The 60,948-nt window shown below is 61.9% G+C and overlaps 5 protein-coding genes and 1 long non-coding RNA gene across 9 annotated transcripts in view; 4 read left to right on the forward strand and 2 right to left on the reverse strand.

Moving 5' to 3' along the window:
• Nucleotides 1–5,093, forward strand: part of LOC123352045 (persulfide dioxygenase ETHE1, mitochondrial-like) — a 10,442-nt gene extending 5,349 nt beyond the window's left edge. Inside the window, exons 1-7 of one of the 2 annotated variants that reach the window (XM_044991742.1) lie at nt 920–1,073; nt 2,155–2,299; nt 2,490–2,638; nt 3,123–3,252; nt 3,826–3,915; nt 4,094–4,210; nt 4,409–5,093. In XM_044991742.1, coding sequence (XP_044847677.1) covers nt 948–1,073; nt 2,155–2,299; nt 2,490–2,638; nt 3,123–3,252; nt 3,826–3,915; nt 4,094–4,210; nt 4,409–4,461 — 810 coding nt within the window. In that variant the 5' untranslated portion in view covers nt 920–947 and the 3' untranslated portion in view covers nt 4,462–5,093. Of the gene's footprint in view, nt 1–919; nt 1,074–2,154; nt 2,300–2,489; nt 2,639–3,122; nt 3,253–3,825; nt 3,916–4,093; nt 4,211–4,408 lie in introns of those variants that run through there. The other variant, XM_044991743.1, reaches the window with a different exon arrangement.
• An 11,554-nt stretch (nt 5,094–16,647) lies between these two features.
• Nucleotides 16,648–22,554, forward strand: LOC123351780 (persulfide dioxygenase ETHE1, mitochondrial-like). 2 transcript variants are annotated; one of them, XM_044991406.1, is made up of 7 exons: nt 16,648–16,800; nt 19,864–20,008; nt 20,193–20,341; nt 20,579–20,708; nt 21,191–21,280; nt 21,448–21,564; nt 21,902–22,554. In XM_044991406.1, the coding sequence occupies exons 1-7, from the start codon at nt 16,663–16,665 to the stop codon at nt 21,952–21,954; spliced, it is 822 nt and encodes a 273-aa protein (XP_044847341.1). In that variant the 5' UTR covers nt 16,648–16,662; the 3' UTR covers nt 21,955–22,554. The 2 variants fall into 2 exon arrangements, with proteins under 2 accessions (XP_044847341.1, XP_044847342.1); XM_044991407.1 differs by lacking the exon at nt 16,648–16,800 and adding an exon at nt 18,866–18,980 and having other exon boundaries at nt 21,902–22,553.
• A 764-nt stretch (nt 22,555–23,318) lies between these two features.
• Nucleotides 23,319–27,080, forward strand: LOC123351370. The gene is made up of 3 exons (XR_006574017.1): nt 23,319–23,537; nt 24,935–24,993; nt 27,028–27,080. It is a non-coding gene; the product is annotated as an uncharacterized LOC123351370 (long non-coding RNA).
• A 5-nt stretch (nt 27,081–27,085) lies between these two features.
• Nucleotides 27,086–44,968, forward strand: LOC123351368 (pleckstrin homology-like domain family B member 3). Its single transcript, XM_044990659.1, has 16 exons — nt 27,086–27,139; nt 29,274–29,499; nt 32,177–32,308; nt 32,727–32,864; nt 33,161–33,289; nt 35,288–35,443; nt 36,970–37,080; nt 37,494–37,580; nt 38,871–38,966; nt 39,182–39,281; nt 39,457–39,568; nt 39,833–39,923; nt 40,675–40,734; nt 40,817–41,039; nt 43,166–43,251; nt 43,861–44,968. The coding sequence occupies exons 2-16, from the start codon at nt 29,284–29,286 to the stop codon at nt 43,993–43,995; spliced, it is 1,872 nt and encodes a 623-aa protein (XP_044846594.1). The 5' UTR covers nt 27,086–27,139; nt 29,274–29,283; the 3' UTR covers nt 43,996–44,968.
• Nucleotides 44,969–45,909: 941 nt separating this feature from the next.
• On the reverse strand, nt 45,910–51,824 carry LOC123351828 (C3a anaphylatoxin chemotactic receptor-like). 2 transcript variants are annotated; one of them, XM_044991493.1, is made up of 2 exons: nt 51,737–51,824; nt 45,910–47,693 (listed from the first exon to the last, which is right to left on the reverse strand). In XM_044991493.1, exon 2 carries the CDS (start codon nt 47,683–47,685, stop codon nt 46,642–46,644), a length of 1,044 nt encoding a protein of 347 aa, XP_044847428.1. In that variant the 5' UTR covers nt 47,686–47,693; nt 51,737–51,824; the 3' UTR covers nt 45,910–46,641. The 2 variants fall into 2 exon arrangements, with proteins under 2 accessions (XP_044847428.1, XP_044847427.1); XM_044991492.1 differs by lacking the exon at nt 51,737–51,824 and adding an exon at nt 50,560–50,595.
• Nucleotides 51,825–56,627: 4,803 nt separating this feature from the next.
• LOC123351905 (C5a anaphylatoxin chemotactic receptor 1-like) lies at nt 56,628–60,713 on the reverse strand. The gene is made up of 2 exons (XM_044991588.1): nt 60,644–60,713; nt 56,628–57,635 (listed from the first exon to the last, which is right to left on the reverse strand). Exons 1-2 carry the CDS (start codon nt 60,677–60,679, stop codon nt 56,628–56,630), a joined length of 1,044 nt encoding a protein of 347 aa, XP_044847523.1. The 5' UTR covers nt 60,680–60,713.
• Nucleotides 60,714–60,948: the final 235 nt, after the last annotated feature.

Genomic DNA, 60,948 nt, shown 5'->3' on the forward strand with positions numbered 1-60,948 from the left:
AGCTGGTATTTGTAGGGTTAATAAGATGAACAAGAAATGAAAGTACCAGCCCAGGAGCTGTCCTGCAGAATGGACCAATCAGGATAAAATGTGTTTGGGGGCTTGCGACCTTCATTTGCATATTTAAAGGGGACTTGATCTGTAGCAGTGGGCCCAGTGTTAGATCCTCTTCCATGTGTTTGCTGATGTCCTTGGAAGACCCTACAATAACAAACCAGTGCAACTAACAGGTTGCAGGGGGTAACTCTTTACTGTGTGGGAGTGTGCGCTTCCAAAGAGGCTGGGCTGTGAGTGCTTGTGTCTTGTTCGCAGTGCACCTGGGCTATGCCAGCGTGCCTGTAAGCCCAGAGTGGCTGTGTGTGTGTGTAAGTGTAACCCTGTGTGCATTGTGAGACAGAGAGGGGGACTCCGGGTATGTGTGTAGCCCAGTGTGTGTTGAATTGTATCTGTCTCTGTGTGTGTGCATGTGCCAGGTCTGCTGTGTCTATAATTGTATTCCAGGGAATGTGTGTGTCTGTGAGAGGATGTGTGTGTGTATCTGGAACCCTGTGTGTAATTATATCGCTGTGTGTACATGTGTGGCACTCCATATCCCTATGCACGTGTCTCTCTGTGTGGGTGTTACCCTTCCCTAGTGTGTGTATCTGTTTGTGTTACCCTTCTATAGTGTGTGTGTGTATCTGTGTTAATCTTCCCTAGTGTGTATTTGTGTATCTGTTTGTGTTACCCTTCCCTAGTGTGTGTGTTGTGTCTGTGTGGGTGTTACCCTTCCCTACTATGTCAGAGGCATCTCCATGTCCCCAGACCCAGGCCCCCCCCCCATGTGCAGCTGGCCCTTTAAGGGCTCCAGGCTCCCTGTCCCCGCCCCCTCCTGCCCTCCCCAACCCCTGGCATTTAAAGGGCCCGTCCCCGCAGCGGGCACCAGCGCAGCGCCCGCGGCCCCGGCAATGTGGCTGTCCCGGACCTGCCCTGCGGCGGCCGCTGCCCGGCGGGCGCTGGCCCCGGCCCCGGCCCCGGCCCTCAGACCCTACTGCACCCGCCGCGCCCAGCGCCAGGGGCTGCTCTTCCGGCAGGTGAGCCCGGCCGGGCCTGGGGCTGCGAGCCAGGACGCCTGGGTTCTCTCCCCGCGCTCCTGGGGGAGCGGGACCTGGTGGTTAGAGCAGGGGAGCCCGGACTCCTGGGTCCTATCCCGGCTCTGGGAGGGGAGTGGGGTCTGGTGGTTAGAGCGGGGGAGCTGGGAGCCCGGACTCCTGGGTCCTATCCCGGCTCTGGGAGGGGAGTGGGGTCTGGTGGTTAGAGCGGGGGAGCTGGGAGCCCGGACTCCTGGGTCCTATCCCGGGACTGGGAGGGGAGTGGGGTCTGGTGGTTAGAGCAGGGGAGCCGGGACTCCTGGGTCCTGTCCCGGCTCTGGGAGGGGAGTGGGGGCTGGTGGTTAGAGCAGGGGGCTGGGAGCCCGGACTCCTGGGTCCTGTCCCGGCTCTGGGAGGGGAGTGGGGGCTGGTGGTTAGAGCGGGGGAGCTGGGAGCCCGGACTCCTGGGTCCTGTCCCGGCTCTGGGAGGGGAGTGGGGGCTGGTGGTTAGAGCGGGGGAGCTGGGAGCCCGGACTCCTGGGTCCTGTCCCGGCTCTGGGAGGGGAGTGGGGGCTGGTGGTTAGAGCGGGGGAGCTGGGAGCCTGGACTCCTGGGTCCTATCCTGGCTCTGGGAGGGGAGTGGGGGCTGGTGGTTAGAGCGGGGGAGCTGGGAGCCAGGACTCCAGGGTTCTCTCCCCACAAGGATGTGCTCTGGCAGTCAGGAAAGCCCCGCCCACCTTATTGCTGATCTGATCTGATCCGCGCTGCTGTAACTTCCCCGCCCTGCCTGCACGACTCCTGGCTTCCTGTCCCGCTCCCAGGGCAGCGGATCGGCTGGTTTCCCCTCCCTCTCCTGGGCAAAGGGCCAGGCAGGCGGCGGGCCAGTCACCTGGCGGCCTTGGCATCGAGCCCTCGAACAGCAGCCCCTGGCAGGGAGCCTGGAGCTGGGAATGACGGAGGGGCAGGAGGGAGAGCACCAGAACCATGGGTAGAACCCAGGAGTCCTGGCTCTGTCCCCCCTGCCAGCGCTCTAACCACTAGACCCCACTCCCCTGGCGGCGCTAACTGCACCTCCCCTCCACAGCTCTTTGAGCCCGTGAGCTGCACCTACACCTACCTGCTGGCGGACCTGAAGACCAAGGAGGCGGTTCTGATCGACCCGGTTCTGGAGACGGCCAAGCGGGACGCGGAGCTGGTGCGGGAGCTGGGCCTCAGCTTACTGTATGCAGGTGAGAGCAGCTCCCCGGGGGGCCGGATGGGGACTGTCTCATTGCGGAAGGGAATGGGGTCAGGGCCTGTCCCCTTCAGGGGGTGCTGGCTCAGATCCAGCCCCAGGGCAGGGACCGGCTGGCTCGGCGGGGTGGTGGAGGGGGATGGGTCGGGTTCCCGTCTGTAAATCCCTGGTTCTGCCCCGCGCAGCCAACACCCACTGCCACGCCGACCACATCACGGGCACCGGGCTGCTGAAGAAGATGCTGCCAGGCTGCCGCAGCGTCATCTCCCAGGACAGCGGGGCCTTGGCCGACATCCTCATCCGCGAGGGCCACGGCCTGGAATTCGGGGCCTTCGTAAGTCACCTGGGCACTGGGGCTGGGAGCCCGGACTCCTGGGTTCTCTCCCCGGCTCTGGGAGGGGAGTGGGGTCTAGTGGTTAGAACGGGGGGGGAGGGGGCTGGGAGCCAGGACTCCTGGGTTCTCTCCCTGGCGCTGGGAAGGCGAGGGGGGGGGGTCTAGTGATTAGAGCATGTGTGTGGGGGGAGAGAGGGATTGAGAGCTCAGACTCCTGGGTTCTCTCCCCAGCGCTGGGAGGGGAGTGGGGTCTAGTGGTTAGAACAGGGGGGCTGGGAGCCAGGACTCCTGGGTTCTTTCTCTGGCTCTGGGAGGGGAGTGAGGTCTAGTGGGTTAGAGCGAGGTGGGCCTGGGAGCCCAGATTCCTGGGTTCTCTCCCCGGTGCTGGGAGGGGAGTGGGGTCTAGTGGTTAGAACGGAGGGGCTGGGAGCCAGGACTCCTGGGTCCCATGGAGGGTCATGTCGCTGGCTCCCCCCGTCTGCAGGCCCTGGAAGCCCGCTCCACCCCCGGACACACGGACGGCTGCCTGACCTACGTGCTCAGTGACAGGACCATGGCCTTCACCGGGGACGCCCTGCTGATCCGGGGCTGCGGCCGCACGGACTTCCAGCAGGGTGAGGGCGAGCTGGGGGGGGGAGGGGTTTCTGGGAGAGGTAGTGAATGGTTACCGTGGGGACAGGAGGGTGCATCTCTTGGATATGATGGTGGCTGCCATGGTGACGGTGACAACCGCTGGGCATGACCTGGAAATGCCATGGTGAGGGGTGTGGGAGGGGGCGTTATCTCTAGGACATTATTGGTAGTTGCCGTGGGGATGGTGGGAGCATCTCTGGGTTCACCTCCTAGTCGCCATAGCCCTGGGGAACATGGCTGCTGGTTGCCAAGGTGATGGCAGTGGGTGCTGGGGCGATGATGGCGGTGCCATGCCAGGGAGCTTTGGCCAGGCAGTGCTGGGGGTGGTGGGGGTGCCCTGCCAGGGGGTTTGACCAGAGGGCGTTGGGGGTGCTGTGCCAGGGGCTTCAGAGAGGGGGCACTGGGGGGATGGGCAGAGTACTCTGCTGGGGGGTATGGCACGATGCAGCTGGGGTTCCCATGGGGCACTGGGGGGATGTTGGGGTGCCATGCCAGGGGATTGGCTGTGTCCCCCACCCCATGGTAACCAGGCCCCACTTCTCTCCGCCCCCCAGGCTCCCCGGAGACCCTGTACCGCTCCGTGCACGAGAAAATCTTCACGCTCCCCGGAGACTGTCTGATCTACCCTGCCCACGACTACACGGGTGAGTCCGAGCACGGCACTAGGGGGCGCTGTGCTGCGGGGGGCGGGGCTCAGTAGGGGCAGGCAGGGCTGGCCCCAATGCCCCAGCCCGGCACTAGGGGGCGCTGTGCTCCAGGGAGCCAGGTGGGGGCTCCCCCTGCTGGTGCAGTATCTCACCCGCCCCCTGGCGCCCCCTGCAGGCCAGACGGTGTCCACGGTGGAGGAAGAGAGGACCCTGAACCCCCGACTGACCCAGAGCTGCGAGGCCTTTGTCCAGCTGATGAACAGTTTGAACCTTCCTGAACCCGAACAAATGGGTGAGACTGGGAGCCAGGACACCTGGGTTCTCTCCCGGGGGTGGGAGGGGAGTGGAGGTCTAGTGGTTAGAGCAGAGGGGGGCCGGGTTCTATCCCAGCTGAGGGCCACTGTGGGGTGTGGACGAGGCCACGGCCAGGGCCCCTATCACTGTCTAACATGTCTCTGTCTTTTGTTTTTTTTTTCCCCATCCTCTGCAGATTTTGCCGTCCCAGCAAACCTCAAGTGTGGGATACAGGATGCAGCAACTTAGCCCCGCCCTCTTTCTCCAGTGCCACGCCCTTTGTGTTAAGCCCCACCCACCTCATCATAGGCTGCACCCTCTCATTGACCCTTATGATGATGGAAGGTCCTTTGGCCTGGGGCTGGCTGTCCCTGCCTCTCACTCGGGTCCCCGCCCTTAAGCAAAATCTGGGGGCTCCCTCTTTGGGGTCCTGAGTAGGGGGGCACATTCCTTAAGTGGGGAGAGGGTTAGTGATCTTCAACCATGGAAGCTTCCCTTCCCCCGCTGCAACGTCCCCAGCAATTCCTCTAACACCCCCAGTTGGGCATTAGGGAGTTTGCACCTTCCTCTGCATTTTCTGTGGGGTGGGGGGGTCCCCCTAGCCTCCACGGGGGAGCAAAGCCCCTCCATTCCCTGAGCCTGGTGTGCAGACAGCGGGGAACCCCGGCAGCCGGTGTTGGGGTCTGCAAGAGGCCCCAGGCCCCCATAGTCTCTATTTGAATGACAGGGTGCCCGGGCGGCCCCTGCTCGGTTCTGTGAGGCCCTGCTTCCCACCCACGCTGCAGGGCTCCCTCCACTAGCTGGACTGTCTCTGTCTCTGCTCCGTGGGGTGTCGGCGCCTCCAGGCCGAGAGCTGGGAGAGGGGGGGGGCCCCTGTCTGTGACTGTGGCTCAGTCTTGAGGGGGAGAGGGGGGGTTGGAAATGAACCGCTGCTGAGAGAATAAAGTTGTGTTGGACGCACTGGACTTGCGTTTGCTTCACAAGGCAGGAGGCCGGGTGAGATGGGCCCATAGGGCCACCGTGTTACTGCAGTTCCCCACCAGAGGGCGCTGCTCCCTCACTTTTCCCAGCCTGGTCCCTGGATTTGCCCCCCCCCCATATACCCCAGGGGCCCCAGCCCCCCTCGCCTCCCACCCCAGGAACAGCAGCAGGAGCCTGCATGTGGTCTTGGCAAGAGGGAAGGAGAAGCGGCTTCCATCCCTTTCCCCCGCTCCTGAGAGCTGAACTCGCCCCCTGCCCTTCCTCTCGTCATGACGGTTTTTTCCTTTTCCCTTCCTTCCTTTCCAGGGAGGGGTAAGCCCTGGCCACAGCCCCCACATCTTAAAAAAGGGAACCCCCACCCCTTGGTCTGTTCCCACCCACCCTGAGCCCTGCAAACAGGCCCAGCCAGCTGGACACCGCCCCAGAGCCAGGCGCAATGCTGGCAGGGCTCCGTCCCAGCTGGAGTGGGAAAGGTCCTTCTGCCTGGTGAACTCTATGGGGCTGGGATAGAGCCATCCCCAGACACCCCCTCCAAGAAGGGGTGCTGCCCCTTTAAGGCTGCAGCCCTGGCAGAAAGGAATTGTGGGAGTTGTAGTCCCCAGGGTTGATGGGTGTTGTAAACTGGGCAGTGAGGCATGCTGGGAAGGGACCAGGGCTATATAAGGGCTCCCCTCTCGGCTGCCAAGAGGAGGGTCTGGGGGGCTGGGGGGGTGTTGGACGCCTTAGCCAGCCAGCAGCTGTGAGATGCGCCTGGGCCAATTGTGCACCACTGCACTTGTGCAGAATTTGGGTCCCCCCCCCTGGATTTTTTTTGTTTCCCTGCAGAATACGAGATTCTGCTGGGGAAGGAATGTGAGGGGCCAGCTGGGGGGATGTAAATCACCCCCCCCAACCTCCGTGCAGCCGGGGGCCTGCGCTCCCCACTGGGAGGCAGCCCCCGTGTGCGCCCCTTGTCCATGTCACTGCGCCTGACCCGCCGAGGCGTGGGGCTGGCCCAAGCAGCCGTGGGGAGCCTTGTGCCATTGCAGGAGTGTTGGTGCCATTAGGCATATTCCTAGATAATTCAGGAGGGTAGAAAACCACAGTATTAATGAAGTCTTTCTGTACTAGGCCTGAATTGAACCAAAGTTATTTTATGCTGGTCTAAGAGTCCCTTTATGTTAAACTCTAGTTGAATTCCCAAGTTAGAAGTGAGAATGGAATGTGTAACTGCTTCTTATCAGTACAACACGGACAGCAGGAGATAGTAAAAAGAGGCCCCTTTTATTACTTGTGTTTAGTTTATAAAGAGGGGAGACAGGGTAATAAATTCAGAAGTAAACCAAGGTAACAGCCTTGAAAAGTTACGAGATGAATTGTCTGCTGTCAAAGATGATTTAATTGTTAACTATACACTGTATAGGAGTGGGGAGGAGACTAGTGGGGGGTAATGAGGATGCCTTGTTGAAATCATGTATAAGAAGACACACACAGCTTGTATCTGTGTGCAGGATCTGAGATTGTAATATCTCCCTGGCACCTTACTTGAGCTCAAATAAACTTTTTCTGCATTCTCCACCCTGGTGTGATAATTAGTGCGACGCACACCGGGCAACGAACCACTGTTTGCTGCCTCAGGCCTTTTTGGGCCGGCAACAGTCTTGGCGTCCCTGGGTGGGCACGAGGCAAAATTATGCCTTGCCCGGACTCCTCCAATGGCCGGTGGACGACAGTCACAGCCGATGCCAGCGCGCACCGGTGCTTTTACCGGGGGCCTCGGCAGGGACGTGTCAGACCGACCTTGGAAGGCACAACGGTGCAACGCACTCAGATAGTGGAGAAGCAGCTGCGGGCGACGGTGAGGAACCGGTCCTGTGGAAAAGGTAGGAACAGTTCAGTGCTGTTAACCTTTTGTTTGCCTGTTAAGACCTGGGGACGCCCAGTGTCTTCCCATAGGTATGGGGCAGGGATGGAGTACAGGCAGGGCACGGTGTATGCCCCCAGAATGCATTCTAGCAAATTGGAAAGTGTTTGGTTTGGATCCAATGATTAAGGGTAAACTAAAAAGGTTCTGTACAGTAGACTGGCCTCAATATCAACTAGAGAGCCAGGAAAGGTGGCCACCAGAAGGATCACTTAATTACAACATGATCCTTCAATTACTTTTGTTTTGTTAGCGAATGGGTAGCTTTTGAAACTCTTTGTATAAAGAGCTCTTGTAAAAATCCCCCATCATATGCCCCAGAGCTGCACTGGGAGGAGAACTGTCCCTGGGGATGTCTGTCTCTGTTGGGCTCATGCCATCTGAATTTATTGACTGTGCAGCAAGATAAGATGCATCGTGGTAATAGGAAATAATGGCTTTGGGGTGTGTGTGTGTGTGTGTGTGTGTGTGCACCCCCCCCCCATTACTGGAAGACGCCCAGATTAACCTGTGAAGCAAATGCTAATGATCAGGAGTAGTCTAACGCAAGCCCAGTAACTAGTGGATCTTTAGGAGATCCGACCCACGGTGGGCTGACTCAGCCTGGCATCGTCCGGCGAGGAAGCTGCCTGGGTCTAGGAATGTGTGAACCTATCTTCCCTCCCCCCCCTTCCTTTCCGTGTGGGCTACTGACAGTCTGATCATCTCATTGAATGCAATTAGAGTATACGGCGTTGTGTCTCCCAGAGACTAGCCGACGCTCTTTGCTGAAAGGAGATGTAGAAGAGTCAGTCATCCTCGTTAATCTCTCCTGTGTGAGTGTCCTGTAGGGAGAGATTCTTAGTTTATGAGCCGCTAGCGCGGACAGGGCCCCCTCTCTGTGTGTGTAAGTGGAAAAGGGGGGAAGGGACAGTCTAAACGTTCTACCTCACCCCCTAAGGGTACCCCAGTATAGTACATGTACGTACATTATGGTCCTGAAACCTGCAGGTATTTAGAGAATTGGAATCTTTACACGCGTAAAAATCCATCTAAACAATGTCCATTAGAAGGTATCTTCAATCTAGATAAGATCATATATCTCAGAGGAGCTTTTAATCACCAAAAGAAAAGCCTCTGACACAGTGTGAGCAATCTGTCTAGGAATGGGTTAATTTGAAACTCGCCCAGAGATAAAGAGAGAGCTGCTCTGAGTCAACACAGGCTATGTTAAGTACAAAGGAAAACTGCTTTTAGCCCCAGCTGGCTGTGGGAAAATATAGACAGAGGTAAATTAAAGGTAATATAAGTTACAGAACTGAGATTGCATTTGCAAAGCTTAACTGTTCAGTGAGATTTAACAGTCTTTGCAATCCCAGAGTTGGTATGGCTTGGTGACCTGAACTGGGATCTCTGAAAGAGACACTGCAGGAGATTCCAGGGTGTAAAAGAACAGCTCTCCCAAGAGTGGAAGCATGTTGGAAATACTGGATAAGCTGTATACAGAATAATCTCCCGTCCACCTATTCCCCTTCTCTGAATGTTATATACAGACGTGGTCAGTCTGGATATGTGTGAGTATTAAAGTGGCTTAAGGCTTGGGGAAGCTTTGGGGTTTGGTTATATGGTGTGTTTTATCCTTCCCCCAACGTCCTGCAGTAGATAAATTGGTAACAGATTTGTCACAGTTTGGTGAGTAATTGAGAATGGGGGAGCCCTATAGAATTTACACCATCTATTTGTTTTACCTTTGTTATGTTGTGTTTCTTTTGTTTGGAACTGTTGGTGTTATATGTTGAGGATTGCATGATTAAAGGTGAGCCTACTCTCAGCTGCAGTAAGTCTGAGAACTAGAAAGGGGTTCTACCCCCAGTTGCAGCAGGACTGGGCAATAGAGTAGTTGGAGAAAAAGAACAAATATGTACTTGATAACTAGGATTGAGCAATTAAGAGCATAGATCATGACCCAGACAGCAACTCAAACCTGCGCTCAGGGCAAGTTGCAGGCTTTGAGACAGGATTTCCAGTTAGAAAAGGAAGCCCTGGTTAAGCAAGTACCAGTCCTTCAGGGACTTGCCAAAATTTAACTATTTGTGCTCAGCATACGCCGTAATAGCAGTGTGTTTGCTACAAGGGGAAATTAAATAATTAAACACACCAGTGGGCCATGTGTTTTGCCCAGGTGGCAAGCCTCACAAGGGAAGACTCAGGTAGTCTTGTGAGTTAAAATGTTTTAGGGAAAAAGACCAGAAGGGTGGGGGCTAGTTGAGAAGCCAACCCCCCCCTTAGTTAAAACTGGCAGTGGAGCAAATTGGTGTCTAGGGAAAGAATGGTTCAGCTAGAAAAGAAGGATCGGGCCCAGGCAGGCAGGCAATAGACGGAGAGATTGAAAAATAGGTTGGAAACTTTTGAGGGTCTAGTGGAAGAAAGGAGTAAATAGGTATAAACATGGGAATTTCAAATATCCAGGAGGATACTTGTAATAGTGATTTAAGTTGAGAAAAATGGTTGTTGAAGAAAACAAGTGAGTGATTTTAAGGCAGTGTGAAAAGTTAACTCCATAGTTGCTGGAGGGAACAGCAGTTGAACTTTGTAAAAATGCTAAAGAGACAAATTCTTGGTGTTTTGGAAATGTTTGTAAATAAATTCAGGCAAAGAAATTATTAGATTGCAATCATTTGGTTATGACCCATTTAGTTGAATTATCTAAAGAATGTATATAGTGCTATGTAATTGAAATCTTACTAGGTCCTAAAGGCACTATAAGTGGTGATGTTTTCTTTCAGTGTTTAAAAGCAGGAATTAAAAGTACAAAGCAAGTCAGGAAGCATCTGTATTGATGCAAGTTATCTAACTGATAAAGTAGAAGTCACTGAGACCTAAGCTGCCTATGAAACATATATATGAAAATATGGGGTAATTCCCCTGTTTTGCCTGAAATCAACGAAGGTATTTGTATATTTTCAGTGATGATTGACTACCCAGAAAGGGTAGACTTCTGTTTTTGTCTTTCAGATAATCAGAGAAAACTGATGCTAGCTGAATAGCATTCAACATACCATGCCTTTGATGGCACAGTAAAATTATGTTTTGTGTTTTATGTTCTGTCTTGTGGTGTTCGTCTCGTGGCCAAAATTATTTTGTTTATGGGATGGTCTGGATTGGAATACAGATACTTGTTTTGTTCAACTTGGAATACAAAGTGCTTGGATAAATTGGGAAAAATGTGATATACTAAAGTCTAATACATCTCCTTAAGTAAGAGAAAGAGAAACTTTATTGGCCAAATCTTTTAATTGAAAATTGTTAATAAAACTTGCATACTAATAGTTTTTGGAAGCAAGGACATGGAAAGTTAACCCACTCCCCATATTGTATTTGGATCCTTCTGGCTATCTCAGATTTCTAGCCAGAGGGCTGAGGATGGTGGGAAACTATTGGACTAGAGGTTGTATGAAATAAACTCGTCAAAGTGGGTGTGCTTGTCCTAACTTGTTGTCCCAAAGCTCTGGAAAAAGTTATTTTAGTAAAAGGATAGATGTGACAAACTTTAAATAATAAGACTAATGTACTGTATAAAGGCAATGTATATGTGTTCATTGTTAGAAAAAGATGTATAAGTGAAGACTAAGTTTCTTTTGTAGGTTAAAAGAAGCCAAAAAGGAAAAAGGAAGGACGAGTTAACTGAGGGAAAATAGCTAACATGCTCCGTTTAAAAATAGGGCATTAACCCTATTCAAAGACACTGCACTCAGCTAAGACTTAGCTAACAACCAAGACAAGGGAGGCTTAAATGTGTCCACACAGCTGTAGAGTCTGCAAATCGCTGACAGGCACTAATGCAATGTGTTAGGTTTCTTTTTTCACAGGTAAAGACAAACTACACAAAGACCCTAGGAGTCCTGCCACCCTTGGAACCAGGAAACTGGATCGATGTAAAGCTCCACCAGCGAAAGACTGCTTTGGCTCTATGCTGGAAAGACCCTTATTAAGTCCTGGTGACCACCAACAGCGTTGTGAAGTGTCAGAATCCAGGATTTCCTGACCATAAAGGACATTAAGGACTGACCCTGGTGTAGAAACCAAGAATTATACACTGGCAGGAAGAAATTTGTGTGACCCCTGTTTGAGACTGTGGTATTGATTAGATTTTGGGGTTTATTCTACAGGCTGCGCCCTGTGGTTTGGATAAATCCTCCAGCATGTATTGCTCACAAGGGGCTGCCATTAGATTAGCACAACAGAAAGCCTGGGTTGTTTCCTCTGCAAGAAGAGGGAATTGACCAGATCTCTGTGGACTCAGACCAATAATACAGCAGCCATTTGAAATATTTTTAAAAGCTGGGAACATGATAAGAAATTGGGCCAACTAGAAAAGGCCACTAGCCTTATTTTTAAAGCTCAGCTATCCCAAATACAGGCTGGAGTTGGTGGGTTACATGTCATTTCCACCCTCAGTTCTATGACCCAGAAGTTGCTGACAGAGATGGTATTGAGAATCACTGAGACTGGGAAGGTATTGCAGTGGGATCTGGTATATTTAGATGGATCTTGAGCACCAGACTTGGCCCACTGCCCTTACAGACTATCAGGAACCATCTGATCTGTGGTCAGGGGGATGACATACTTGGACACTTTCTGGATGGAAGTATGGACATTCACAATGCTCCTTCCAGGCATGAGGACCGGTTAGGGTGGGTGTGGGCTTCCACATACCGAATCCTACCGGGTCCATAGGGAGGATGAATGTGGGACTGAATACCCCAGCTCCCTAGAGTTTAATTGTTTTTTGTCTTCAAAGTATGAGAAAACTCAACCAAATGTTTGTTGAGTATTCTCAAAGGGGGGAATTGTTGGTGCCATTAGGCATATTCCTAGATAATTCAGGAGGGTAGAAAACCACAGTATTAATGAAGTCTTTCTGTACTAGGCCTGAATTGAACCAAAGTTATTTTATGCTGGTCTAAGAGTCCCTTTATGTTAAACTCTAGTTGAATTCCCAAGTTAGAAGTGAGAATGGAATGTGTAACTGCTTCTTATCAGTACAACACGGACAGCAGGAGATAGTAAAAAGAGGCCCCTTTTATTACTTGTGTTTAGTTTATAAAGAGGGGAGACAGGGTAATAAATTCAGAAGTAAACCAAGGTAACAGCCTTGAAAAGTTACGAGATGAATTGTCTGCTGTCAAAGATGATTTAATTGTTAACTATACACTGTATAGGAGTGGGGAGGAGACTAGTGGGGGGTAATGAGGATGCCTTGTTGAAATCATGTATAAGAAGACACACACAGCTTGTATCTGTGTGCAGGATCTGAGATTGTAATATCTCCCTGGCACCTTACTTGAGCTCAAATAAACTTTTTCTGCATTCTCCACCCTGGTGTGATAATTAGTGCGACGCACACCGGGCAACGAACCACTGTTTGCTGCCTCAGGCCTTTTTGGGCCGGCAACAGGAGGGTGGGGGCACCTATTCCCCCCCCCGGAGTTTCACGCTGCGCAGGCAGGTCCCCTTCTCCAGGAGCAGGGTTCTCCGGCTCCCTGGGCTAGGGAAGTGGGGGTGGGCCAGGCAAGGAAGGGGTCAGTTGGGGAGCGAGGGGGAAGCAGAGGGGTTCCCCAGTGGTAGAGTGGGGGTTGTTGGAGCCCGGGGGGGCAGTGGGATGGGGAAGGGAGAGACAAGGGCACATGGCTGTGCCCGGGGGGGGGCAGCCGAGGGGGAATGGTCCATGGGACAAGGATCCTGATGAGGGAGAGGAAGCCGAGGAAGGGTCTGCAGGTGAGGAGTAGCTACGTGGGTCTTGGGGTGTATTTGCCCACTGAGAACCAGGGACCCCCCTCACCTCTGCCTGGGAGAGAACTGGGAGAGACCCCACTGCGCTGATGTGTTCTCTCTGCCTCCCCCTCCTCCCCCAGGCTCGTGCTTCTGGGTAACCTACACCATGAGCCTGCAGCAAGGCTCCCCGTGGGCGCAGGGGGGTCTGCCCCTCTCTGCTCCTGGAGATCGTCTGTGTCGTTACAGGCAGACTCGCTGACAGGGAGTTTGCAATAAATTACCAAACTAGCTGAAAGTGAGGGGATGACAGGGGATTATTCTGACACAATGCACAGTGGGTTACAATGTTGTGCGCAGAACTTCTGGGGTTTTTTGTGCAGAATTCCGCCCCGAGTAGGGAGCCTGGCACCCTCTCCCCGTGCTGCCCCGGCAGCATTCTCTGTGGTTGCTTCCAGCCCTGGATCTCAAAGCAATTAACACAGGTTAGTTAGTGGACCCTGACAAACCTTTCCATCCCTGGAGAAACTGAGTCAAGTGTCTCAACCCTATTATACAGTGAGGGAAACTGAGGCAGAAAGGGGAAATCTGTGCAGGACAGCTGGGGACCCAGTAGCCCTGGGTCCTAGAGCCCCCTGCTTGCTCTAACCACTAGACTCCTTTCCCCTCCCAAAACCAGGATAGAATGCAGGAGTCCTGGTTCCCAGCTGCCCCTGCTCTAACCACTAGACCCCACTCCCCTCCCACAGCCAGGGAGAGAACCCAGGAGTCCTGGCTCCCAGCCCCCCCTGCTCTAACCCACCAGCCCCCACTCCCCTCCCAGAGCCGAGGAGAGAACCCAGGAGTCCTGGCTCCCAGCCCCCCTTGCTCTAACCACCAGCCTCCCCTCCCCTCCCAGAGCCGGGGAGAGAACCCAGGAGTCCTGGCTCCCAGCCCCCCCCTGCTCTGACCACTAGACCCCACTCCCCTCCCAGAGCCGGGGAGAGAACCCAGGAGTCCTGGCTCCCAGGCCCCCTTGCTCTAACCACCAGCCCCCACTCCCCTCCCAGAGCCGGGGAGAGAACCCAGGAGTCCTGGCTCCCAGCCCCCCCTGCTCTATCCACCAGCCCCCACTCCCCTCCCACAGCCAGGGAGAGAACCCAGGAGTTCTGGCTCCCAGGCCCCCCCTGCTCTCACCCAATTGACCCATGAAATCCAGGGTGTGGCCAATTCTCCACTTCCCACCCGCCTGCCCCATGTTTATAGCGGGAGTGTGGGGTTGAGGGTATATGATGCCAGCCAAGGAGGGGGGGGGAAGGTGGCAGAACCTCATATCCCATAGACGGACACTGAGCAGGGGTCAGCGCCACCTACCAAGGAAGGGGACGGGGCTCTTTGGGTGCAGGGTGGCTGACCTAGTGAAATGGGCTTTAAACAACGTTCAGTGCCCAGAGGTGAATCCTCACTACGGAGCCCTGGGCGAAGGGTTGGAATCGGGGGCGCACGTGGGCAGAGGAGACACTAGAGGGCAAATCTAGTGAACGTGCAGGATGCCTGTGTGCTAATGCACGGAGTATGGGAATAAACAGGAAGGGCTGGAGATCCCAGTGAATAACCCCGCTTACGACAGAAGGTGCAGCACGATGACTTGACAGGTTAAGTCCCGTGACTGCAATATCGGTGCAGAAGGGCACAGGTCACTCAGGCAGGCAGGGATAGCAAAGGTGTCTGCAGCGGCTCTGGGGCTGAGATGAGAATAGGAGACGGACTTTTTGAAAGTCTCCGGATAGGGATAAAGGGGGGAAACCAAGGGTGGGGGGGACGCCGTGGTAGGGTCGGCTCCAGACCGGCTAACCAGGAAGAAGAGATGAATGAGGCTTTTCTTAAACAACTCACAAAATCATGCAAAGCCCAGGACGTGGTGGTGCCGGGGGATTTCCACCACCCAGAGATCGGCTGGGAAAATAACACAGCCGGGCCCAGATCTTGGAATACACTGGAGACAGCTTTGGTGAAAGCCGTGAGGCGGGGGGTGGGGGGGCGGTTCTGGATTTGGTTCTGACCCGAAGGGAGGAACTGGTGGAGAACGTGAAGGTGGAAGGCAGCTTGGGCTCAGGCAATGAGAGCTCACGCTGCAGAGGAAACAGCCGAGATCAGCCAGCGGATGGGACAGGCCCGTTACTCAGTGAGGAGGGAAAACCAGTAACAGAAAACGAAGCGACATGTTAAATGCCCTTTTGGTTTCTGTTTTCACCAGCCGACTGCCACGGTGAACGTCAGCAGACATGGGGCAGGAGCTGAGGCTACAATAGGAAAAGAGCGAGTTAAGAATTACTCAGCTAAGCGCCATGTCTCCAAGTCGGCAGGGCCTGACGAAATCCGTCCTCGGGTACGTAAGGAACCGGTGAAGAGATCTCTGAGCCACTAGCGAGTCTCTGTGAGAACTCCTGGAGCACGGACGGGAGAGAGCCCAGAGGACCGGAAAAGGGCAAATATTTTACCTGGCTATGAAAAGGGGAATAAGCACAACCCAGCGACTTACAGACCAGCCAGCTTCACTTCCATACCCGGAGAGATAACGGAGCAAATAATCACACCGCCCGGTTGTGTGCACCTAGGAAATACGAAGGTGATAAGTAACACTCAGCACGGACTTGTCAGGAACAAATCGTGTCAAGCCAACCTCAGCTCCTTCTTTGGCAGGGTAACAAGTCTGGTGGATGAGGGGGAAGTGGTAGACGTGGTTTAGCTTGACTTGAGTAAGGCTTTTGATGCAGTCTCACATGACCGACCTTCTCATAAACAAACCAGAGAAATCCAGCCTAGACAAACCTACTCTAAGCTGGGTGCACGACTGGCTGGAAAACCGCTCCCGGGGAATAGTTATCAGTGGGTCGCAGCCAAGTTGGAAGGAGCCCTGGAGTGAGGTCCTGGCGGGATCTGTCCTGGTCCGGTTCTGTTCAGTGATTTGGATAACGGCCTGGAGAACACACTTATAAAGTCTGAGGACAACCCCGAGCCGGGAGGGGTTGCAAGCTGTCACGGACTCCCAGCCCCGGGTTCGCTCGGCTCCGTACGGCCCCTGGGACGAACCCCCCAGTGTGACAGCCCTTCTTGGGGGTCACGATCTCTCACGGGGGTTAAGCCCTGGGCTCCAGCACCTCCTGGAACCACACGTCTCTGAGCCCCCAGCCGCTTGCTCTGCTGTGGGCTCCCACCCCCAGGGGGAGCGACACCCCCGCTCTCTAGCTGCAGTGACTCCGCCAGCGTCACACAGGGGGTTTATTGAGCGTCTGGACCAGCCCAGGCAGGTCTCAGGGCCCTCGGCCCGGCCAGTCTGAGCCCCGGGCAGCTGGGCCTGTCCCGGCCCCATGGCTCCGGCTGCTCCTTGTCCCCTGCCCAGCCCCCTCCTTCCAGCCAAGCCCCCTAAATCCCCTCCTCCACCAGCCCCTCCTCTGCCCTTTGTCTTTGGTCCCAGGTGAACAGATCACCAGGGCCCTTCTCTTCTGTCCTTTGTTCGCCCTGGTGGTCAGGTCCCCCGGCTCCCTCTCTCCTCAGCCATTGTCCCCCCACTGGCCAGAACCCGCTGGCTCCCAATCTCCAGGCCGGTGTCTGGGGTCCCGGCTGCTAGACAAGGTCACACCTGGTCCCCTGCAACCACAAACCCCCTCCCACCCCCTTGTTACATATGCAGCACGCAGGGAAACCGAGGCACACACGGTGTTCATGCAAAACACTAAGAAACTCCCCCATTTTCTCACACTAGCGCGTTGGAGGACAGGATTAAGATTCAGAATGATCTGGACAAACTGGAGAAATGGTCTGAAGTAAATCAGATGAAATTCAATCAGGACAAATGCCAAGTGCTTCACTTCGGAAGGAACGATCACTTGCACACACGGAATGGGACATGGCTGCCTAGGAAGGAGCCTGCGGGAAGGGATCCGGGGGTCAGACTGGATCACAAGCGAAATGTGAGTCACCAGTGCGATGATGTGGCAAAACCAGAGGCCGTTCTTCTGGGATGTCTCATCAGGAGTGTGGTAAGCAAGACACGGGAAGTGATTCTTCAGCTCTGCTCCGCGCTGATACGGCCTCAGCTGGAGTCTTGCGTCCAGTTCTGGGCACCGCACGCGAGGAAAGATGTGGGCAAATCGGAGAGAGTCCAGGGGAGAGCAACAAAAACGATTAACGGTCTAGAAAACGTGGCCTTCGAGGGCAGGTTGAAATTAGTCGGGAGGAGAGAAGACGGAGGCAGGGGGACGACATAACGCTCTTTAAGTCCATAAAAGGTTAAGAGGAGGGTGGCAGATTGTTCTTGTGCACTGAGGACAGACAAGGAGCAATGGGCTTAGACTGCAGCAAGGGAGGTTTAGGTTGGACGTTAGGAGAAACTTCCTGCCTGTCCGGGTGGTTAAGCACCAGGGTAAATTGCCCAGGGAGGTGGTGGAATCTCCATCACTGGGGGTTTTGAAGAACAGGTGGGACAACCCCTGCGGGTGCAGGGGACTGGACTGGATGGCTGAGCGAGGTCCCTTCCAGGCTGACATGTCCATCAGTGTCTGATTTGACCCCCCGAGCTAGCCAGTCGCCCAGCTGGCGGGGGATCGGAGTCGGCACCCGCTAGAGAAGAAGGACCCTGTGCCCAGGAGGACAGGTGCCCGGAGTGGGTGGCAGGGGTGGCTTGGGGGTTGGGGGGGGGTTGTTTGTGGCTCTGCGTCGATCCCCCACCACGCTGGGTGTCTCCCTGAACATCCAACTCCATTGAAATTAACTAGGGTGACCAGACGCCCGGATTTTATAGGGACAGTCCTGATTTTGGGGTCTTTCTCTTACATAGGCTCCTATTACCCCCCACCCCCTGTCCCGATTTTTCACACTTGCTGTTTGGTCACCCTAAAATTAACTGCCCCCCCAGGGGTGGGAGCCAACCCTCCGGCTTGGAATGATCGGCCTGCTGCAAGGCAGGGAAACTGAGACTCAGGGAGGGGGAAGGACCTGCCGGAACTGGAGATAGAACCCAGGAATCCTGGCTCCGCCCCTCCCTTTCCCTTCCCATCCCAGAGCCAGGGAGAGAACCCAGGAGTCCGGGCTCCCCCCTCCACAACCCGTTACCTCTCCCCAGCCACTCTACAAACAGCTCAGCTGCTTCCTGAAAAGGAAAAAAAAAACAGATTTGGAAGCAGGGCAGCCTAGAGATCTGGCCGAGGCCGGAGGAGGCCCCTGGGCAGCCAGTGACCAGGGCTTCCTTAGCGAGATGGGGGGACTCTGTTGTGGGGGGCAGGGGGTCCCCAAGAGGGCAGGTGAGAAAATCCTGCCTGCCACGACTGTCACTGCCCCAAACGGCTGAAAGGGCCGAGTTCCGTGCTACTACACCGCAAGGGAAAAGGAGGGGTGTCAGACTGGTTGGGAGCCAGGACGCCTGGGTTCTCGCTCTGGCTCTGGGAGGGGAGAGGGGTCAGAGCAGGGGGGCTGGGAGCCAGGACTCCTGGGTTCTCTAGAGATGAGTGCATACTGTGCAGTCCCGTTGCCTGTGGGTCTCCGGGGGCGTGACGCGCTCATTCCCTCCTGGCTGCGCCATGGTTACCCGGCCTGTGCAGGCTCGGGGTGTGTGTGTGGGGGGGGGGGGGGATTTTGGGCTCCCCGGGAGCAGGCTGGGAACGTGCCGTGGCAATAACAGGGCTGGGTGCAGGTGCTGGGGAGCTGCTGGGTGCGAAGAGACGGTAACTCCTGCTGGGCTGTCAGGGGTGATTGTATCTGGGAGGGAGAGATTTACCAACCGCAACTGGTGCCATGATGGAGAGGGGGAGGGACAGGAACTGAGCCAAGGAGTCCTGGCTCCCAGCGACATCTGTTCTAACCACTAGACCTCACTCCCCTCCCAGAGCCAGGGAGAGAACCCAGGAGTCCTGGCTCCCAGCCGCACCCCCCAGCCCCAACCACTTTAAGATCTCCAACCTGCCCTGTGCTCCCCGCCTCTGCCTCCTCCCTCCCGCCCGCCCCCACCCTCTGGCATTTAAAGGACTCACCCCCCCCTCCCCGAGCCTGGCTCCAGCGCATCGCCCAAGGCTCCAGCAACCAGCGAGCCCCGGCCATGACCCTGAGACCGCACTGCACCTGCCGTGGCCAGGGCCAGGAGCTGCTCTTCCGGCAGGTGAGCTCCGGGCATGCAGGTGGGGAGCCAGGACACCTGGGTTCTCTCCCCGGCTCTGCGAGGGGAGTGGGGTCTAGTGGTTAGAGCAGAGGAGGCTGGGAGCCAGGACACCTGGGTTCTCTCTCCGGCTCTGCGAGGGGAGTGGGGTCTTGTGGTTAGAGCAGAGGGGGCTGGGAACCAGGACTCCTGGGTTTTCTTCCCATCTCTGGGAGGGGAGTGGGGGTCTAGTGGTTAGAGCAGAGGGGGCTGGGAGCCAGGACTCCTGGGTTCTCTCCCGGCTCTGGGAGGGGAGTGGGGTCTAGTGGTTAGAGCAGGGGGGCTGGGAGCCAGGACTCCTGGGTTCTAGCCCCAGCTCTGGGAGGAGACAGGGGTCTGGTGGTGGAAGATGGGAGCCCGGACTCCTGGGTTTTCTCTGTGGGGCTTTGGGAGGGGAGGGGAGTGGGGTCTAGTGGTGAGAGCAGGACTCCTGGGTTCTCTAGAGATGAGTGCATACTGTGCAGTCCCATTGTCTGTGGATCCCCGGGGGGTGTGATGTGATCATTCCCTCCTGGCTGCGCTGTGGTTACCAGGCCTGTGCTGGCTTGGGGCAGCGGATGATTTTGGGCTCCCCGGGAGCAGGCTGGGAACGTGCCGTGGCAATAACAGGGCTGGGTGCAGGGCTGGGTGCAGGAGCTGCTGGGTGCGAAGAGACGGTAACTCCTGCTGGGCTGTCAGGGGTGATTGTATCTGGGAGGGAGAGATTTACCAACCGCAACTGGTGCCATGATGGAGAGGGGGAGGGACAGGAACTGAGCCGAGGAGTCCTGGCTCCCAGCCTCCCCCCCTCGCTCCAACCACTAGACCCCACTCCCCTGGCGGCGCTAACTGCACCTCCCCTCCACAGCTCTTTGAGCCCGTGAGCTGCACCTACACCTACCTGCTGGCGGACCTGAAGACCAAGGAGGCGGTTCTGATCGACCCGGTTCTGGAGACGGCCAAGCGGGACGCGGCGCTGGTGCGGGAGCTGGGCCTCAGCTTACTGTATGCAGGTGAGAGCAGCTCCCCGGGGGGCCGGATGGGGACTGTCTCGTTGCGGAAGGGAATGGGGTCAGGGCCTGTCCCCTTCAGGGGGTGCTGGCTCAGATCCAGCCCCAGGGCAGGGACCGGCTGGCTCGATGGGGGGCAGGATGGGTCGGGTTCCCGTCTGTAAATCCCTGGTTCTGCCCCGCGCAGCCAACACCCACTGCCACGCCGACCACATCACGGGCACCGGGCTGCTGAAGAAGATGCTGCCAGGCTGCCGCAGCGTCATCTCCCAGGACAGCGGGGCCTTGGCCGACATCCTCATCCGCGAGGGCCACGGCCTGGAATTCGGGGCCTTCGTAAGTCACCTGGGCACTGGGGCTGGGAGCCCGGACACCTGGGTTCTCTCCCTGGCTCTGGGAGGGGAGTGGGGTCTAGTGGTTAGAACGGGGGGGGGGGGGTTGGCAGCCAGGACTCCTGGGTTCTCTCTCTGGTGCTGGGAAGGGAGTGGGGTCTAGTGGTTAGAACAGGGGGGCTGGGAGCCAGGACTCCTGGGTCCCATGGAGGGTCATGTCGCTGGCTCCCCCCGTCTGCAGGCCCTGGAAGCCCGCTCCACCCCCGGACACACGGACGGCTGCCTGACCTACGTGCTCAGTGACAGGACCATGGCCTTCACCGGGGACGCCCTGCTGATCCGGGGCTGCGGCCGCACCGACTTCCAGCAGGGTGAGGGCGAGCTGGGGGCGGGGGCAGGGAATGTGTTACTGGGGGGGGGGGGTTTCTTGGAGGGCTGGTGCATGGTTACCATGGTGACAAGAGGATACCTCCCTGGGATATGATGGTGGCTGCCATGGCGAAGGGGGACATCTCCAGGTGGTGCCCAGCAGTTGCCATAGCGATGAGGAACATGGCTGCTGGTTGCCAAGGGGATGGCAGGGTGTGTCTCTGGGGCTCAGCCAGTGGGTGCTGTGGGGGTGGTGGGGGTGCCCTGCCAGGGGGTTTGGCCAGAGGGCGTTGGGGGTGCTGTGCCAGGGGCTTCAGAGAGGGGGCACTGGGGGGATGGGCAGGGTGCTCTGCTGGGGGGTATGGCAAGAGGGAGCTGAGGTTCCCATGGGGCACTGGGGGGATGTTGGGGTGCCATGCCAGGGGATTGGCTGTGACCCACCACCCCATGGTAACCAGGCCCCACTTCTCTCCACCCCCGCCAGGCTCCCCGGAGACCCTGTACCGCTCCGTGCACGAGAAAATCTTCACGCTCCCCGGAGACTGTCTGATCTACCCCGCCCACGACTACACGGGTGAGTCCTAGGGGGCGCTGTGCTGCGGGGGGCGGGGCTCAGTAGGGGCAGGCAGGGCTGGCCCCGATGCCCCAGCCCGGCACTAGGGGGCGCTGTGCTCCAGGGAGCCGGGTGGGGGCTCCCCCTGCTGGTGCAGTATCTCACCCGCCCCCTGGCGCCCCCTGCAGGCCAGACGGTGTCCACGGTGGAGGAAGAGAGGACCCTGAACCCCCGACTGACCCAGAGCTGCGAGGCCTTTGTCCAGCTGATGAACAACTTGAATCTGCCTCAGCCCAAGAAAATTGGTGAGGCTGGGAGCCCGGATGCCTGGGTTCTCTCCCGGGGCTGGGAAGGAGGAGAGTTGGTGGGTTAGAGCAGTGGGGGGCTGGGATCCAGGACGCCTGGGTTCTCTCCCAGGGAGGGTGGTGGGGTCTGGTGGGTTAGAGGAGGGGGTGGGGAGCCCGGACGCCTGGGTTCTCTCCCAGGGCTGGGAAGGAGGAGGGTTGGTGGGTTAGAGCAGCGGGGGGCTGAGAACCAGGACGCCTGGGTTCTGTTCCCAGCTGTGGGCCGTGGATGGCGGAGAGGAGGCCAGGACCCCTATCACGTCTGTCTAACGCGCGTCTCTTCTTCTGTCCTTTGCAGATATCGCTGTCCCGGCAAACCTGAAGTGCGGGATCCAGGATGTGGGGACTTAGCCCCACCCTCTTTACTCCAAGGCCACACCCCTCACAACAAGCCCCGCCCACCTCCACATAGGCCATGGCCTCTCATTGCCCCTTACTGGGATGGAAGGTCCTTTGGCCTGGGGGGGGCTGGCCCTGACTCTCACTCTGGTCCCTGGGAGCTGCCTCCTTTGGGTCCTCGGTGGGACTGTGGATCCATCAATGGGGGCAGTTAACGATCTTCAACCGTGGCAGGTTCCCTTCCCCCCCTCACCAGCCCCCCCCATTCCTCTGACACCCCCAGTCTGGCATTAGTCTGCATGGGCTGTCATGTGGGGGTGTCCTGCTGGCCTCCCCTGGGAAGCAAAGACCCCCCCCCTTCCCTGAGCTTGGAGTGCGGATAGCAGGGGACCCCAATGCAGACCAGCAGCCTGCACTGAGGTCCGAGAGAGACCCCCCCCATGCCTGGTGTTTGAATAGCGGGGTGCCCTGCGGGAGCCCCACTTGCTTCGGTTAGGGCCCTCCCCCACCCTGCAGCTGAATGCAGGGGGGGACCCCCACTCCCAGGGGCTCTGGGTTAGTGCTGTTTGCACTAGCTGGACTTTCCCCATCTCCGCCCCCTGGGTCTCCGGCGATCCCGGCCCTGGACTCCCCGCTCCATAGGGGTCGAGGGGAGGGGAAGGGGCCCTGAACCTCAGCGGGGTTTGGAAACGAGCAGCTGCTGCCGCCACCAAGAGAATAAAATTCTGTTGGACCCATTTGGACTTGACTTTGCTTCGCAGGGCGGGACGCCGGGGCGGACGGGCCCGTGTGGCTCGGGCAGGGCGGGACGCCGGGGCGGACGGGCCCGTGTGGCTCGGGCGGGGCGGGACGCCGGGGCGGACGGGGCCCATGCGGCTCGGGCAGGGCGGGACGCCAGGGTGGACGGGCCCCGTGTGGCTCGAGCAGGGCAGGACGCCGGGGCGGACGGGCCCGTGTGGCGGGGGGAGGGCGGGCCGCCGGGGCGGACGGGCCCGTGTGGCGCGGGCAGGGCGGGACGCCGGGGTGGATGGGCCCCGAGTGGCTCGGACAGGGCGGGACGCCGGGGGGGACGGGGCCCGTGTGGCTCGGGCGGGGCGGGACGCCGGGGCGGACGGGCCCGTGTGGCCCGGGCGGGGCGGGACGCCGGGGTGGACGGGCCCGTGTGGCTCGGGCAGGGCGGGACGCCGGGGCGGACGGGCCCGTGCGGCTCGGGGAGGGCGGGACGCCGGGGCGGACGGGGCCCGTGTGGCTCGGGCAGGGCGGGACGCCGGGGTGGACGGGCCCGTGTGGCTCGGGCAGGGCGGGACGCCGGGGTGGATGGGCCCGTGTGGCTCGGGCAGGGCGGGATACTTGGCGACTGGGCTCCTGGTGTTGAGGTTGTGGGGCAGGACCCCAGGCTGGCTGAGCTCATGGGGCCCCCCTGTTACTGCAGTTTCCCACCAGGGGGCGCTGCTCCCTCACTCTTTTCCCCGCCTGTTCTCCGGCTTTGCAGCTGGGGGGTTGTGGGTGCTCTCCTCCCCCCTGCCCTCCGGCCCCCTCGACTCCCCCCTAGGAACAGCCGCAGGAGCCTACGTGTGGCCCTGGCCCAAAGAACGGTGAGAGGGAAGGAAAATCGGCTTCCGTCCCTCCCCGCACCCCACAGAGCCAAACTGCTCCCCCATCCTTCCTTCATCCAGTCCTGCTAGTTCTTCCCTTCCCTCCTCTCCAGGGAGGGGTGAGCCACAGCATCCCCCCCACCCTGCTTAAAAAAGGGACTCCCACCCCTCGGCCTCTCCCCACCCACCCTGACCCCTGCAAACAGGCCCAGCCAGCTGCACACCACCCCAGAGCCAGGCGCAATGCTGGTTGGACTCAGTCCTGACTGGGCGAGGTGCGGGGGGGAGGTCTTTGTGCCTGTGATAGAGCCATCCCCAGACACCCCCTCCAATAAGGGGTGCTGCCCCTTTAAGGCTGCAGCCTTGGAAGAAAGGAATTGTGGGAGCTGTAGTCCCCGGGTTGTGGGCTGGGCAGTGAGGCATGCTGGGAAGGGGGCAGGGCTATAAAAGGGATCCCTTTTCTAGTCCCTACTAAGAGGAGGGTTTCTGTAGAGATTGAGGGAGTTTTCTGGGGGGGGTCCCTCCTTGCTCTATGGGGTTCCTCAGGCAGCCAGGGGCTAAGAACTCAGTACTCGTGACCCCAATGGCTCTGGCTGGGGTGGGGAGACAGCTGATTGCAGGACTCTCTGCTGGTGCTTTCAGCCCTGGATCTCAAAACAATTAATGGGGGTTAATTAGTTGAGCCTTGTAAACTCTTTTTGCCCTGGGGAGTGAAGTGAGGGAAACTGAGGCACAGAGGTGGGAAATTTGTGCAGGACCGCTGTTCCCAGCCCCTCCCCCCCTTGAACCCACTAGACCCCACTCCTCTCCCAGAGATGGGGAGAGAACCCAGGTGTCCTGGCATCCAGCCTGCTGCTGGCCTAGGTTGACTGTTCCCACATGAACGCTAGAATCCCACAGGCCGGTGGCAGGTTTGAACAAGCCCCTGGTGCACCCCATGTGGACCTGTCAGCTGGGGAAGGGGTAGGGGGAAGACAGAAATCTGGGGCCAATTAACCCTTCAACGGCTGCCTGCCCTGCCCCCTCTGCTCCCCTGTGCTGACCTCCAGGGAGCAGCTCTCCTTATCAGGGCCTGTGAACTTTGCACCCAGCTCTGGGGTGTGTTGGGGCCGTTAGGTCCAGTCCCTCTTCCACAAACTGCCTGAGGGCCCCAGGCCCCACTGGTGACAGAGCAGCTGGGGGATGTATGGAGAGAAGGGATAGCCCTGAACACGGGGGGCTGGCTGGCTCTGGGGAAACATGGGACCCTTCCCTCTAGGGGGGCTGGCTCCCATCTGTGCCCAAGGTGGGAACTGGCTGGTTCCAGGTGGGCAGGGAGAGGGGTCGTGGGGCCTTTCAAATGAGCCTTATTTATTTTTTTAAAACTGTTTCTGATTTTCAAACCCGACCTGCTGCAGCGCCCTGCCCCCTGCTCGGCTCTCGTGGGAACGAAGTTCCCAAGGGAAACTCCCGCCAGGTAAATTTGGGTGTCAGCCGGCAGGACTCAGCCTGTCTCGATCTGCCAGGCCCGAGGGAGACAAACTGGTTTCTCTCACGGATGGAGGACTCCTCCCTGGGAGCCTTGTCCCAGAGTCAAGGATGAAGCCCAGGAGTCCGGGTGCTGAGCCCCCTCTGCTCTAACTACTAGCCCCCACTCCCCTCCCAGAGCTGGGGAGAGAACCCAGGAGTCCTGGCTCTCAGCCCCTTCTGCTCTAACCACCAGCCCCCGCTCCCCTCCCAGAGCTGGGAAGAGAACCTAGGAGTCCTGGCTCCCAGCCCCACCTCTCTAACCACTAGCCCCCACTCCCCTCCCAGAGCTGGGGAGAGAACCCAGGAGTCCTGGCTCTCAGCCCCTTCTGCTCTAACCACCAGCCCCCGCTCCCCTCCCAGAGCTGGGGAGAGAACCCAGGAGTCCTGGCTCCCAGCCCCACCTCTCTAACCACCAGTCCCCACTCCCCTCCCAGAGCCGGGGAGAGAACCCAGGAGTCCTGGCTCCCAGCCCCCCAGCACTAAAGCTCTGAAATCCCTGGTGTAGCTGATTGCCCAGCTCCCATGTTGATACAGGCCAGAGGGTTGGGGTTGTGTGAAGCCAGGGGAGGGAGAGCCCCTGTTCCGTTCCTTGCCCCCCAGAGCCGGCCAGCCCCCCACCATGGGGCCCTATGGGAGCCATGGCCCCCTAGAGGGAAAGGCCCCCATGGGGCCAGGGGCACACACTCAGTGGCAGGGGAGGTTTCGGGGCTGGAGGGGGAAGGGTGGGGTTCTTTGTGGATCCTCCCCACCCCCGCCGGCTGTCTCATCCACCTGGCTGGTAACTAGCTCCTGCCCAGCAGACAGGGGCCCAGCAGGGGCAGAGTCACCTCCCTGCTCCTAGGCAGGGAAACTGAGGCACAGACGGGTGAAAGAACCTGCCCAAACTGAGTCCTGGCTCCCTCCCCCGCTCTCAGCCACCAGCTCCCCTCCCAGAGCCGGGCAGACGGATCAGTCTGAGTTCTTGGCCCAGGGCGGTTACATAAGGGCAGAAAGTCCCAGGCCAGACCTCGTGCAGGGCTCGGGCTCTCGGTTTAACTGCTCAACTTCCCCTGATTCGTGATCCACACCCGGCCTGCCTGGGAGGGGGGGGGCTGGGAGCCCGGATGCCTGGGTTCGCTCCCCAGCTCTGGGAGGGGAGCGGGGTCTAGTGGTTAGAGCAGGGTGGGGGCTGGGAGCCAGGACTCCTGGGTTCTCTCCCTGGCTCTGGGAGGGGAGTGGGGGCTGGTGGTTAGAGCAGGGGAGGCTGGGAGCCAGGACGCCTGGGTTCTCTCCCTGGCTCTGGGAGGGGAGTGGGGGCTGGGAGCCAGGACGCCTGGGTTCTCTCCCTGGCTCTGGGAGGGGAGTGGGGGCTGGGAGCCCGGACTCCTGGGTTCTCTCCCCGGCTCTGGGAGGGGAATGGGGTCTAGTGGTTAGAGCGGGGGGAGAGGGGGGCTGGAAGCCCGGACGCCTGGGTTCTCTCCCTGGCTCTGGGAGGGGAGTGGGGGCTGGGAGCCAGGACGCCTGGGTTCTCTCCCTGGCTCTGGGAGGGGAGTGGGGGCTGGTGGTTAGAGCAGGGGGGGCTGGGAGCCCGGACGCCTGGGTTCTCTCCCCGGGTCTGGGAGGGGAGTGGGGGCTGGTGGGTTAGAGCGGGGGTTGGGAGCCAGGACGCCTGGGTTCCCGGGCTGTGACCGGCCCTGACGTGCCCTCCCCTCGCGGGCGCTGATGTCACAGGTGTTGTGTTTCCAACCTCGGGCTGGAAAACGAGTTGGAGCCGCCGCTGCCCCCCAGCCGGGACCGGAGCCGGACGCGCGGGCAGGGGTTCCCTGGGGGGCCGGTGAGCGGGGCTGGGGCGGGGGTCCCGGAGCGCAGCGGCCGCCACCTGGCCATGGGGGGGGGGGGGGGGGAGAGAAAGAGAAACAGAAAGTGGCGGGCGGGGAAGTTGGGGGGGGGTGGCTCGTGACCTTCCCCCCACGGCTCGCCTGACCCTGCTTCTCTTCCCCAGTTCCCACAGCAACTCCCGGACACCTGGGTCCTGCCTGCGTCCTGGAGCAGAGGGAGGAGGGGCCTGGAGAAACCAGGGATCGCCCCCGCCCCCCCCCCGCACGGATTGAGGGGTGAGTGGTGCCGGGCCCGGGGCTGTGGCCCTCATTATGGGGGTTCGTGAAGGGAGAGCCCCTTGATTGAGTGCTGGGCTGAAAGAATGGGGGGGGCCCGCAGCCAGGACTCCTGGGTTCTCTCCCGGGATCTGGGAGGGGAGTGGGGTCTAGTGGTTAGAGGGTGGGGGCGGGGGCGTGGCTGGGAGCCAGGACTCCTGGGTTCTCTCCCGGGATCCGGGAGGGGAGTGGGGTCTAGTGGTTAGAGGGTGGGGGTGGGGGCGTGGCTGGGAGCCAGGACTCCTGGGTTCTCTCCCGGGATCCGGGAGGGGAGTGGGGTCTAGTGGTTAGAGGGTGGGGGTGGGGGCGTGGCTGGGAGCCAGGACTCCTGGGTTCTCTCCCGGGATCCGGGAGGGAAGTGGGGTCTAGTGGATAGAGTGGGGGTGGGGGTGGGGGTGGGAGCCAGGACTTGTTTCTAGCAAACAGAACAAATGACCCCTGGGGGCAGGGGCGGTGGAGGGGCTGTGAGAGCAGCTCAGTCAATCAATACTGAAGTGCTTTGAGATCCTCAGACAGACCGGCTGCAGCATCCACCCAGCCCCCCGCATGAAGCTGCAATCAGGGCCGCCCGGGGGGGGGTGTGTGGAGGAAGTGGGGCAATTTGCCCCAGGCCCCTAGGGGCCCCCGTGAGAATATAGGATTCTATAGTATTGCAACTTTTTAATGGAAGGGGCCCCCGAAATTGCTTTGTCCCAGCCCCCGTGAATCCTCTGGGCGGCCCTGGCTGAAATACAAACAGCCCCGGGGTCTGTCTCTCTCTCCCGCCCCCCCCCCCCACCGGCCGTGTGGGGCCAGGATCGTCCCAGCCCCCTATCAGCAGTTTGCCCCGGCCCATGGAAAATCCTGACTCCCTTTGCTCTTCCCAGCCCCCGGCCTGGCAGTGCCAGCCCCTGGCGCCGGTTCAGATGGGGACAATCTGGCGCCAGAGATAAAGCGGAAGGTGCCAAGGCCGGGGTGAGCCAGGGTCATGGTGATTTTTCCCTGCTAAAGAGCCTGTCCAATGCACACAGCATGGAGATGCGGCCACCTCTGGGGTGGGGCACGGGGGCTGGTTATACAGGGACCCCTCGCGCAGCCCTGAGATGCGGCCACCTCTGGGGTGAGGCACGGGGGCTGGTTATACAGGGACCCCTCGCGCAGCCCTGAGATGCGGCCACCTCTGGGGAGAAACACGGCATCTGGGGAACAGCCCTGCAACAGGTTTTGGGACAGGAAGTGAAGGAGAATGTCGGTGTCCTGTTTGACAGCAGAGGGAATAATTTTGCAGTGTAGTGGTTGCTAATTTGGAGCTGCTGGGTAAATGACTTCTTTATTAACAGCCCCCACACTCCGCCCCAGAGGTGGCTGCATCCCAAGGTTGGCAAGGGGCCGAGAGCCCTGGGGGGGGTCCATGAGGAAGTGGGGAGAGCTGGCAGGTGCGGGGGCTGCAGGTGGGGGTTGATCATTTTGTTTTGTCCTGTTGGAGCAAACAAATCCCTCTTCTCGCCTGCCCGGTAGAAAATTCCCCTCCCTCCTCTGGGCTTTGGCCCACCCTTGGGACTCCCTCAGGCCGGGCATCTCTGCCCCAGAGATCCAGGGAGGTGCCACCTCTGGGGCAGGAATGGCGCCTTGAGGACGGGGCCGCCTGCCTGGTGCAGGGTGGCCCCACCCCCATGGGGACGATTTGGCCTTTCATCAGCAGGGCTGTTCCGAGTGCCGGAGGTTCGCTTTCGGGCTGTGTTCAGCTTTGTCCTGGGGTGACTTGGGGAAATGACAAAGGCAGGACCTCTGTGAGGGTCACTCTCTGGAATATCCAGTGGCAGGGAGTCCCTGGGGTTAACGCTAATAATGGGGGCTGTTTATGCAGGGATCCTTCTTCCGGCGCTGAGATGCGGCCACCTCTGGGGTGGGGTGTGGGGCTATTGATACAGGGACCTCTCACCCGGCGCTGAGATGCGGCCACCTCTGGGGTGGGGTCGGGGGCTGGTTATATGGGGAGATTTAGGGAACCAGAAAGGAGTCACTGGAGCTGAGGTGCCGGGGCCAGGGCAGAGCCCCCCACCCGGCCCCCTGCAGCCCAGTGCCCCCTAGCGCCTCCGCTCCCTTGCGATTGCAGGTCTCTGGCCATGGTTCTCCAGGAGAATGAGCCCCTGGCGGGGCTGAGCCAGACCTCGCGATGCCCTGTGCTGGCCCCCGCGGGGCAGGGCAGGTGGAGGGGCCCCGGGGCGGCCCAGGCCCAGCTGGTGGGCAAGGCCGACTGTCTCTCCTCCAGCTCCGGGGGAGCCACGAGCGACAGCCCCGAGGAGGACGAGGCCAGCAGCACGGAGAGTGCCCAGAACGGGGTGAGTGGCGCAAGGCCTGTCCCCGCTAGGCCCCAGGGCGGGGGACTGGCTGGCTCAGGGGGGCAGGGAATGGGGCAGGGGCCTGTCCCCTCGACCGGGCGCTGGCTCCCATCCGGCCCCAGGGCGGGGGACTGGCTGGCTCTGGGGGGCAGGGATTGGGGCAGGGGCCTGTCCCCTCGACTGGGCGCTGGCTCCCATCCGGCCCCAGGCGGGGGACTGGCTGGCTCAGGGGGCAGGGAATGGGGCAGGGGCCTGTCCCCTCGACCGGGCGCTGGCTCCCATCCGGCCCCAGGGCGGGGGACTGGCTGGCTGAGGGGGGCAGGGAATGGGGCAGGGGCCTGTCCCCTCGACCGGGCGCTGGCTCCCATCCGGCCCCAGGGCGGGGGACTGGCTGGCTCAGGGGGCCAGGGAATGGGGCAGGGGCCTGTCCCCTCGACTGGGCGCTGGCTCCCATCCGGCCCCAGGCGGGGGACTGGCTGGCTCAGGGGGGCAGGGAATGGGGCAGGGGCCTGTCCCCTCGACCGGGCGCTGGCTCCCATCCGGCCCCAGGGCGGGGGACTGGCTGGCTCAGGGGGCAGGGAATGGGGCAGGGGCCTGTCCCCTCGACCGGGCGCTGGCTCCCATCCGGCCCCAGGGCAGGGGACTGGCTGACTCGGGGGGCGGGGGGGAATGGGGCAGGGGCCTGTCCCCTCGACTGGGCGCTGGCTCCCATCCGGCCCCAGGGCGGGGGACTGGCTGGCTCAGGGGGCAGGGAATGGGGCAGGGGCCTGTCCCCTCGACTGGGCGCTGGCTCCCATCCGGCCCCAGGGCGGGGGACTGGCTGGCTCAGGGGGCAGGGAATGGGGCAGGGGCCTGTCCCCTCGACTGGGCGCTGGCTCCCATCCGGCCCCAGGGCGGGGGACTGGCTGGCTCAGGGGGCAGGGAATGGGGCAGGGGCCTGTCCCCTGGAGGGGGCGCTGGCTCCCATCCGGCCCCAGGGCGGGGGACTGGCTGGCTCAGGGGGCAAGGAATGGGGCAGGGGCCTGTCCCCTGGAGGGGGCGCTGGCTCCCACCCGGCCCCAGGGCGGGGGACTGGCTGGCTCAGGGGGGCAGGGAATGGGGCAGGGGCCTGTCCCCTCGACCGGCGCTGGCTCCCATCGGGCCCCAGGCGGGGGACTGGCTGGCTCAGGGGGCAGGGAATGGGGCAGGGGCCTGTCCCCTCGACCGGGCGCTGGCTCCCATCCGGCCCCAGGGCGGGGGACTGGCTGGCTCAGGGGGCAGGGAATGGGGCAGGGGCTTGTCCCCTCGACCGGGCGCTGGCTCCCATCCGGCCCCAGGGCGGGGGACTGGCTGGCTCAGGGGGCAGGGAATGGGGCAGGGGCCTGTCCCCTCGACCGGGCGCTGGCTCCCATCCGGCCCCAGGGCAGGGGACTGGCTGACTCGGGGGGCTGGGAATGGGGCAGGGGCCTGTCCCCTCGACTGGGCGCTGGCTCCCATCCGGCCCCAGGGCGGGGGACGGGCGGGCTCTGGGGGGCGGGGCATGGGGCAGGGGCCTGTCCCCTCGACTGGGCGCTGGCTCCCATCCGGCCCCAGGGCGGGGGACTGGCTGGCTCAGGGGGCAGGGAATGGGGCAGGGGCCTGTCCCCTCGACTGGGCGCTGGCTCCCATCCGGCCCCAGGGCGGGGGACTGGCTGGCTCAGGGGGCAGGGAATGGGGCAGGGGCCTGTCCCCTGGAGGGGGCGCTGGCTCCCATCCGGCCCCAGGGCGGGGGACTGGCTGGCTCAGGGGGCAGGGAATGGGGCAGGGGCCTGTCCCCTGGAGGGGGCGCTGGCTCCCACCCGGCCCCAGGGCGGGGGACTGGCTGGCTCAGGGGGGCAGGGAATGGGGCAGGGGCCTGTCCCCTCGACCGGGCGCTGGCTCCCATCCGGCCCCAGGCGGGGGACTGGCTGGCTCAGGGGGCAGGGAATGGGGCAGGGGCCTGTCCCCTCGACCGGGCGCTGGCTCCCATCCGGCCCCAGGGCGGGGGACTGGCTGGCTCAGGGGGCAGGGAATGGGGCAGGGGCTTGTCCCCTCGACCGGGCGCTGGCTCCCATCCGGCCCCAGGGCGGGGGACTGGCTGGCTCTGGGGGCAGGGAATGGGGCAGGGGCCTGTCCCCTCGACCGGGCGCTGGCTCCCATCCGGCCCCAGGGCAGGGGACTGGCTGACTCGGGGGGCTGGGAATGGGGCAGGGGCCTGTCCCCTCGACCGGGCGCTGGTTCCCATCCGGCCCCAGGGCGGGGGACTGGCTGACTCGGGGGGCTGGGAATGGGGCAGGGGCCTGTCCCCTCGACCGGGCGCTGGCTCCCATCCGGCCCCAGGGCGGGGGACTGGCTGACTCGGGGGGCGGGGGGGGGAATGGGGCATGGGCCTGTCCCCTCGACCGGGCGCTGGCTCCCCCCGGCCCCAGGGCAGGGGACTGGCTGGCTCAGGGGGGCAGGGAATGGGGCAGGGGCCTGTCCCCTCGACCGGGCGCTGGCTCCCCCCCGGCCCCAGGCGGGGGACTGGCTGGCTCAGGGGGCTGGGAATGGGGCAGGGGCCTGTCCCCTCGAGGGGGCGCTGGCTCCCCCCCGGCCCCAGGCGGGGGACTGGCCGGCTCAGGGCGGGGAACGGGGTCCCCTTGTCGACAGGGCTGGTTCACTCCCGCTCTCTCCTGCCCAGGACGAGAGCCCCCAGGCGGGCGCGGAGGGGTCCCGGCTGCGGGGGGAGCAGGCCGAGGCGCTGGGCCGGGTCGCGGAGTTGGAGAGTCGCATCAAGGAGCTGCAGCACCAGCAGAAGGAGATGAGCATTGAGGTGCGTCCGTCCCCGGGCTCCCCTCCCTGAGTCACGGGCATGTCTGGGGGGTGGGGGGGGGGGGCGTTCCCAGCTGCCGGCACCTGGCAAACCTGTCTCGCCGGGGCACCGCGCCCAGCCAGGGGGGGAGGGGCTGGGTGGGTCCCTGCTACAACCACAGCAGGAGCAGCTGGGTTTGGGGAGAGGGAAATCACTGAGCTGCACAGCCAGGACGCCTGGGTTCTCCCCAGCTTTGGGAGGGGAGTGGGGTCTCGTGGGTCAGAGCGGGAGGGGCTGGGAGCCAGGACGCCTGGGTTCCATTCCTGGCCGTGGGAGAGGAGTGGGCTCTGGTGGGCTGTCGTGGGCGGGAGCTGCCCGTTGTCGGCTCTATGCCGTGGGCCCCGGTCCCTGTGGGTCTAACCTCCCCCGCTCCCGGCAGATGAAGCTGGAGGGGGCGCTGCTGGAGGGGGAGCTGGCGGCCGAGTGGCGGGAGGTTCAACGCGAGGAACAGCTGGTCCTGCAGCTGCAGAGGAGGTTCGCGGAGACGGTGCACCGGTGCCACACCGAGAGAGAGAAGGTCAGGCCCCTGCCCAGCCTCCATGTCTCCCAGCGGCCTTTGCGGGGCTCCTCTTCCCCCAGAATCCTTTGTACTCCCTCCCTCCTTGGCCCATTTCCCCCAGAATCCTTTGCTACTCTCCCCATTGCCCACTGGATCCCAGAGTCCTTTGCTCCCGCCCAGGCGTGCCCACCTTTCCCAGCACCCTTTGCTGTGGGTTGGCCCTGTCCCCAGCCTGTCGGGGATGGTGTCCGGCCAGGAGCGTGTGTCCATGGAACCCAGGTGTCCTGGCTCCTGACCCCGCCCCTCTCCGGCAGGAGAAGGCTCGGCTGGGGAAGGAGCGGCGCAAGGTGGAGGAGCTCCAGAGGCAACATGCCGAGTCCCAGACCCACCTGGAGACCCAGCCCGAGAGCATGCGGGAGCGGATGCAGAGCCAGCTGCAGCAGGTAGGGGCCGGGGACAGCCCGGCAGGTCCCGCGCCCTGTGTAGCGCTGGGCTGGCTGGTACGGCCCAGAGGAGGAGACCCCGGGGTGGCCCATGTGCATTGATATGGCCCAGAGGAGGAGACCCCGGGGTGGCCCATGTACATTGATATGGCCCAGAGGAGGAGAACCAAGGGTGGCCCATGTACATTGATATGGCCCAGAGGAGGAGACCCCAGGGTGGCCCATGTACATTGATATGGCCCAGAGGAGGAGACCCAGGGTGGCCCATGTGCATTGATATGGCCCAGAGGAGGAGACCCGGGGTGGCCCATGTACATTGATATGGCCCAGAGGAGGAGACCCGGGGTGGCCCATGTACATTGATATGGCCCAGAGGAGGAGACCCGGGGTGGCCCATGTACATTGATATGGCCCAGAGGAGGAGACCCCGGGGTGGCCCATGTACATTGATATGGCCCAGAGGAGGAGACCCCGGGGTGGCCCATGTACATTGATATGGCCCAGAGGAGGAGACCCGGGGTGGCCCATGTACATTGATATGGCCCAGAGGACACGTAGAGGGGAATAAGGTCGGTGGCTCCGGACACGCACGGGGTGGGCCGGGTTCTTGGAGGGGTCAGCAAACCTGGACAAGGGGGATCCAGTGGATCTGGTGCACTTAGATTTCCAGAAAGCCTTTGACAGGGTCCCTCCCCAAAGGCCCTTAAGCAAAGGGAGCTGTCGTGGGATAACAGGGAAGGTAAAAGATAGGAAACAAAGGGGAGGAATTAATGGCCAGTTTTCACAGGGCAGAGGGGTGAATAGTGGTGTCCCCCGGGGGTCTGTTCTGGGCCCAGCGCTGTTCAACATGTTCATAAACGATCTGGGAAAAGGGGTAAACAGGGAGGTGGCAAAATGTGCAGATGATACGAAATGACTCGAGAGTTAAGTCCCAGCAGACTGTGAAGAGCTACAAAGGGATCTCACAAACCTGGGTGACTGGGCGACCAAATGGCAGATTGCGTGTTGATCAATGCAAAGTGATGCACATTGGAAACCACAATCCCAACTCTACACATGCAATGATGGGATCTAAATTAGCTGTTACCACTCCAGAAAGATCTTGGAGTCACTGTGGAGAGTTCTCTGAAAACATCCACTCGATGTGCAGCACAATCAAAAAAGGGACCAGGATGTTGGGAATCATTAAGAAAGGGATAGATAATGAGACAGAAAATATCACATTGCCTCTGTATAAATCCATGGTACGCCCACACCTTGAACACTGCGTGCAGATGTGGTCACCTCAGCTCAAAAAAGATCCGTTAGAATTGGAAAATGTGCAGAGAAGGGCAACAAAAACGATTCAGGGTATGGAACGGCTGCGATATGGGGACAGATTAATAAGATCGGGATTGTTCAGCTTAGAAAAGAGCCGACTAAGGGGGGATATGATCGAGGTCTATAAAATCATGCCGGGTGTGGAGATACTGAATAAGGAAGTGCTATTTGCTCCTCCTCGTAACACAAGAACCAGGCATCACCCAATGAAACTACCAGGCAGCAGGTTTAAAACAAATAAAAGGAAGTATTTCGTCACCCAACGCACAGTCAACCTGTGGAACTCCTTGCCGGGGGATGTTGTGAAACCCCAAACTATAACGGGGTTAAAAAAAGAATGAAATAAGTACCTGGAGGATAGGTCCATCAGTGGCTATTGGTCAGGGCCACGAGCCCCTGCTCTGGATGTCCCTAAACCTCCGCCTGCCAGGAGCTGGGAGTGGACGACGGGATGGATCACTCGATAACTGCCCTCTGGAGCACCGGGCATCGGCCCCTGTTGGGAGACAGGATACTGGGCTAGATGGACTATTGGGCTGGCCCAGTATGGCCGTTCTTATATACAGCCCAGATGTACCAGCCTCCCCCCCTCCTCCCCCATAATCCACTAGACCCCCCCCTCCCCTTCCAGAGCTGGGATAGAACCCAGGAGTCCTGACGGGGTCTCCTTCCCTGCAGACGTCGGAGATGCTGGAGGGGGCGCTGAGGAGCTACGAGGACCTGGAGTTCCAGCAGCTGGAGCGCGAGAGCCGCTTGGAGGAGGAGAAGGAGGCGGCCTGCCAGGCCTTGGCCCGCCAGATAGCCCAGGTCCAGGAGAGCCTCAAGGAGAGGAAGGTGAGTGGGGCCCATCCTCAGGGATCCGCTCCAGGTCTTACCCTCCTCCTGTGACTCCATTCCGGGGCATGGGACCCGGTTCCATGTTTTACCCTCCTCCCGGGGTGGAACCTGCGACTCCATTCCAGGGGCATTGGGATCTGGCTCCAGGTTGTGACCGGAGAATCCTGTTCCAGGTCTTCCGGCAACCGAGTGCGATCCAGAGGGGGAGGGGACCCGGCACAGGGGTCCAGGTCTTACCTTCCTCCAGGACAGTGACACCCGGAATCCATTCCAGGGGGTGCCAGGATCCGGGTCATTTAATGTGGATATATGTAAAGTAATGCACATTGGAAAAAATAACCCCAACTATACATACAACATGATGGGGGCTAATTTAGCTACAACGAGTCAGGAAAAAGATCTTGGAGTCATCGTGGATAGTTCTCTGAAGATGTCCACGCAGTGTGCAGAGGCGGTCAAAAAAGCAAACAGGATGTTAGGAATCATTAAAAAGGGGATAGAGAATAAGACTGAGAATATATTATTGCCCTTATATAATCCATGGTACACCCACATCTCGACTACTGTGTACAGATGTGGTCTCCTCACCTCAAAAAAGATATTCTAGCACTAGAAAAGGTTCAGAAAAGGGCAACTAAAATGATTAGGGGTTTAGAGAGGGTCCCGTACAAGGAAAGATGAAAGAGGCTAGGACTCTTCAGCTTGGAAAAGAGAAGACTAAGGGGGGACATGATAGAGGTATATAAAATCATGAGTGATGTTGAGAAAGTGGATAAGGAGAAGTTATTTACTTATTCCCATAATACGGGAACTAGGGGTCACCAAATGAAATTAATAGGCAGCAGGTTTAAAACAAATAAAAGGAAGTTCTTCTTCACGCAGCGCACAGTCAACTTGTGGAACTCCTTACCTGAGGAGGTTGTGAAGGCTGGACTATAACAGTGTTTAAAAGGGGACTGGATAAATTCATGGTGGCTAAGTCCATAAATGGCTATTAGCCAGGATGGGTAAGGAATGGTGTCCCTAGCCTCTGTTCGTCAGAGAATGGAGATGGATGGCAGGAGGGAGATCACTTGGTCATTGCCTGTTAGGTTCACTCCCTCAGGGGCACCTGGCATTGGCCACTGTCGGTAGACAGATACTGGGCTAGATGGACCTTTGGTCTGACCCGGTACGGCCGTTCTTATGAGTCCGTTCCAGAGGGCATGGGGGATCCTGCTCCAGGTCTTGGCTACACCCACAGCCCATTCCAGGGGGGCAGGATGATCCAGCACCGGGTCTCACCCTTCTCCTGGATGGCACCTGGGGGGCGGGGGCTGAGCCCTTGACTCCATTCCAGGGGAATCCGGTGCCAGGTCTTACCCACCTCCTGGGTGGGGGGGCTGTCCCCACAGTTCAATGCAGGGGGCCCCCGGGGTGGGGTTCCCCCTGGTTAGGTCCCAGGTAGGGACACCTGGGTTCTTGGGGTGAGGGGGTGTCCCTTCCCCCACAGGACTCTCACCCTCCCTGTTCCCCCCCCCCAGAGGAAGGTACGCAGGGTGGAGGCCCAGGTGTGCTCGGTGCAGGAGCACATGGCGGGCGAGTGCCGCAAGCTGGTGCAGGAGAAGGGAGAGGCCGTCCAGAGCCTCAACTTGGTGAGGAACCCGCCCCCGCAGAGAGAACCCAGGAGTCCTGGCTCCCGGCCCCCAGTCCCCATCTAACCCCATTCTCCCAAACCTGGGAGAGAACCCAGGAGTCCTGGCTCCCAGCCTCCTGCTCTTACCATGAGACCCCACTGCCCTCCCAGAGTGTGTGTGTGGGGGGTCACCAGGCCGGCCAGGCCCATGGGTCTAAGTAGGGGGCAGGGCAGGACCTTATGGGGTGGAGCAGGGGGCGGGGCAGGACCCAGTAGGGCAAAGTGGGGGGCAGGGCAGGACCCTGGGGGTGGGACAGGACCCAGTGGGTGAGAGCGGGGGACGGTGCAGGACCTCGTGGATCTGAGTGGGGGGCAGGGTAGGGGCGGGGCAGGACCCCACGAGGTGACCCCTGCCCCGGCCTGTGTCCCCAGGAGCAGCGTCGGCTGGAGGAGCTGGGCAAAGCCTGTGAGGACCAGAGCGGAGATGACTCGCCCGTCAGTAACCAGGAGCTCACCAAGGTAACCCCCACCCGTGCCCCCCCTCACCTGCAGGGGTCCCCCCGGCACACCCATCCTGCGCCCCCACCTACCTGTCTCCCACCTGCCAGGGTCCCCCCCCACCCCGTGCCCCTTCCCCCTCCCTCACCCGCCAGAGTCCCCCCCGACACACCCATCCTGCGCCCCCACCTACCTGTCTCCCACCTGCCAGGGTCCCCCGTGCCCCTCCTCCTCCTTCACCTGCCAGGGTCCCCCACATCCTGTTCTCCCCACTTTGCCCTTCCCCACTCGCTGGGGTCCCCCCCAGCCTCCCCACCGTGTCCCCCCACCTCTCCCTCCCCCACCGGTGCTGGAGTCCCCCTGCCCCCGGCCCTGCCTGCTCCAGTTCAGATCAAAGCGTCTCTGCTGTGTCCCAAGGTTGTGACCACCCCCTTGCCCCCCCTGCCCGCCCCGGATGCCTGGGACCCCACAGCTGCGGGCCGGGAGCCCCTGGTTAAGACACACGTTTACCTGGTGTCCCGGAGACCCAGGCCAGCAGCGACTCCCAGGCAGCGTGACACAGACGGGAGCCCAGCGTAGAAGGGACCTGCAGCAGAGTCCATGGCGGGGCCCAGAGCCTGGGACTCCCCCCTCTGAGTCCCAAGCAGGAGCCTGACCCGGTTCCAGTTGCCTGGCCCCAGACCCGCCTGTTCCCCTCCTTGTTCCTTTGTCTCTGACCCGGGCCAGCACCGACACCACCCGCTGATTCGGGGTGGGGGGGGGGGGGGGCGGCCATCAGGTGCCAAGGTACAGTGTCCGGCCAGTTCTCCGTCCCAGGCAGCGTCACACCTGCCCTCGCTCACACACTCCTCCCACCACCAGATACTTGAGTAACACACAGGGGAAACTGAGGCACACACAGTTTCAGAGAAGACGGGCAGAACATTCCCACTGCCTCACACCTGGGCAGGTGGGGTCATGTTGCCATCTGCTGGTGAGTTCCAGGCATTGCAGACAGGTGGCTCCAAGGAGAGCTGGGAGCCAGGACTCCTGGGTTCTCGCCCCAGCTCTGGGAAGGGAGCAGAGTCTGGTGAGTTAGAGGGGGGGGGGGGGCCTGGGAGCCAGGACTCCTGGGTTCTCTCCTTGGCTCTGGGGAGGGGGGAATGGGGCCTAGTGGTCAAAGCAGGGAGGCTGGGAGCCAGGACACCTGGACTCTTTCGCTGGTTCTGGGAGGGGAGTGGGGGCTAGTGGTTAGAGCAGGGAGGGCTGGGAGCCCCACCCCTGCCGTGTCCGTGTGTCTGTCCGTACGTCGATGTCTCCGTGTCTCTGCAGCTCATGTTCACCCAAAAGACGGATCGGAAGGTCGTGGTGCTGGGCTGCGACCAGCGCGACCCGGCCTGCGTGTTCTCCGTCCGCAGCTCCGTCCAGGTGTGTGTGTCCGTCTGTCCTGTGCCCGTCCCCCGCCGTCTCTGCTCTGGCTGTCTGTGCTCGCCTGTGTCTGTGCCCCGTCCTGTCCCCCACCTCGACGGCTAGGAGGGGGCAGAGCCCAGGGCTCGGGGTGGGGGGTGGGCAGTGTCGGGGTACCTGGGGTGGGGGTGGGGTGAACCCCGCTCGTCGACCCCCCCCTTGCTTTCTGTCTCCAGAGCTCCTTCGGGCTGCAGAGATCGAGGAGCCTGCCCCGAAGACGGGGGGACCGGCCGCCCCCCCGCCCCGCTCAGCGCCCCCTCTCGCTGGAAGCCAACGGTAGGAGGGTGGGGATGGGAAGGATCTGTGTGTGCGGGGGAGGGGATATTTAGGGGGGCTCCCAGGACATCTCCCAAGGCACGGTGTGGGGCCAGGTGGGACCAGTGTGGGGAGGGTTGCGGGGGGGGTTCTCTGTGCCTACGGGGTGCTGATCCCACCCCCCCGTCTCTCTCAGGGGGGCTAGACTCGGACGTCCTGGCGCTGCAGCTGTCGGCGGGGGGCGACCGGCGCTGCGTGCCACTCAAACATCTCAACGCCCCCCTGTACCCGCCGGGGGGGCCATACAGGTGAGATTCCCCCAGTGGTCCCCCTCCCTCCTCCAACCCCCATCGTCCCCTCCATGCCCCCGATCACCCCCCTCCCGCCCTCTGCTCCCCCCCTCTGCACTGCCCTGTCCTTGGGTCTCCCAGACACAGGCCCCTCCAAACTCTCCCCCCGCACCCAGAAGCCCCCATCCCATTCTGCCCCCCTCCTACCCATTGGGGGGGGGACCCCTGGGTCACTCCAGGCTCCTCACTCCCCACCGACTCAGTGTCCTGCTCCCTCCGCAGCAGCGTGAGCTCCTGTGTCACCAAACTGGCCGAAATGGAGCGGATGGTGCGGGAGGCCATGGCGGAGAGAGAGCGGCTGCTGCAGGCGCGGGTAAGAACCCAGGAGTCCTGGCTCGCCTCCCGCCAACCCCCAGCTCTGACTCTCCCGACCCCCCTCCCCTTCCCAGAGCCAGGGAGCGAACCCAGGAGTCCTGGCTCCCACCCCTCCCGGCTCTAACCACTCCACTCTATCCCCTTCCCAGAGCCAGGGAGCGAACCCAGGAGTCCTGGCTCCCACCCCTCCCGGCTCTAACCACTCCACTCTATCCCCTTCCCAGAGCCAGGGAGCGAACCCAGGAGTCCTGGCTCCCACCCCTCCCGGCTCTAACCCCAGGATCCCACATCCCCCCACGTGTCTGTCCCATGGTCTCCAGGCCGGGAATAGGGAAGTTGGGGTTTCGCTGCATCAGCTGCTGGCTTCCTCTCCCCGCCCCCCTGCACCAGACACCAAAGGGGGACACAGACTGGCTGGGGGCGGGGCCAGGATGGAGGCGGGGACAGAGGGGTGGGGGTGGACAGGGTCAAGGTGGGGTGTGTGGCAGGGGGAGGAGCCGGGGGGCAGGGTGGAGGTGGGGGCGGGGCCTGCTATGAAGGGGGGGTGAGGTGGAGGTGGGGGCGAGGCCAGGATGATGGGGGGGCAGGGGTGGAGCAGGAGGGTGGGGGAGGGCAGCTCTGTCTCTGGGGCTCCCCAGGAAGCCGGGGGTGGGGGCTGGGAGTCACCAGATTGGGGTCTTTTGGGGGTGGAGGGGCCAGGCCCCCCCCACGATGGGCACTGGGCTCTGACCCCCCCTCTGTCCCCGCAGGAGGCGAAACGAGTGGCCCAGGGGGAGACACAACACACGGAGCCGCCCCCCCCTGCCCAGGTGAGACCCCGCGGGCTGGACTGGGGCCGGGATTCCCGGCGTCCGTCCCCCCCCCCCATTTACCCCCCTGTTGCCTGTGCAGGACCGGAGCCCGGGGCCGGTGCGGGAGCCCCCTGCCCCCGCCCCCCTGGACCTGCGCGCCCACCTGGAGGCTTCGGGGCACAGCCTGGAGACCTGCCCCGAGGTGCGGGTGACGGGCAGGGCCTGCCGCGGCTTCCTGGTCAAGATGGGCGGGCGCATCAAAACCTGGAAGAAACGTTGGTTCTGCTTCGACCGCCAGCGGCGCCTGCTGGCCTACTACGTGGGTGAGCGAGAGCCCCCCCGGACACCCCCCGCCCCATGGGACCCCCGGGAGCCCCCTGCCCCGGGTACCTCCTGCCCCCAGCGTCCCCGTCCTCTGGTCACCCGGCACCCACCCCAGTGACGCCTGCTGGCCTGCTACGTGGGTGAGCGAGAGCACCCCCCAGACCCCCCGCCCCATGGGACCCCCGGGTACCCTCCTCCCCCAGCAGCCCCCTCCTCTGGTCACCCGCCCCCCAGCACCCACCCCAGTGACGCCTGCTACGTGGGTGAGCGAGAGCACCCCCCCAGACACCCCCCGCCCCATGGGACCCCCGGGAGCTCCGGGCCCCGGGTACCTCCCTCCGCCAGCGTCCCTGTCCTCTGGTCACCCGCCCCCCCAGCACCCACCCAAATGACGCCTGCTGGCCTGCTACGTGGGTGAGCGAGAGCACCCCCAGACACCCCCCGCCCCATGGGACCCCCGGGAGCTCCGGGCCCTGGGTACCTCCTGCCCCCAGCCTCCCCGTCCTCTGGTCACCCGCCCCCCGGCACCCACCCCAGTGACGCCTGCTACGTGGGTGAGCGAGAGCACCCCCCAGACCCCCCGCCCCATGGGACCCCCGGGAGCTCCGGGCCCCGGGTACCTCCTGCCCCCAGCCTCCCCGTCCTCTGGTCACCCGCCCCCCGGCACCCACCCCAGTGACGCCTGCTACTTGGGTGAGCGAGAGCACCCCCAGACCCCCCGCCCCATGGGACCCCCGGGAGCTCCGGGCCCCGGGTACCTCCTGCCCCCAGCGTCCCCGTCCTCTGGTCACCCGCCCCCCCAGCACCCACCCTAGTGACGCCTGCTACGTGGGTGAGCGAGAGCACCTCCCAGACACCCTTCCGCCCCATGGGACCCCCGGGTGCCCCCTGCCCCGGGTACCTCCCTCCGCCAGCCTCCCCGTCCTCTGGTCACCCGCCCCCCGGCACCCACCCCAGTGACGCCTGCTACGTGGGTGAGCGAGAGCACCCCCCAGACATCCCTGCCCCATGGGACCCCCGGGAGCTCCGGGCCCCGGGTACCTCCTGCCCCCAGCAGCCCCCTCCTCTGGTCACCCGCCCCCCCGCACCCACCCCAGTGACGCCTGCTACATGGGTGAGCGAGAGCACCCCCAGACACCCCCCGCCCCATGGGACCCCCGGGAGCTCCGGGCCCCGGGTACCTCCCTCCGCCAGCCTCCCCGTCCTCTGGTCACCCGCCCCCCGGCACCCACCCCAGTGACGCCTGCTACGTGGGTGAGCGAGAGCACCCCCCAGACATCCCTGCCCCATGGGACCCCCGGGAGCTCCGGGCCCCGGGTACCTCCCTCCGCCAGCGTCCCCGTCCTCTGGTCACCCGCCCCCCAGCTCCCACCCAAATGACGCCTGCTGGCCTGCTACGTGGGTGAGCGAGAGCACCCCCCAGACACCCACCCGCCCCATGGGGCCTCCGGGTACCCCCTGCCCTGGGTACCTCCCTCCCCCAGCGTCTCCGTCCTCTGGTCACCTGGCACCCACCGCCAGTGACGCCTGCTATGTGGGTGAGCGAGAGTATCCCCCCCAGACACCCCCGCCCCATGGGGCCCCTGGGAGCTCCCTGCCCCGGGTACCTCCCTCCCCCAGCGTCCCCGTCCTCTGGTCACCCGCCCCCCAGCATCCACCCTAGTGACGCCTGCTGGCCTGCTATGTGGGTGAGCACCAGTACCCCCCACTGACCCCTGGGCACTCCCTGCCCCACAGTGCCCCCGAGTACCGGCAGCCCCTGGGGACCCTCCTCCCCCAGCACTCCCCTCTTCTGGTCACCGGCCCCCCAGTACCCACTCCTAGCAACGCCTGCTGGCCTACTCTGCGAGTGAGACCCAGTGCCTCCTGATTCCCCCTGGATGCCCCCAGGCACCCCCTGCCCCACAACACCCCCAGGTACCCTCCTCCCTCAGCAGCCCCCTCCTCTGGTCACCCACCTCCAGTGATGCCTGCAGGCCTACTCTGCGGGAGAGCCCCCCAGGCACCCCCTTGGGCGCCTCCTTCTCTGCTACCCCCCACTGGGGAGCCAGTGCCTCCTGCATCCCCCTGTATCCCTGCCCCCTCCCTACCCCCCCTTCCTAATCGCTGCCCCCTCTCGTTGCAGACAAAGAGGAGGCGAAGCTCAAGGGCGTCATCTACTTCCAGGCCATCGAGGAGGTTTATTATGATCACCTGCGCAGCGCCTTCAAGGTACGCCACCGCCCCCCCCAATGCCAGGACCCACGGTGTCCCCCCCAGCCCCGCAGCGCCCCCCCACCACGCCAGCACCCATGGTGTCATCCCACCCCCCAGTGCCCCCTCCAAACCCCGCAGCACCCCCCACCACAGTGCCAGGACCCACGGTGTCCCCCCCCCCAGCCCCGCAGTGCCCCCCCACCACGCCAGCACCCATGGTGTCATCTCACCCCCCAGTGTGCCCCCAAGCCTGCAGCACCCCCCGCCACAGTGCCAGGACCCACAGCATCATCCCGCCCCGCAGTGTCCCCACCCAGAACCCACCCCCAGCTCCAGGACCCACGGAGTCCTCCCACCCCCCAGCACAGGGACCCATGGGATAGCCCCCAGTGCTGGGACCCACAGTATCTCCTCCCCCTGCCCCCACCAGCCTCCCAGCATGGGGACCCACAACGTCCACCCCAACCCTCCAGACCCTCCAGCGCTGGGACCCACGGCATCCTGCCGCTGAGCCCTGGAACTTGTGGCACCGTCCCCCCAACCTTCCTGCCCCCCCCCCCCAGCCCAGGGACCCAGGGGGTCCCAGCCACCCCCCCACTGGCTGACCCTTTCCTTCCCCCGCAGAGCCCCAACCCCAAACTGACCTTCTGTGTCAAGACCTACGACCGGCTCTTCTGCCTGGTGGCGCCCAGCGCCGAGGCCATGCGGATCTGGATGGACGCCATCGTCACGGCCGCCGAGGAGAACACCCGCTACTGAGCCGGGCCCCGCAGGCACCCACCAAAGACATTGCCCACCTGGTGGGCGTGGCCAGCTGGGCCACTGGCTCCGCCCCTGGGAGGGGCTTGAGGGCAGGGCAGCCAATGGGGGGGTGGACTTGGTTCTTGAAGGTGTGAAGCCGTGCTGGCCCCGCCCCTTTTGACCTCGGCCACGGCGGGAGCAATGAGGCGCAGGCGTTTGCCTCCAATCAGAGCAGGGCTCTTCTAAAACACAGACGCTCCCGGAACTGGGACCAATGGGAGGCAAGTGGCTTTGTTTCCTGACCAATGGGAGGAGGCTCACTGAGAATTCTGGCCAATCAGAGAAGGCCTAGTTGGAAGGCCAGGCAATTGGATGCATGTTCACCTGGGACCTGCACCAATCCGTGGAGAGAAGGGTTGAGGCCTGGCCAACAGGAAAAGACTTGTTCAGAATCTGCACCAATAGGAGGAGACCTGCCTTAAATGCTAACCAATGGGGGTGGGGTGGGGAACACCTGGTTGGAATTCCCACCAATTGCATGCGGCCTGGCTTTGAAACCTGGCCAAAAGACTCAGGTGGAATTTGCACCAGTGGGAGGAGACCGGGATTGAACTGACCAATGGTGGCTTGGAATTCCCATTGACTGTCTGAAATCTTGGCCAATGGGAGCAGGCTTCAAGGATGCACCAATCGGAGGAGACCAGGATTGAACTGGCCAATGGTGGCCGTGCCTGGAGGGCGCCGTGGCCAAGCCCCGACCAATGGGGAGTGTGGAGTCTCTCTGATAGGGCGCAAAGAATCTGTTGCCTGTATGGCCTTTCCCAGCATGCTTTGTGCCATGTGGCCAAGGCCCAGGGGGCCGGGGCTGAGCCCAAAGGTGGCAGCAGGGGGAGCCCCCTGGATCTCGTCTGTACCCCCCCCCCCCGTGCCTGTTGTGGGCCCCGGGGTCGCTGCCCCCTGCTGACGCCAACTATTTATTACAGAAACTCGTCTGACCCACGGGCCGTGTCCCCCTAGTTTTATTGCAGCCAGTGCCCCTCGCCCCCGACCCGCAGCCCCCTGGGCTCCCCCGCCCCAAGCTCTGCCAATGCCCCTCGCTCCAGCCCCCTGGGCTCCCCCGCCCCAAGCTCTGCCAGTGCCCCTCGCCCCCGACCCACAGCCCCCTGGGCTCCCCCGCCCCAAGCTCTGCCAGTGGCCCTCGCCCCCGACCCGCAGCCCCCTGGGCTCCCCCGCCCCAAGCTCTGCCAGTGCCCCTCGCCCCCGACCCACAGCCCCCTGGGCTCCCCCGCCCCAAGCTCTGCCAGTGCCCCTCGCCCCCGACCCGCAGCCCCCTGGGCTCCCCCACCCTAAGCTCTGCCAATGCCCCTCGCTCCAGCCCCCTGGGCTCCCCCGCCCCAAGCTCTGCCAGTGCCCCTCGCCCCCGACCCACAACCCCCTGCCAGTCCAGCCCTTGCCAGCTGTGCCGGTGCCCCGGGTGGATCACAAAGCAGCAGGTGATAGACTGGGAGCTTTGTGGCTGGCAGCTCTGACCCCCAGACTGTGGTGTCTCAGGCACACAAGGGGTGGTGGGGCCTCCCAGATCCGGGGAGCAAGCTCAGGACTTCTGGCTCCCAGCCCTCCCCCGCTCTAACCACTATACACCACTCCCCTCCCAGACTGGGGGAGTGAACCCAGGAGTCCTGGCTCCCAGCCCCCCTGGCTGTAACCACTAGTCCCCACTCCCCTCCCTGAGCTGGGGAGAGAACCCAGGAGTCCTGGCTCACAGCCTTCTCGCTCCCACTCTAACCACAACCTCTCCTGTGCCGATAGCACCGAGTCACAAGGAGCCCTTTGTCTCTGGCTGAGCCGGGCCTGCACTGGGGGGTGCCAGGCTCCCTCCCCCCCGTCGGGGCTGGGCTCATGGGCAGCGAACAGGCCAGAGACGTTCAAGGAGAAGCTGTTTTAATGGGACGATCCATGGTATGAGTTTGTGGGGACTCAGACCAGGCTGCCACTGGGACAACCCGGTCCCCGGGCTGGACTCCCTAAGTGAATCAGAGGCACATTGGTGGGGCAGGTGGGATGGATGGGTGTGCACGGGGTGGATCTGTGTGTGTGGGGGGAGCATTTGGGGGGTGGGAAGGGAGGGTGGGACTCTTCGCCACTACCCAAGCTGCTGTCTGTTCTGCAGACCCACAGACAAGTCTCTCTAGGGCAGGGAAGCACATTGGTGGGGCCGGTGGGGTACCTCGTGGCTGGGCGTGGGAGGGGCTGTGTGTGGGTGGCTGTGTGTGTTGGGGGTGGGCAGAGGCTGTGTTTGTGGAGCTCTTCCTCCGAGTGCTTTGGGGGTGGATGGAGGAGTCTGGTTCTAGGACAGCTGCACTCACGTTGGTGGGGGTAGTGGGATGGAGACAGGCTGGGGGTGGGGGACGCGCTGTGTGTGTGTCTGTGTGTGTGTGTGTGTAGGGCTGTGTGTAGCCCTCTTTGCCGCTGTCCCCGCTCTGGGGACGTCCGCAGGTCTCTGGCCGGGAAGAAGCACATTGGTGTTTGTGGTGGGATGGCTGGGGGCTCCTTTGGCATCTGTCTCTGCACTGCTCTCTTCGCCACCGCCGGCTGTGCCAGGGCACCCACCTCGCGCAGTCCCTGTCTCCCTCGGCCCCACAGGCCCCGCTCCCTCGGGGTCTCTCAAGCCAGGTTGGGGGACACCGAGCTCTGGGCCAGCCCGTCAATGGAGGAAGCTGCCTCCTTCCTGCGGCTGTGGGACCTGACTGAGTAGGCCGTGTCCTCCAGCAGGGCCCGGCGGAAGGCCCCGGCCAAGGTGGTCCGTCTCAGCGCCCGGCGGAACTCCAGCCCCATGAAGAAGTAAAGGACGGGGTTGGCGCAGCTGTTGAGATAGGCCAGGGAGGAGGCGAGCGGCAGCCCCACGGCCATGGCCTGGCCCTTGACGCCCGCCAGCTTGAGGAGGAGGAAGAGGTGGTAGGGGGCCCAGCAGAGGAAGAAGGTCACCACAATGGCCGCCATGACCTTGAAGGGCTTCCTGGAGCGGACGGTGGCCGGGCGCCGCCTCAGCACGGCCGCTAAGGCCCCGTAGCAGGCCAGGATGATGGCGAAGGGGGCCAGGAAGCCGCAGAGCAGCCGGAGGAGATACAGCGTCAGCTTGGGCCCTTCTCGCAGCGTCAAGGAGCACTTGAGGCCGTTGGTCTTCCCCTCCGGCACCAGCTTGCGGTAGAGGTAGAAGGGCAGGCTGGCCGCGGCGGCCGCCCCCCATGCCCCGGCAGCGGCCGCCCACGCCAGGCGGGGGCCCCGGCGGTTCTTGGACCACACCGGGAAGGCCACGGCTGCCAGGCGGTCCAGGCTGATGGCCGCCAAGAGGAAGACGCTGCAGAACATGTTGAGGTACTTGATGGAGCTGGTGGCCTGGCAGAGGAAGGCGCCGAAGGGCCAGTGCCTGCGGTAGAAGGCGTTCTTCACCAGGGGCACCGCCCGGCTGACCGAGAAGACGAAGTCGGCCACCGCCAGGTTGAGGAACCAGACGCAGTTGACGGAGTGGCCGGCCCGGCGAGCCGTGAGCCAGATCACCAGCCCGTTGCCCAGCGAGCCCCCCACAAAGACCACGGTGTAGAAGACGACCTGGACTAGGTCCATGATGGCGTTCAGGTCAGGCTTGGCCTTGGCAGGAGAAGGACCAGGGCTGGTCATCCAGAGATCGGAGGAGACATTGGCCTCCATGACGGGACCTGAGAGAGATTGAGAGTGGGGGGAGGCCTTTTCCCAGAGCTTGCCAGTCCCCCGGCCTGGGGCCGGACCAGCACCGGTGCCCCCGAGAGGGGAGAGGCCCCGTGCCCCATTCCCTGCCCCCCTGAGTCAGCCAGTTCTCCACCCTAGAGCCCGATTGGGGCTGGTGCCCCCTAGAGGGGAAAGCCCCCATGCCCCATTCCCTGCCCCACTGAGTCAGCCAGTCCCTGCCCTGGGGCCAGTGCCCCCTAGCCAGGGAAGGGTTCACATCAACCCTCTCTGGAGGTGGGGCCGGGTTTATTTGCATGGCCAGGCTGACCCCACATATTCCCCGCCTCCCATTGTCCATCTCTGGGCTCCCAGCCAAGGGCACCATAAGCGGTGGAGCTATCGGTGGTGCGGGGGGGGGGGGACGATTGCCCCCCTGGCAGCCTGGGGGGTACGTCTGGCTTCTTGCCAAGTGTCCCGAGCTGTGGGCGGACAGAGGGCACCATGCCAACGTCCACACCTGGCTTTTATCGCTGCCCCCCGCCCCACCCCCCGCCGGCTGGCATGGTGCCTCTCAACCAGGAAAAGGGGAAGTGACCCTGTGCAGGGCTTCTAGGACACCTGGGTTCTCTCCCTGGCTCTGTGAGGGGAGTGGGAGCCTCACACAGCCCCTGGCTCCCCCTGCTGCCTGGCCTGGGTCGGTCTGACCCCGATGGGGCAGTCCTTGTCCAGCTGCAGGGCAAATACACACGCACGGAGCTAGGGTGTTATAATGCACATGCAATGTCACAACCGACACACAACATGCACACACACACACACAGAGAAAAACACAGAGCGATTGTGTGTTATAACAATGGCACAACCGACACACAACGTGTACACAGAGAGAAAACCAGAGTGATTATCACACACACAATGTCACAACCGATACATATGTGCACACACACACAGAAAAACAGAGCGATTGTTATAACAGACACACAATGTCACAACTGACACACAATGTACACACACACACACACAAAAACAGAGTGATTGTTATAACAGACACACAATGTCACAACTGACACATAACGTACACACACACAGAGAAAACCAGAGTGATTATCACACACACAATGTCACAACCGATACACATGTGCGCACACACAGAAAAACACAGCAATTGTTATGACACACAATGTCACAACTGACACACAACGTGCACACACACACACAGAAAAACAGAGCGATTATCACACACACAATGTCACAACCGATACACATGTGCACACACACACACACAAAAACAGAGCAATTGTTATAACAGACACACAATGTCACAACCGACACACAATGTGTGCACACAGAGAGAAAAACAGTGATTGTTATCACACAATGTCACAACGACACACAACGTGCACACCCACACAGAGAAAAACAGAGCGATTGTTATAACAGACACACAATGTCACAACCGACACACATTGTGTGCACACACAGAGAAAAACAGAGTGATTGTTATTACACAATGTCACAACTGACACACAACGTGCACACACACAGAGAAAAACAGCGATTTATCATACACACAATGTCACAACCAATACACATGTGCGCACACAGAGAGAAAAACAGTGATTATCACACAATGTCACAACCGATACACAACGTACACACAGACACAGAAAAACAGATCGATTGTTATAACAGACACACAATGTCACAACTGACACACAACGTGCACACACACATACAGAAAAACAGAGCGAGTGTTATCACACACAATGTCACAACCGACACACAATGTGTGCACACAGAGAGAAAAACAGTGATTGTTATCACACAATGTCACAACCGATACACAACGTACACACACACACACAGAAAAACAGAGTGATTGTTATAACAGACACACAATGTCACAACTGACACACAACGTGCACACACACACACAGAAAAACAGCGATTGTTATAACAGACACACAATGTCACAACTGACACACAACGTGCACACACAGAGAAAAACAGCGATTTATCACACACACAATGTCACAACCGATACGCATGTGCGCACACAGAAAAACACAGCAATTGTTATGACACACAATGTCACAACTGACACACAACGTGCACACACACACAGAAAAACAGAGCGATTGTTATAACAGACACACAATGTCACAACCGACACACAATGTGTGCACACACAGAGAAAAACAGCGATTTATCACACACACGTCACAACCGATACACAATGTGTGCACACACACAGAAACACAGCAATTGTTATGACACACAATGTCACAACCGACACACAATGTGTGCACAGAGAGAGAAAAACAGTGATTGTTATCACACAATGTCACAACCGATACACAACGTACACACACACAGACACAGAAAAACAGATCGATTGTTATAACAGACACACAATGTCACAACTGACACACAACGTGCACACACACATACAGAAAAACAGAGCGAGTGTTATCACACACAGTGTCACAACCGATACACATGTGCACGCACACACACAGAAAAACACAGCAATTGTTATAGCAGACACAGTGTCACAACCGACACACAACGCATGTGCGCACACACAGAAAAACAGAGCGATTATTATAACAGACACACAATGTCACAACTGACACACAACGTGCACACACACACAGAAAAACAGAGCGATTGTTATAACACACACAAAAAGTCACAACTGACAAACGTGTGCACACACAGAGCTAGTGTTATGCACACACAGTCACAGCTGACACACAACGTGTGCACCCTGCCCCTACGCACAGAGATGGAATATTACAGCCCCCAGCCCGCCCCTCTCCAGCCATGACAGGGGCTGTGTGGGGCCCAGGCTGGCGTGGCCACCTGCCCCGTTACCTGTGGAGGCAGCGCCCGCCGGCCCCGTCCGCTTGTCGCTGGCTCTGAGTTTATTTTCCAGGAACCCAGCAGCCGCCAGACGGTCACCCGTCCCCGCCCCCCCGGGGTTGGGCCCCGGCCAGAGCGGACGTGCTGGGGGAGTGATGTGCGAAAAAGGAGAACTGGGCTGGGGAGGGGGGACACTGCCTGTTGCTGCCAGCTTGGGGGCTGTGGGGGCAGGCCAGCAGCGGAGAACCCAGGTGTCCGGGCGGAGCAGGTGGAGACACAGGGCAGGGCCGGCAGGGGAGAACCCCGGTGTCCGGGCGGAGCAGGTGGAGACACAGGGCAGGGCTTGCTTAGGAGCCAGGTGTGACCAATTGGGGGGGGGGGGAGGATTCCCAGAATGCACTGCTGCAGAGTGGCCAAGTGAGGTGTCAGGCAGCTCCCAGCATGCACAGCTGCCCCATGGCCAAGGGCGGGAGCGTTCCCAGCATGCACTGCTCCCCTTGGCTGGGCTGGGCTGCCTGGTGGGCGACTTGTCAGGGGGCTCAGCTGCCCCTTGCCCACCTCTGCCCTGGGCTCTCACTTCCTCCCCAGCTGGTGGGACCGGAAGCCGGGTTCCTTTATCCCCCGGTGAAAACCTCCCCGGGGCAGGGGCCTCGGTTCCCCTTTTCACGTCTGAAACCGGAGGTGTCGTCTTCCTGCCACCTGCGAGCCAGGCTGGAGCGGAGCCCAGCCCGCCGTGCCCGGGGAACGAGCCCCCCGGCTCCCTTTGCCCGCCCTGGGAGGGGGGTAGGGCTAGCCCCTCGCTCGGGGCCCCCGGGGCCCCCACCCCCAGGGGGAGCAAGGCCCCCCCAGCTCTACCCAGTGACTCCCCACCAGCACCCAGCCCAGGCAGGTCTCAGGGGCCTCGGGCCTGGCCAGTCTCCGCCCCGGCCAGCTGGGTCTGTCCCCATCCCCATGGGTCCGGCTGCACCTTGTCCCCTGCCCAGCCCCCTCCTTCCAGCCGAGCCCCCTAAATCCCCTCCTCCACCAGCCCCTCCTCCGTCCGCAGTCCCAGGTAAACAGGTCACCTGGGCCCCTCTCTTCCGTCCTTTTTTCCCCCCTGGTCAGGTCCCCGGGCCCCTCTCTCCTCAGCCCATTGTCCCCGCACTGGCCAGAACTGGCTGGCTCCCAAGGTGGGGGGCATCCTGGTTACCAGCGCTGGGTCCCCCATCTCCAGGCCATTGTCTGGGTCCCAACTCCTAGGCAAGTCCCCTGCAACAACAACCTTTCCCTTTACACACACAGCACACAGGGAAACTGAGGCACACACCGTGCTCCTGCAAGAGTCTAAGAAAATCCCCCACTTCATCACAAACACACACACACACAATGTCACAGCTGAGACCCAACGTGTCAGCACACACACAGCTAGAGTTTTCTACCGCACACAGGCACAACTGACACACAGCGTGTGCACCCCTGCTCCCACGCACAGAGATCGAATATTACACCCCCTTCAGCCCGCCCCTGCCCGTGTTCCCAGTCCAGCCATGACAGGGGCTGTGTGGGGCCCAGGGTGGCATTGCCGCCTGCCCCGTTACCTGGGAAGGCAGCGCCCGCCAGCCCCGTCCGCTTGTCTCTGAGTTTATTTTCCAGGAACCCAGCGGCTGCCAGAGTGGCACCACCCCCTGGATTTGGCCCCTTGCCCCGGAGCAGGATGTGTGAGGATGCACCAAAAAGGAGAACTGGAGGTGGGGGGGGGGCACAGCCTGTGGCTGCCAGCATGGGGGCCGGGGGGGGGGGAGGCATCAGGGCAGGAGCTGTGGGGTCAGGGCAGGGCTGGCAGTGGGGAACCCAGGTGTCCGGATGGAGCAGGTGGAGTCAGTGGTGAGCTGGAGCCGGTTCCCACCGGTTCACACGAAAAGGTTGTTAAATTTAGAAGCAGGTGTAGAACCGGCTGTTAAAGGGGCAGGCGGGTGGACAAACTCCGGTCCGCAGGCCACATCCGGCCCCTGGGACATCCTGTCCGGCCCGCCTGAGCTCCCAGCCGGGGAGGCTCCCCCGGCCCCTCTTCTGCTTCCCCCCCCTCGCGGAGCCGCAGCGCCGGGCCGCCGGAGTCAGCGCTCGGGGCAGCTCGGCAGCTCCTGCCGTTTTGAGCAGCAAGGGGGGGGGGGCGAGCTCCAGCGGCCGTGCGGGGTCCTGAGCAGCATGGGGAGGGGGCCGGGCCGGGGCTGGGAGGAGGGGTTGGATCAGGGGCAGGGGCGGAGGTTCGGGGGGGTTGGGTAGGCGTGGGAGTTCCGGGGGTAGTGGTGGAAGGGGTTGGGGCAGTCAGGGGACAGGGAGTGGGGTCCTGGGGGGCAGTTGGGGGGGGGCTCGGGAGGGGGTGGGCAGGGGACACGCAGCAGGGAGGGTTGATAGGTTGCGGGTTCTGAGGGGGGCAGTCAGGGGCAGGACGTGGGTGGGGGTCGGATGGGGAACCGGACCTGGTGGGGAACCGGTTGTTAAGATTTTGGCAGCTCATCACTGGGTGGAGACACAGGGCAGGGCCGGCAGCGGAGAACCCAGGTGTCCGGGCGGAGCAGGTGGAGACGCGGGGCAGGGCTCACTTGGGAGCCAGGTGTGACCAATTGGGGAGGGGGAGGGCTCCCAGCATGCACTGCTGCCCTTGGCATGGCAAAGCCTTAGGGTGCTGGGCTGTCTGCTCTGCCTCAGTTCCTGGGGGGTGCTCGACCCCCCCCTCCGCCCCAGGCCCCCCCTCCACCCCCACTGCATCCCTTCCCCCAACCCCCACCCCCACTCCGCCTCAGACCCCGCCCCCCCCCACACCCCTTCCCCCATCACATCCCTTCCACCAACCCCCACCCCCCTCCACCCCACCGCACCCCTTCCCCCAAACCTCCACCCCCCCTCCCCGCCTCGTCCCACCCCCCCTCCGCCTCAGGCCCCGCCCCCACCACACCCCTTCCCCCAACCCCTGCACCCCTTCCTCCAACCCCCTCCCCCTCCCCCCATCGCACCCCTTCCCCCAACCCCCCTCCCCGCCTCCACCCCCACCACACCCCTTCCCCCAACCCCCCACCCTGCCCCTTTCCACCCCCCCTGCACCCCTTCCCCCACCCCCCGACTGCACCCCTTCCTCCAAACCTCCACCCCCCCTCCCTGCCTCTTTCCACCCCCCCCTCCGCCCCAGGCCCCGCCCCCACTGCACCCGTTCCCCAAACCCTGTCCCCACCTCTTCCCACTCCTGCTCCGCCCCCACTGCACCCCTTCCCCACTGCACCCCCTCTCCCCCTCTTCCCACCCCCGCTCCGCCCCCACCACACTTCTTCTCCCAAGCCCCGGTGGGCAGGACGTGCTGGGAGTGAGGGGGAGGAGCTGATCTGTGGGGATGCCGGTGGGTGCTGAGCACCCACTATATTTTTTCCATGGGTGCTCTGCCATCCCTCGCCCACCTCTGCCCTGGGCTTTCGCTTCCTCCCCGACTGGTGGGATGGGAAGCCGGGTTGCTTCATCCTCGGGTGAAAAACTCCCCTGGCCCCAGAGCAGGGGCCTCGGCTTCCCCTTTCCAGATCTGAAACCGGAGATATCTTCTTCCTCCTCGTGGGAGCCACGCCGGAGCCCAGCCCATCTGCTGTGCCCGGGGAAAGAGACCTCTGGCTCCCTTTGCCAGCTCTAGGAGGGGAGTGGGGGCTGGTGGTTAGAGCAGGGCGGGCTGGCAGCCAGGACTCCTGGGTTCTATCCTCTGCTCTGAGAGGGGAACAGGGTCTAGTGGTTAGAGCGGAGTGGCTGGGAGCCAGGACTCCTGGGTTCTATGCCCAGCTCTGGGAGGGGAGTGGGGGCTGGTGGTTAGAGCGGGGTGGCTGGGAGCCAGGACTCCTGGGTTCTCTCCCCAGCTCTGAGAGGGGAGTGGGGGCTGGTGGTTAGAGCGTGGTGGCTGGGAGCGAGGACTCCTGGGTTCTCTCCCCAGCTCTGGGAGGGGAACAGGGTCTAGTGGTTAGAGGGGTGTGGCTGGGAGCCAGGACTCCTGGGTTCTCTCCCCAGCTCTGAGAGGGGAGTGGGGGGCTGGTGGTTAGAGCGGGGTGGCTGGGAGCCAGGAGTCCTGGGTTCTCTCCCCAGCTCTGGGAGGGGAACAGGGTCTAGTGGTTAGAGCGGGGTGGCTGGGAGCCAGGACTCCTGGGTTCTCTCCCCAGCTCTGAGAGGGGCGTGGGGGCTGGTGGTTAGAGTGGGGTGGCTGGGAGCCAGGACTCCTGGGTTCTCTCCCCAGCTGTCTCACTGATTCACCATGTCATGGTGGACGAGTCTCACCTGTTCTTTTCTCTGTAGCAAACACCCCAGATGACCACTGGGAATGCCAGAGCCACAGCCCCGCCCACTAAAAGACATGGCACCGCCCATGGGAGGAGCTTACCAAGCCCTGCCCACTAAGTGGCATGACTCCGCCCAGGGGTGGGGCTTGCAGAGCTGGCTGTTCCATCCAGGTGCCCCCCCCCCCCCAGTGCTAAATTCACATTTGCCGCCTTTGGTCTTTCAGAGGAACCCAAGCGGCTTCGGCAGCTTTATTCACCTTTTCGGGGGAAAGGCTCTTGCCGAGAGGGCGGAAGGATAGAACGCTCAGGGAGAGGGCGGGGAAGTTCTGGCCTGTAACACAGAGCATGACTCTCCGGATGCTTACTGGAGGGACTATTTTTGCTGGCGTTCATCGGTCTGGGATAGGATACAAAGGAGTCTCTCTGCTTGTTGGGTGGACGACTTCTTTTGAGTGAAAGAAGGCAGAAGGGGGCGTAATAAGGCCCAGCCCTTGTATTTAAAGGGCACCACGTCCCCATGTGTGTTTCAGGGACTATATTTTGTGGTGGAAGGCCACAAAACAGAGTGCAAGACGGGAACAAAGGAAGTAGTCCCGGTACTTGAATATGATGGAGCTTGATTTTCAGATTTTTAAGGGGCTATTTTACCGTTTATTGTTTGGTGGAAGGACACACACAAGTTATGGAGGAACGTCACAGGGCTTCTGTATGAAAAGGGCCTGGTTCTCAGCCTTTTTTTTTTTGAGGGACTATTTTTTTGGCGGAAGGACACAATCAGTATATATTGAAAGTAGATCCGGCACTGTATAAAAAGGGTCCAGTTTTGAGACCTGTGTTTTGAGGGACTACTTTTGTGGTGGAACGATGCTCAGTAGCTGTCCTTTGAAAGTAGAGCCGGCTCCTGTGTAAAGTGGGCTGGATTTTTTTTTTTGGATGGACTACATTAGCTAGTGGAAGGATACACCAACCAATGAGGTGGTCCATGTAACAAAAGTAGATCTGAGCTTTCTGTATAAAAAGAGCCTGGTTTTAGGATTCACTCTGGCCCGGTCTGAAAACCAGGCCCCAAAATGGTGGCCAGGTGGTGGTATCCATGGCAACCACCATGGCCATAGCCTTGTAACAGCCCCGCCCACCCTGTGGGGTGGCGGCCAGTGAGTATCACTGAGTTCCTGCAGCATGGGAAAGGGGCGTGGCCTGTTATTGCTCCGGTGTGGCCAATGAGGGCAAGAGTTCCCAGCATGCTCCTCTGCAGTGTGACCCATAAGCTCCCGGCATGCACCGCTCCGGCATGGCCCGTAGGCTCCCGGCATGCACCGCTCTGGCATAGCCCATGGACTCCCAGCATGCACCGCTCCGGCATGGCCCGTAGGTTCCCGGCATGCACCGCTCCGGCATGGCCCGTAGGCTCCCAGCATGCACTGCTCTGGCATGGCCCGTGCTGATGACGACAGCTCCCCACATGCACTGCTTCAGTGTGGCTCATGGGCTCCCAGCATGCACTGCTCTGGTGAGGCTCTGGGGTCCCAGCATGCAATGCTCCCATGTGGCCCATGGGCTCCCAGCATGCACTGCCCCAGCGCAGCCCAGGAAGATGACAACAGCTCCCAGCATGCATTGCTCCGCCATGTCCCATGGTCTCCCAGCATACACAGCTCCAGCATGGTGCTGGGCTCCCAGCATGCACTGCTCTGGTATGGCCCTGGGCTCCCAGCATGCCATGCTCGGTGCCATCCCAGAGCTGCCCTCCCCCCCGCCCCGCATGGGGCCCTGGCCCCTTCCCCTGCCTCTGCCCCGTCACGGCTGCATTATCCGCAGCTCAGAGGAGGTGGTGGAGCCCCGTGAGCGCTTGCGCCGGCGTCCGCTGCCCGAGCCCTGCGAGTCCTCGGCCATGGCGGCCTCCAGCCAGCGGGCGCGGCTGCTACCCCGCAGCCCCTCCTGGAAGCGGCGGCCCAGGAAGGCGTAGAGCAGGGGGTTGAGGAAGCAGCTCAGACAGGTGAGGCTGAAGGCCAGGGAGGAGCCCATCTTGATGGCTGCTCTGTTGCCTGCCGAGCCATGCAGGAAGTTGAAGACGTGGTAGGGCAGCCAGCAGAGGAAGAAACTCAACACCACGGCAGCCACCACCTTGGCCGTACGGTTGGGCCGGCGGCCCCGGTGCCCGGCCCGCAGCATCACGACCGCGTGGCAGGCCGTGATGACCACCAGCGGCGCCAGGAAGCCGGCCACGAACCGCACCACGATCAGGGCCTGCTTCCGCGCCTCCCCCGTCACCCCCTTCCCAAAATTGTTGCTGCAGACGCGGCGCTCGCCCCGGTAGAGCACCTGCCGGAAGACCAGGTAGGGGGCCGAGAAAGCCCCGGCCAGCAGCCAGGCCACGCCGGCTGCCCCCCAGGCCCAGCGCGGCTTTCGGAACCGCTGGGCCAAGATGGGCTGGGCCACCAGCAGGCAGCGATCGGTCGAGATGAGCGTCAGCTGGAAGACGCTGGCGAACATGCTGAGGAAGAGGAGGGCATTGACAGCTTTGCAGAGGAAGTTGCCAAAGGCCCAGTGATTGGCGGCGGCGGTCTTGGCGGCGTAGAAGGGCAGCAGCAGGGAGTAGAGCAGGTCGGCCAGCGCCAGGCTCAGGAACCAGATCGAGTTGACTGTCCGGCGCATGCGGAAGCTGGTGACCCAGATTACCAGGCCGTTGCCCACCATGCCCAGCAGGGAGGAGACCACGAAGATGGCCACCGAGAGCTGGTCGAGGATGTTGGAGGTGGGCGTGCTGCTGTTGTTGGCCACGGGTGAGGTGGCATTGCCGGAAAGCTGAGGAGAAGTGACCCCTTTAGCACGTGGCCTGGCCGGTGCCCCTCACTCCCAACTAGGATTGCCAGGCGTCGGGTTTTCTCCCGCACGGCTCCCAGAAGTGACCTCCATATCCGGCTCCTAGGCGCAGGGGCTGCCAGGGAGGCTCCGTGTGCTGCCCCTGCCCTGAGCGTCGGCACTGCAGCTCCCATTGGCCAGGAACCGCACCCAATGGGAGCTGCGGGGGCAGTGCCAGCAGGAGTGGGCAGTGCGCACCGCACAGAGCTGCCTGGCCGCCCCTGCGCCTAGGAGCCGGACACGGCAGCATCTTCCAGGAGCAGTGCGGAGTCAGGGAGCCTGGCTTAACCCCGCTGTGCCACCGACCGGGCCTGAGGTAAGCGCCGCCTGGCCAGAGCCTGCGCCCCGAACTCCTGCCCCAGATTGGAACCCCCTCCCGCACCCTAACTGCCTCCTGGAACCTGCACCCCCTCCTGCACCCCACCCCCACCCCTGAGCCCCCTCCCGTACCCAAACTCCCTCCCAGGGCCCACACTCCCTCTCACAGCCCCTCCCGCACCCCAACCCCACCCCTGAGCCCCCTCCCGTACCCAAACTCCCTCCCAGGGCCCACACTCCCTCCCACAGCCCCTCCCGCACCCCAACCCCACCCCTGAGCCCCGGCCCGGCCCCTGCACCCCCTCCCTCTGCCCCAGCCCAGAGCCCCCTCCTGAACCTCAAACCCCTCATCCCTGGCCCCACCCTAGAGCCCACCCCCCCATCTGGAGCCTGCAGCACAACCCCCTGCCCAGGGCCAGCGCTTCCATTTAGGCCACCGCCTAGGGCGCCAGGATTTGGGGGGGGCGGCATTTTGCCCCCCTCGGTGGCAATTCGGCGGCAGGGGGTCCTTCCGCGCTCCGGGTCTTGGGTGGCAATTCTGCAGCGGGTCCTTCCCTCGCTCCGGGACCCGCCGCCGAAGTGCCCCGAAGACCGGGAGCGCGGAAGGACCCCCGCCTAGGGCGCCGGAACCCTGGCGCCGCCCCTGCCCCTGCCCAGTGAAAGTGAGGGAGAGCGAGCGATGGGGGGTGGGGCCTCTGGAAGGGGCGGGGCCGGGGACAGGGCTAATGTGTTTGGTTTTGTGCAATTACAGAGTTGGCAACCCCACTCCCGACCCGCAGCCCCTGCTGTCTCCCCTCCCCCCCGCCAATGCCCCCCACTCCCGACCTTCAGCCCCTCCGATCCCAGCCCCTCTCCTCCCCCAGCTGTGTGGGTGCCCGACCCGCAGCCCTGCTCCTCCGCCCCCCAGACAGCTCCGGGACCTCCTGTCTCAGCAGATTTCTGTTCCCTGGTGCTAGCCTCGTGTTCGCCGGAGTGCTGCCCCTCCCCCACAGCCTGCTGTGCCACACACAGCCAGCCCCCCCCGGGGGGGACGGGGACCAACCCCCGGGTTGTGCTACAGGGCCCCGTCCTTTGGAGAGTAACGCAGCCCCTCCTGAGCCGCGGCTACGGGGGTCTCCCAACTCTTCCTCCCGCCCAGCTTCAGTAGCATCGACCCCAACTTGTACGAGAGGAAACTGAGGTGAAAGAACTTTCTGGAGGTCACACAGAGAGTCAGCGACAGAGCCGGGGAGAGAACCCAGGAGTCCTGGGACTTAGCCTGCCTCACTCTAATCACTAGAGAACCCAGGAGTCCTGGCTCCCAGACCCCCCAGCTCTAACCACTATCTCCAACTCCTCTCCCAGAGCCGGGGAGAGAACCCAGGAGTCCTGGCTCTTCCGCCATACCCTGTTATACAGTAGCCCTCTTGCTCCATTCACCCCCTGAGCCACTTGGGCTGGTCTCTAGCTGCCCTGCGGGTATTTGCCTGATTTCAGTCATTCCCAGTTCCCCAGCCAGCAGGGACCCCTGTGGCCGTCTAGCCTGACCCCCCGATAGCCCAGGCCAGAGGCCACCCCGCAAACCATCCCTGGAGCCGCTCTTTTAGGAAAACCCCCAGTCTGAACTGAAAATCTGCCGGGGATGGAGGATCCCCCACGGCCCTGGTGCTTGGTCCCAATGCTTAATTCCCCCCGACCCCGGTAAAAACTGACCATCCCCGATCAACTCCCTGTGTAGACGGACAGACGGGGATCACGGCGCCCCAGAGCGTGTCCTGGGCTCAGCACAATCGCTGGAGCTCCTGGCATCGCTCGCTCTGCGGCAGGGCTTTGAACCCTCGAATCGTCCTCGGGGCTCCGCTCTGACCCCTCCCCGACTGACTCTGTGCCCCAGAGCCAGACCCAGGGCTCAGCAGTGTCACCCCCGGCTTAGCTCCAGAGGGAAAATCCCCTCCCTGCTCCTCCTCGAGATCCCAGGATGGCGTTAGCCCCAGTCCAGCCGACTCTCCGCCATCGCCCCAGATCTGTTCCGCAGTCGCTGCCCCCAGGGGAGAGCCCCCGGCTGACGTTTGTGGTTCCTCGCCATGGGCGGGGACGTGCGGATGTGTTAAAACACCTGGCGTTTCCTCACACACTCTGGGTCCCTGCCCCGGCCCCCTCAGGATTTCCCGATTTCTGGGCCCTCTGCTGAAGTTAGCTGAGAGGGTTTGATATTCCCGTCCCGGACACTGATCCCAGCGGTAACCAGTGCAGGACACGACCCGGTCCCCGTGGGACCCCACTGGAGACCCCCGCCCACTTGAGGATGAGTCCCTGGTTACAGGTGCACTCCAATGCCCTCACGCTTCCCCGACTCACGGGCTGGCTCGCGGCCTGATGCCTCTGGACGTGCCCAGTGCTGAGAGGGACCCAGGAGTCCCTACGCACACCCTCACTCCAAAGGTGGGGCTGGGAGTCAGGACTCCTGGGTTCTCCCCCTGGTTCTGGGAGGGGAGTGGGACTCTGGGTTCCATTCGTTGGCTGGAGAGTGGGGCAGGTCTCTGGGTTCTCTGTCTGGGCTGCGGGGAGGGATGGGGACTTGGGCTCCCCCCATCTCTGGTGCTGGTAGAGGGCCGGCTCCCTCCAATCTCTGTCAAATCAAGGCTTGGACTTACCGGCCCCCAGGCTGTGGTGGGGAAGGGGGTCGCCATGGGCCCGGGAGCTGTGGCTGGAGATAGACCAGAGCTTGTTCCTCTCAGCGCTGTCTGCACTCCCGGGGCTGGGGCTCTGCAGGCGGCGCGGAAGGTAGGAAGTTGAGTAAAGCCGGGGCACTGGCAGGAAGCGATTAGATGCGCCCCTTCTGGGGGGGAGCGTGGTCCCCGCCCCAGGAGAGCCGGGCTGAGAGCAGCAGATCTCAGGTGCGGAGGACGGGGGGAGGGCTCAGTCCTAGGCTGGTGTCTCCTGAAGGGGGCTGGGTGGG

Source organism: Mauremys mutica, chromosome 17 (assembly GCF_020497125.1).
Source record: "Mauremys mutica isolate MM-2020 ecotype Southern chromosome 17, ASM2049712v1, whole genome shotgun sequence".
NCBI lineage: Eukaryota > Metazoa > Chordata > Testudines > Geoemydidae > Mauremys > Mauremys mutica.

Coding starts and splice junctions, on each gene's coding strand:
- LOC123351780 (XM_044991406.1), top strand. CDS start 16,663: ATGAAATTCAATCAGGACAAATGCCAAGTGCTTCACTTCGGAAGGAAC. Junction 20,009..20,192: donor CCTCAGCTTACTGTATGCAG/GTGAGAGCAGCT, acceptor TGCCCCGCGCAG/CCAACACCCACTGCCACGCC. Junction 21,565..21,901: donor GCCTCAGCCCAAGAAAATTG/GTGAGGCTGGGA, acceptor TGTCCTTTGCAG/ATATCGCTGTCCCGGCAAAC.
- LOC123351368 (XM_044990659.1), top strand. CDS start 29,284: ATGGTTCTCCAGGAGAATGAGCCCCTGGCGGGGCTGAGCCAGACCTCG. Junction 37,081..37,493: donor CCGTCCAGAGCCTCAACTTG/GTGAGGAACCCG, acceptor CTGTGTCCCCAG/GAGCAGCGTCGGCTGGAGGA. Junction 37,581..38,870: donor GTAACCAGGAGCTCACCAAG/GTAACCCCCACC, acceptor GTGTCTCTGCAG/CTCATGTTCACCCAAAAGAC.
- LOC123351828 (XM_044991493.1), bottom strand. CDS start 47,685: ATGGAGGCCAATGTCTCCTCCGATCTCTGGATGACCAGCCCTGGTCCT.
- LOC123351905 (XM_044991588.1), bottom strand. CDS start 60,679: ATGGCGACCCCCTTCCCCACCACAGCCTGGGGGCCG. Junction 57,636..60,643: donor CCACCACAGCCTGGGGGCCG/GTAAGTCCAAGC, acceptor ACTTCTCCTCAG/CTTTCCGGCAATGCCACCTC.